The sequence below is a fragment of the Drosophila pseudoobscura genome, chromosome 4 (assembly GCF_009870125.1).
Source record: "Drosophila pseudoobscura strain MV-25-SWS-2005 chromosome 4, UCI_Dpse_MV25, whole genome shotgun sequence".
In the NCBI taxonomy this organism is placed as follows: Eukaryota; Metazoa; Arthropoda; class Insecta; order Diptera; family Drosophilidae; genus Drosophila; species Drosophila pseudoobscura.
Window position 1 is genome coordinate 2,667,506 of NC_046681.1, and position 63,716 is coordinate 2,731,221.

The 63,716-nt window shown below is 37.3% G+C and overlaps 1 protein-coding gene across 8 annotated transcripts; it reads left to right on the forward strand.

Annotated features, from left to right (window-relative positions):
- Window positions 1-27,876: 27,876 nt before the first annotated feature.
- Window positions 27,877-51,520, forward strand: DIP-lambda (Dpr-interacting protein lambda). Of its 8 annotated transcripts, none has more exons than XM_033380058.1 (10): window positions 27,877-28,057; window positions 36,557-36,868; window positions 38,341-38,459; window positions 39,302-39,487; window positions 39,690-39,885; window positions 43,196-43,327; window positions 46,571-46,690; window positions 46,751-46,924; window positions 48,064-48,327; window positions 49,019-51,520. In XM_033380058.1, the coding sequence occupies exons 2-10, from the start codon at window positions 36,763-36,765 to the stop codon at window positions 49,219-49,221; spliced, it is 1,500 nt and encodes a 499-aa protein (XP_033235949.1). In that variant the 5' UTR covers window positions 27,877-28,057; window positions 36,557-36,762; the 3' UTR covers window positions 49,222-51,520. The 8 variants fall into 8 exon arrangements, with proteins under 8 accessions (XP_033235949.1, XP_002136002.2, XP_033235954.1 ...); XM_002135966.3 differs by having other exon boundaries at window positions 27,877-28,037; XM_033380063.1 differs by lacking the exon at window positions 49,019-51,520 and adding an exon at window positions 48,548-48,910.
- The last annotated feature ends 12,196 nt before the right edge of the window (window positions 51,521-63,716 follow it).

A 63,716-nucleotide genomic window follows, 5' to 3' on the forward strand; every position in this document is an offset into this window, starting at 1 on the left:
TACAACATTATTGTGACTTTGTTTTGATATATTATCGCATCTCTTTAATTTGATTCTACTTTGTGTTAACCACCAGTGTTTTGTTTGTAAACAAGTGTTTAATATAAATTCAATATTGCAATCGTAACGCATCGGACTCGTGCAGGCAATTTGTTATTGTTTTTTTGCTCAGTCTGCTTTTCGTTATCGCTTCTTCGGTGTGCACTGTTCTCGCGCATCTCGTTTGCATCGCCCACACTCTCTCGTGAGCATAAGCGGGCTGCTCGCATTGTTGCTATCACTCTCTCTGGATTGCCTATACTCTCCCTCACTGTGGACTTTTCTTTTGTGTCTCTAATTTGGTGAGTTTACTGCTCGTTTTCTGGACTTCGTTGGATCATCTGCTTTGAATTATTGCTGCTGTAGCTGATTGTCTGGCTCGCTCTGCTGTCTGCTCTCCTACTTTACCTGCGATCTCACGCCGTTCTTTTATTATTCGTGCACAGTGATTCTATTGCTGTCAATGATGGCAATCGTTTGTAGTGCAAAGAAATGTGAATTCGGTGGTGTTATCATTGGTGATTCATTTCTTAGCTGCTGGCTGTGCGACAATTTTGCCCACATAAAATGTGCTGGTGGTGGAAATTTTGGCCGGCTGAATGATCTGATCACGAAACGCATGGGCCTGTCTTGGTCATGTCTGGCTTGTCGGGAGATTGAGGCCGAAATGCGCACATTTATGAGACAGACTCGAACTGGGTTTCTGGATGTCCGGAAACAATTTGTGGCTCTCAACGAGAATTTTCTTGCCCTTGAATCACAGTTTCTTGGGCTCAAACTCTTGAGCGAATCGCCTAGACGGAAAATTCCGCATAATGATACCAATCTCTTGCAACCTAATCCGATTGGTACGCCTGCCTCCCACCTTCATCCATCGGCAGCATTTCCGTGTAGTCATGTCACGCCGTTGTCTGTAAATCCGCCAACGGTGGCTCCGAAGTTCTTTACACCGAGCAATGCGACCGTCACTTCTGACGCGGTGAGTGCTCCTAGTGCGGGTGTGCTGGTTGCTGACGACGTCTTGCCAATTCCTGCTCCAATTCCTGCCCCATTTCCTACTCCGATTCCTGCTACAACCATTGCTGCCAATTCCTCTGCCCTTGGACCGAGATCTTTTTTAGGAGTGGCTCCACCATCTCGATCTCGCTCGGGACTTCAACTTAGAGCAGTGGTCCCTCGGAAAGCAATATTTGTTTCTCGTCTTATTCCTGAGGCTACAACAGAGGATGTTAAACAACATCTTTCCTCTAAACTTAACACTTCGCCTGTTGATATAGTTGTGACTAAATTTACATACATTTAAACATAAGCGCAACATATCATCATTTAAAATTCTTCTCCCTGATTCTTTACTATCCCGTTCTCTAGAACCGTCAATATGGCCTGAGCATACAATTGTGCATGAGTTCCTTCTCAAAGATTCAAACTCGAATCCAAGAATTACCGAACATGCTCCAAAAAACTGATGTACTATTTTTCCATGCACTATCAGAACGTTCGTAGTTTGCTGGGAAAATTACGTCAAATTCATACTATGTTATGTTTTCTCATCTGAGTTATTCCCATTTAATAACATACACGGAATTGAATTTGTTGTAGTCAAAGTTCGTGTTGGCTCCGCATTTTTCTATTTAACCTGCTCCTACATTCCTCCCAGGTCTGATGCTGAGCTTTACTTACACCACCTCTCAGCAATTAATATTGTTGTTTCTGCATTAGGGTGCAATGATCGAATTATTGTCATGGGGGACTTTAACCTCCCATTTCTTTCTTGGCTGCTTTGTGATGACGCTAACCTGTTGTTTCCCAATTGTCATAACGACTTTATCAATGGGCTAACGGATATTCCTTGTCCAAATTAATGCCGTTAAAAACATCAGGGACAGACTTCTTGACCTCGTTTTTGTTAACGATGGTTCTCTTGCTACGGTATCTAGAGCAAGCCCAATATCTCTCCCTGAAGATCCTTACCATCCAACTTTGTTGATATCACTGGAGTGTACACAATCTGGAGGTGCTGACAGTTCCATGGCTCCTTGTCACATAAAGTGTTTTCGCAAAACAAACTTTATCGATTTAGATCTACATCTATCGCGTGTTGATTGGTCGTTTCTTTATTCATTACCGAACATAGATGCAACTGTTAACTCGTTTTATAGTTCTATTTACTCCGCCCTAAATACGTTTGTTCCAGATATCACTGTACCTGTATCGTCCAATCCTCCCTGGTTCTCCAAGTATTTGTCATACTTAAAAAATAATAAATCCCGGCTCTATAAAAAGTACCAGAAGTCGGGCTCCACGTTGGCCTTAGCTCTATACTCCTCCGCTCGCTCTCTATTCCTTGCCGTCAATAGTCAGTGTTATAATCATTACCTTTCACAATGTGGTAGAAACTTTCGTAGTGATCCTGAAAAATTCTATTCGTTCGTTAACTCTAAGCGCAAGTCAAATGGTTTTCCTCCGTCCCTTCATTACCAGAACAAAACAGAAGCTTCTGCTGTTGGTATTGCAAATTTATTCGCTAACTTTTTTCAAACAACGTACTCGTCTCATATTTACAACGCATCCACTCCGTATCCGTACCAGCTACCTCAAGCTAACAGCATTTTTCTGCCCTTTTTCGAGGAAAGCGTTATTCTGGAAGGTTTGTCATCTATGGACATGTCGTTTTCTGCGGGTCCAGATAAGGTACCAAGTTGCATCTTAAAACACTGTGCCCAGTCCCTTTGCAAACCCTTGACCTTTCTCTTCAACCTCTCCTTGGAACAGTCTTGTCTCCCAATAATTTGGAATGAGTCCTATATCATTCCGCTTCACAAAAAAGGTTCAAGATCAAACATTGAAAACTATCGTGGTATCGCAAAGCTTTCCGCCATCCCGAAGCTTCTTGAGTTCCTAATCACCCGGCAACTGCAACATCTTTATTGCAGCTTGATATCTCCGTCGCAACACGGTTTTTTCAGACATCGTTCAACATCGACTAACCTTCTTGAGTTTTCTAACCTAATCCACCGTGGTTTTCAAATTGGTTTGCAGATACTCTACTAAACTAATGTATGCTGATGATGTCAAAATCTGTCTTTCTTACTCTGATTGGTATTTGCACACACGCCTTCAACTTGATCTAAGTGAACTACTATTGTGGTGTTCAACTAATCTTCTTTTTCTGAACCTTTCCAAATGCAAACTTATGACATTTTACCGTCGCGCTCCTCATTTTGTCCCATATGTTCTAGGAAATCATGTCCTTGAGCGAATTTCGAGTTCAAATGACCTTGGAGTCCTTTTTGATCATAAGATGTGTTTTAACACCCATATAGCTGCAACTGTAAATAAAGCTAAGGGTGTTTTAGAGTTCATCAAGCGTTGGTCCAAGGAGTTTGACGACCCGTACGTTACGAAACAACTGTACATCTCGTTAGTACGTCCTATATTGGAGTATTGTTCTTGTGTGTGGAGCCCGCAGTATAAAGAACAGCAGGCTGTTATTGAATCCGTGCAAAAGCAATTTTTAATTTTTGCCCTTCGGAACTTAAACTGGGACTCAGGTAGAATCTTGCCACCCTACCGGTCTAGGCTAAATCTTATTGACCTGCCGTCGTTGCACCATCGCAGAATATGCAATGGCGTAATGTTCGTGCACAAGCTCCTTCTTGGGACTGTTGACTCCCAAACTCTCTTGGGTCAGATTGACTTGGCCGTTCCATCTAGACCTACCCGTACTTTTAGGCCTATCCGTCTACCCATATGTAGGTCTAATTATGCTGATCATGAACCTTTTAGGGTTTTATGCCATAATTATAACTCCCTCTGTCAAACCCTATCCCCTGAACTGTCTCTTAAACTAATTGCATGCAATATTTATAATCATTTAAATTTAGCTAACTTTTAACTTATCTTTTTCGGCCTTTAGTAACTAAGTACCATTATTAACAGATAATTGTTAATTTAATAAATAAATAAATAAAATCTGGTTCAGATTTTGCACTCTAGAAGATATGGTCATCCTCTACGATTCTGCGTTTTTGGTTTTATCGTATCTTTAAAAATGTGGATACCACAGATTTACGTCCTTTGTGGGGGCGGAAGTGGGCGGGGCGAAGTTTTGAAATATTTTTGTAGCAGTGACATATCACAGAAGTCTGGATCCAAAACATCGTTGCTCTAGCTCTTATAATCTTTGAGCACTATGCGCTGAAGGGGACGGACAGACGGACAGACAGACATGGCTCAATCGACTCGGCTATTGATGCTGATCAAGAATATATATACTTTATGGGGTCGGAAACGATTCCTTCTGGACGTTACACACATCCACTTTTACCACAAATCGCTGCGTAGCCACTGCAAATTGATTGTGTGTTTTTAGTTTTCTTGTATCTTTAATATTGTGAATGCCACAGATTGTCGTACTTTGTGTGGGCGGAAGGGGGTGGGGTATAATTTTTAAATACACGTGTTATAGTGAGATCTAACATGAGTGTGGATACCAAATTTGGCTGCTCTAGCTTTAATAGTCACTGAGATCTAGGATCTCACTTTCTGCAATTGGCAAAGCCGACCAAAAAACCTGTGTGTTAGAGAGATACCAAAGACTATACAATACCAAGATGTTGCATGAGCGACCAAAAAGCTGCTCTATGGCGGGTCCTAACATTAGAACCTAAAAGGCACGAGTGAGCGCGCGGGGTTTCAATTCCCTTTTCGCCTGTACTTCGCCTCTACCGCGACCCCGCTGCCCATCGGTTTCGTCTGTTCGGCAATTCTGGACTCTCGAGCCTCAGCACCGTCGAAGCGGTGGTCGCGGATCTCCGATGTCTTTGGAGCGGCACAGTGGGACCTGTGCTAAATTAGTTAGTGAATATGAGTTCAATAAATATTTGCACACTGAAAAAAATTTAAACTTTGAGTGCTTATATCTCCTAAACTAAAACTATCTTGAAAATTCGATTGGAAAATTCTCTATTAGATGCGTACATTAAATTTATCTAAAGCACTCATACAATTTTTTGACTATTTCGGCTTAGTCCCCACTGTGCCGCGCCAAAGACATCAGCGACCACGCTGCCCTACGGTTTCGGCACGCAGACGATTCATATTTTGTTTTTGTATTCTTTCTCTCGAGACACACAGACTCGACGCTGACCGAGGCATTGACGAAGCCGAGTAGCATTTCGGAGGCGAAGGTAGCGTAAAAGAGAATTGAAGTAATAGCCCCGCGCGCCCGTACCATGAAGCGTCAAACGAAAATTGAAAAATAATTTGTTCCTCATGCAACATCTTGGTATTGTATAGTCTTTGGAGATACAGAGCGAGAGAAAATTAAAATGTTTTCTTGATTCTGGCTATAATAATAACACGATCTGGGTCTGCAGATGCAGTCTGCAGTCTTAAAGGTCTCGTCATTTTCGACGATTCTGCATTTTTGGTTTTCTCTTATCTGTGAAATTGTGGATGCACAATTTTTGTTCTTTGTGGTGCCGGAAAGGGGCTGGGCGATGTTTTAAAATATACTTGTAAGAGTGACGTATCACAGAAGTCTGGATACAAAATGTTGTTGCTCTAGCTCTTATAGTCCTTGAGAACTAGGCGCTCATATGGACAGACAGACGAAGAGACAGACATGACTCAATCGACTCGGCTATTGATCAAGAATATATATATTTTTTGGGGTCGGGGTTGCTGTACCGCGAACTCTACAAGCTCAAAGTGTTCTCAACTAATCAACAGACTGAGAGTCTGTACCCCGGCCACCCCAAAACTTACGATATGCCTGTGCTTCAATTTCAAAATACTGATGTGAATGCTTCTCAAAAATAGTGCGCTACCAAGTACATCAGTAGCAAGTACCAAGCATTTGTAGGCCAGTACATCATCTTAAATAAAGCTCTCTGGCGAATCATTGGTTTCCAAATTGATCAAACGATGTCCGTTTGCGTATCACATATGGAAACACCATGTTTTTCCCACGGATACTTATTCTTGATATCTTCTTGCGTGGGCAAACCATCGCTTACAGGCAGACAGAGAAGGCGAGAGAGAGTGAGAGAGGGAGGATAGCATGCAGCAGTCAGCATGCCGCAGTCCTCGGGTTTGATACCAATTCCAGCGCTTAAATTAGTATCAGGTATAAAGATAGAGCCGCAGCTCACAACGTTCTAGCTCGTTTTTTCACAATTTTATAAGAATAGGCTCGTATAACTCTTATTTGGTATACTTATGGGTATATTAGAATTGAGTAGATGTAAATAAGTAACAGTCAGAAGAAAAGATTCTGAGCCCATAAATTTTTCATACTATTGATCAGCATTAATAGCCGAGTCGATATAGCCCCGTAACATATGTATGTCCGTCTTGTTTAACGTCCAGATCTCAGAGACTATACAATTACAGTAACCGTAAACATAATATATATACTCCTGCGATAACACACTGTTAGAAGTGTATTTAAAAATTCGAACGAGAACACAACCACAATATCTCTTCCACAGTTATATTATGACGAAAGGTCAACAGTTTGATTATGTATACATATTTATCAATCAATATATATAATGTGTCAAGAGTGGCGACCAAATACAAATTTTTCAATTTGTTATGCTCAAGACAAACCTCTGAGAGTCCGCCATATACAAAAAAAATCTTTCTTTTTTAATTAATCAGAAAAAGTCGGTTTGGTTGGGAGCGTAAATAAAAAGTTATATTTTGTTGCCTAGTGTAATCAACTCAATAGTTCCTATTTTTGTAACTACACGTTTGTTCATAACCTACAAAAATTTGGTAGAAATCAGACCACTATATCATATAGCTGTCATAGTTAAGAAATATTGATGGTAGATATCAGCAATAATTTTTTTTCGCTCAGAAGTTATGATTTTGGTAAGCTGAAATGATTGAAGGCCGCACTGTCGTTACATTCGAACGCTTGCTCGTTATCTGAAAATATCATAGATCAGCTGCATATATCAACTCGCCAAAAATATTTACAGATAGTCGCTTCACCTCTTTTATCGTAAAATAAACGTACATAAAATAAACATTAACCCTTCGTGTGCTTAATTGAAAATCCTCTCGCTTATATAACAGTTCCGAAAAAGTTTAATAGCTTCACAATGGGACCTATGTACTTCTCCTTCTTCTTGTTAAATACATTTGGATGAACATGCGCTTATAAAAGTTCTAAAGTCACGATTTCAAAAAACTTTCGAGTACTCAAAGCGGTCGCTGTCTACCTTAGGCTTATAACTTTACATTATGCCAAGAAAAGCCACTTAAAATTCAAAAAACGTTGAAAAACAGGTATTCTCTTTATGGGAACGCCTTTGCTTTGCACTTAAAGCAATCGGCTCGTAGTAGCTAAACTACATTCCGAGTGACTTCAATCATACAATCGACTACGAAGCTTTCCCTAATATTATTTCGGACTTTTCAGTGTCACTGTCACACATGCTGGCAGGAGACATAAATATTAATATTTTGAGAGAAAACAATTGGATTTTTTGTTAATGGATTGTATCTTATTATTAGGTTTCTTTACCAGCTTTTTCTAATCATGACGTTTAGAAACTATAAAATACTTACTTTAGAGAACTAAGTCTAAGTTGAGCTAGGATAATTTGTATAACAAAAGCCTGAATATAAAAAGAATTTCTGATCTATATTATTAACACAAGAAACGAGGGGGAACGTTGTGAGTTACTGCTGCGACAGCAACTCTACATTTATACCTGATACATAGTCGCAGATTACCCGCCCCCACAGATTTTCGTCCTTTGCGGGGGCGGAAGGGGATAGGGATTTTAATTGTAACGAGAGGGAACGTTGTGAGTTGCTATGGATACCGCAACTCTACATTTATACCCGATACTTAGTCAGTATGGGTCTCCTCCTGATTTGTTCCTTTTGGCTATAAAAATGATCTGATGTGATCCAGATTCAGAATACTAACAGATATGGTCATTATCTATGATTCTGCGTTTCTAGTTTTCTCGTATCCTCAATTTTGTGGATGCAACAGATTTTCGTACTTTGTGGGGGCGGAAGTGGGCGAGGTGGGAAGTTTTGAAATATTCTTGTAGCAGTGACATATCACAGAAGTCTGGATCCAAAACATCGTTGCTCTAGCTCTTATAGTCTTTGAGCACTAGGAGCTAATAGGGAAGGACAGGCGGACAGACAGACATGGCTCAATCGGTTCGGCTATTGATGCTGATCAAGAATATATATACTTCATGGGGTCGGAAACGATTCCTTCTGGACTTTACACACATCAATTTTCACCACAAATCTAATATACCCCAATACTCATTTTGAGTATCGGGTATAAAGACCCGATATAAGTTTTCCACCGCTCTGCCATGTTTTGACAGCCACTAAGACAAAAAATGAAATTAGAATGAGTTTGAATTTTACTATGGAACACTTTCATTGCCGAATGCAAATCTACTTCAATTCCGGGAAGAATGATAAAAACATGAAAGGGCTCCAGCTTTTATCTAAAAAAATATTAAATATTGCAGCCAGCTCGGCTACAAGCGAGAGGGTGTTTTCTAGTTCTGGACAAATATTATCTATATATAACGAGGGGGATAGTTGTGAGTTGCTGCGGAGACCGCAACTCTACATTTATACAAGATAAGATTTCTCCGTTGTTTTAATTTAGAGGCAATTTTTAGAGACCGTGGCTCTGAACCTCCAATTTCCAAATTCGAAGTATGCGATGCTCCGCTTTTGATGACTAGATAAGAACAAGTCGAAGCAATGGAATATAAGCAGTAAGAAAGTTACGTACATATGTGTGTACGCGTGTATGCACTGAGAGCGTAATTAGAAGAACGAGTTACAACACAATTTAAGAGAAGTCGGATGCAAGATATAAGAAAGATTATTGAAATTTCTTATAAGCTCTTGACGGCTGCTGCAAACGGCTGCGACCCAGAAACCTTATTTGCCACTTCAGGTACTGTAGATTGCACAAAATTCCGGCTTAGATCATCAAGACCGACGTCCACCTGCGGAGGTAAGTAATATTATATCGTTTCCATCTGTCGTAAGCGATATTTTGAGAATTCATTACCAATTGTATATTGTTGCAAAACCAGTCTTGTCATAGTCAATATTTTAAAAGTCCCTGTAGTATATATATTAGTATAAATATTAAGTCATGTCTAGAGAATATTGGCAAAGTTGGCCGAAAGTTGGTCATAAAATAAAATATTTTGACGATCACTAACAAAAACCAAAAGAAACTTCAAGCAGGGTAGTACTAGTACTTCATGAAACATTATTTGGGTAATCAGAGTTGATAACGTGCGGCCTGCACTTCTTTTTTCTAGTTACATATAATTACTCTATTAGCCTCTCATTGGTCAGGTTGGAACTAACATAAATTGCCAAAACATTCAAATTTGTAAAAATTTACCTAAAATCTTCCTAAAAGAATATTCCAGGGAATGTCCTTTGAACATTAAAAATTTAATATGAAGCGGAAATCTGCGGCTTGAAGATACGAGAATATGAAAAACGCAGAATCATTGGAAATTACTTAGATATGGTAGATTGCCCAATCTGTATCAGATCATATAAGTGCTTATGGCCAGAATAAACCAAGAAAATGTGTGTGACTACGATGCCTCATTCACACGCCTATTCTCTCTCTCTCTCTCTCTCTTTCTCTCTCTCTCACTTTTCCTCGTAAAGTGTGCGACTCAAGACAGATGATATCCAGTCTGGTGATGGTATTAATAAACCTTTATAAACAAAGTAGAAACATGAAATATTTTATAATTCTGATCAAAAAGGTCATTAGATGGAAAGAATCTAATCGAATCTAGATGGCAGAATTTCTAGACATAAAAAAAAAATTTGAAAGAGCCTGGCACGCTGGGCTCACCTCAAAAATCCAAAAACATTTGTAGTTATTTAAGAGCCTCAACTAAAAATATCCATGACAACGTCCCACAGAGCATTGTTCTTAGCCCTACACTCTAAAGCGTATTTCTTCTTATTCACATTCATTATGTTCATAAAACTAGTAATATCTGATGTAATGATATGCACAGGGCAGCCATCTAGGCCCCTTACTTTTAACACTCTTCATTAATGACCTGCCTTAGGTATTAACAACACCACGAGTATTAATGTATTCGGATGATATCAAATATAAGGAAATTTAATTTCATTATCGGTTGCAATTCTATATCAATAACTTTCAGTCATGGTTTTGTGCAAATTTCCCACACCTCAATGCCTCGAAATGTAAATAATGACACATAATTACCCCCTATGCGGTTAATATTAGACGCCAAGCTAAAGTTTTCTGAGTTTTCTTCCTATATAAGCAAGACTTTCCTATAAAAAGGCTTTATCATGGATGACGTAGATAGCTCTGGCTATATCCACCACTAATTATCTTCCTCTTATTAAATTATTAGTTTTACTTTTAGTAAAGTTTTAGTTTTAGTTTTCGTCGAATATTAGTCTAACGTCTATCTTTCCTACATGTTCGCGACCGATTCGGTTGTACGCGTCGCGCGTCATGCGGCAGTGCCCCTCTGTCGGTTGGGCGGGCGAAGGGTTGCGTTTCACATTGGCCACTTGATGGTGCAGTATTTACATATCAACATCCAATTTATAAAATGATCCCAAAGGACATACTTATTGCAGCATTTTTAGACGACACGGCATACGACCCAGAAACCAATGTGTATACAACGCAACAGATATACTCAACTCAACAACTCAATAAATCCTGACAAATGTGCCAAAAAACTAATAACAAACTTTCTCTCAAAAACAAAGTCCTCATGTACGAGACCATACGTGCTCTATCATAGTGTTATGTACTACAAATGTGTGTCATTGTAGCAAAATACGCATATTTTAAGCTTAGTAACTGAGACAAATTTCTGGTGCATAATGGTACGTTCGCAGGAACCTTGCAAAAAAACCTGAAGGTACCCCTCGTCGAAAATGTAAACTTGATTCAGTCTGCTATTACAGTCAAACAGGATGGAAATACGGACAAACAGGCAGACAGCTATGTTACAAACATCCACTTCTATCACAACATTAATGTGGTGCTCTTTATTTATTTTAGGTTTAATAGTTAATTAAGTTAAGGAAAGGTTTAATAAATTTGCGATAATTGTCTTCTTTTTTTTCGTCGTTAAGTTCTTTGTGAACACACTCTTGCGTTCCCGTCGTTACAAATTTTAGAACGAGGAGGAACGTTGTGAGTTGCTGCTGCGACCGCAACTCTACATTTTTACCCGATACATAGTCAGTATGGCTACATTAAACGACAAAGATTGCGTGCGAGAGAGACAGAAAATCAGTCAGAACGTGTCGATGGGCGCTGCGTAGCCACTGCAAATTGATTTGTTACTTTTGGCTATAATAATAATCCGCTATCTTCAAAATTGTGGTTGCCACAGATTTTCGTATTTTGTGTGGGCGGAAGGGGGTAGGGCGAAGTTTGTAGAGAAATCACTTGTAGCAGTGAGCTCACTGCAGTGAGCAAAAATACATACACTTGTAACAGTGAGTTCTGCAGTGAAATATTACAAATAGTTTTGTAACAGTGATAGCTCTACAGTCAGGTCTAACAGTCTCTGAGATCTGTGGATGCCACAGATTTTCGTCCTTTGCGGGGGCGGAAGAGGTGGGGCGAAGTTTTCAAATATACTTGTGCAGGTTCGATATCATGGGATTGTGGATACAAAATTTGGTTGCTCCAGCTCTTATGGTCTCTGAGATCTAGGCGCTAGTGTTTTGCGCTAAGCAAAGCCGGCTATGATACGTGTGTGTAAGAGAGAGACAGGGCGAGAAAAAATGAAAGTCTTTTCTTCGGTCTGGCTATAATAATGATACGACCGAATTCAGATTCTGCAGTCTGGAAGATATGTTCATTCTCTACGATTCTGCGTTTTTTGTTTTCTCGTATCTCGTTAAAATTGTGGATGCCACAAATTTTCGTCCTTTTGAGGGCGGAAATGGGCGGGGCGAAGTATTGAAATATTCTTGTAACAGTGACATATCAAAGTAGTCTGGATACAAAATTCCGTTGCTCTAGCTCTTATAGTCTTTGACTGATAGGGACGGACAGACGGAGAGACAGACATGGTTCAGAAACGCTTCCTTCTGGACGTTGCACACATCCACTCTTACCACAAATCTATACTCATTTTGAGTATCGGGTATAAAAAGGCTAAAAAATAGGCTCCAAATAAAACAGCACATAGATACATACATATATAGATTTCTAATTGTGTCTTTATTTCATCGTATTCGCTTTTACTCGAATCGGTATATTTATCCCTGGAATGTATTAAATTAAAGTATATCCCGATAATTGGTAGTTTGCCATAACGGCGCAATCCATATCCGTTAAATTAAAAAAAAAAAAAGTAGTCTCTTACAACAATTAAATATTCAATATTTCTAAAACAAAACTTGTATTTACTATTAAGTTAAAGGATTTAGCAGTCATTTTAATTCTTATGCATTCTTAAGTTTGGTCTTAACGATATTCATTTGACTGAATACCCGTTCAGACAGAATTTGACCACGATAGACTTTAAATTCTATTGGCAAATAAAGTGATTTCTTCAAAAGCTTTGTTTTTTCCAGCTTTATAAGTCAGTATGTACTTCTGACCAAAGCTTTAGTGTCATCTATACTTTTCCAAGGGACTACGTGACATTTGTAGTGAAATTAAAAAAGGCTAGATTTAAGGCTAATTAAGGCTTTTCATAATTTTTCAAGCATATCCGTTTTGGCTTGGTTAAATTGACGTAACAAATAAGGCGTGTAGTTTTACAGCATAGTTATGTATAGCTAAAGTTTTCAGTTTCAATTGCAGCCCACGCAGTGCCAAAGATTAAAGTGATCAAACGAATATTTTGCCAGAAAATCGTATATATAAATATATGTGTGTATATAATTTGTGGCAAATGCCTTTTTACAGGAATATACATATTGTAGTGTATTCTTATCGGTAAAGAAATTGTTAAGAAATTTATTAGGAACTTCAAAAAGAACGCCTTGAATTCGAGTATTAAACTGCTTAAAATAATGATGCACACTAGTCTCTGAGTTGCTAAGATACAAAACCTTAACTAAATGGAAAAAAGTCGAAAAATCATAAAGAATGAGGGAAAAGTATTTGTGTCTGAAGATGTGTACCAAAGCTATAAAATGCAATTATATGTACATACATACATATGTAGATACATATGTAACTAGCCCACAAATAATCACAAGTGATAAATTGTGGGCATGTTTTTAAAGAAAATATAATATTAAAAAGAACCATGTAATAGATACAAGCCGAAATGTTCGATCTTTAGGGGTATTAAAAGCTTCGTCCCCGAAGTTGGAGTTCCTTTCCAGCTCACTTTAATGTTGCTTACTGAAAAATGCCTTGTAATGTAAAACAGTAAAATAAAATATGTAGCCCCTTACACGAATTCTTTCGGTGGCATTTTCTGCTTTCAAATATTTGTCATGCACTCATCGTAGAAGGCTCACATTTCCCGAGTTTCCTCGTAGCTTGCCCTCTGCTTCGTGCTTCAGTTCAGGTAGCAACATTCATGCACACCTAGTATGCAGGATTAAATGTACATATGTATGGATGTGTAGCGGGGCTATGTAAGAGTGTGTATGTCATCATATTGAAAATATTCATAGGAAGTTGTCGCTACCTACTGAGGATAAGGCGTTGTGCTTTTGGTGTTGGTCACGCTGACAGCATATTGTTCTTGCCTTTGAGCGAGCTTAGAAACGTTCGTAAAATTTACTACCCGCAAGAATTCCTTTGTTCTCACAACATACTTAAAATTAGTTCCAACATAATAGCTAATATAACCAACTACTAAAGATACCCATTCTTCGGAGACCAATACTGATGTGTTCTGTTACTCAATGACTACATGGGTATTTGTTTAAGTGCAAAAAGTTTAAACGAGCGTTTAGGGCACAATAAAATCTTTTTTTTATATTTCTGTCAATATCAAAAACCATCTGATGATGTTCGCCCGTGCTCCTGTACGTTTATAAACCAGTCCGAAAAACTGTAAATTTTGATCAAGCTAAGATTGCACGGTATTAGAGAATATAGTTATTCTGTGGTAACATTTATGAACTGATAAATAAACTTTCGATTTTATATATAATTTTATAATCTTATAACATATATAACAGTATATTTTACGTAATTTTGATACGTAAACGCCGATGATCCTCCGCAAGCTACACACCCACGTATACTTCATTACTTATCAGCTATTTATATGAAATAGAAGTAAGGAAAAAAGGAATGATATTGATTGATTCACCATAGATTTGTCAATAAATTGTTTCGTTTATCATAATTGTGTATAAAACTATAGTTGTTGTTAGCTATTTTCCACATTCCAATTTTTTCATTGGCTTATACATACATATGTATGAACGTTAATTTGTATTGCACGTCGCAAGAAGGCAAAGAAGGCAAGGAGGAGCTTTAAATACTATTAAGGCGCTTTGAAGTATTGGGAAATCCGAGCATAGGCCAATTCTAATTATAATTCTTAACAAGAGCACCAAATTTGTATTTATGCCAATAAAGGTAATTTTTCGCCAAATGATTTGTCTATCTAAAAATGAAGACTATATCTACATAAATGTTGTTGATATACAATATATATTTATGTATGTAGTATGTAGTCTGAGAATTGACAGTCTTGCATACAAAAAGAAAACGGATAGACAGACGAACATCGCCACATCGAACAATGTGCCAGAAATATTCAGAATCGAATTGACTTTTTGTATATATTATTATTACATATACATATGTATATGTGTGTACATATGTATGTATATATGCACAAGATTCATAGGATTTAAAAATAAGTAAGTCGGTTTACAGATTTGCCCAAAGGGTAAAATAAATTCCTTTTTTTCCTGGGCACACACACAAAAAGGACCTCCAGGACATTCAGTATCAATAGTGTCCATTAACACGCTGCTGGTCAACCAACTTTGCTATTGATGCCATAAATTAAAATTGCAATCGCAGACCATTGATGATAAATCACACGCTCGGATGAGTTTTCATCTAGCACATGAATTGTTGCCGGCGGCGACTACCCCTGCCACACCCACTCGGTTCTTATTGGGAGCTGATGTGACTGCTGCACGAGTGCCAGTACGGGTGAAACTTTAGTCGACGGTGGCCGTTGTATTGCGACGTGATGGGATTTTCAAAAACCGCGCTAAATCGTTTTTGGGTGGTGCCAAAGCTAACTTTGCCTGCTAACTTTGTTAGTGAAGAAATTTATGTTTTATTTGGTGTCAATTGGTGGCAGAAATCATTCTCTTTATTCATAACCCGCACACAATTTGATTATGCTCTATGATTTGATTGCTAAAAATTCAATTTGTAGGATATTGAAAGCAATTCAATTTATGAAAGAACGTGATGATCAAACATTAAACATGTATCGTATAGCTTTAATTGTATTGAAAGAAAGTAAATACATATATTCATCTCTCTTAACTTCTTTTTCAACTGCATTCTCTTACATATTAAAAGGATGAAACTTAATTTTTACTATTTATGAATACAAGATTTCTTTATTTGTTTGCTATATTATTGTTGAACATATATCGATAGCTCGATCTTTCTACTTGCAAAGTTGGCATTTCAAACAGAGTTATCCAATCAATAATTATCAATTATTCATATATATGTATGCACTCGTATTTGTTCGCATTTCAAAATAAATGCTTCCATTAATCTAAATAGTGCGTTTATAGTAGATTTTTATTGTTCTTACCTAACTTTATCTACGTTTCATTTAGTGTGGCTATAATCATGTCTATTACCGAAATATGTATGTACAATGTACACACGTTCAATCTTAGGAATAGTCAGAAAATATCGCCATGAATTAGCACACAAAACATACATTTATGCCCAACTTCCGACATTTGCCACTTAATAATATTGCGTTAAAATGTTAGAGCAAACATTGACAGCATTTTGACAGCAAAGCAGTGTGTAGCCTTGTCACATCCCCACCATTTTTCCTGCATGTCACCATCTCCTAGTCATCGTCAAGGCTCAATGTGAACACTACGTGTCAGACCCAGCTCTTTTCGGTATGTCATTTCGGGTTAGCATGGTTGCTGCTCTTACTTAATACGTACATACTCGGCAGTCGGCCCAGTTCCTTGCTGTGCCTTCACTTATCTGTAGCTTACCTCTCTCCCCTGTCAACATTAAATGATAAGACGCCTGTCACTATGAAAAAATGTTTGAACAGCGGAAAAAATCCTTGAGCTCCATTCAAATGCATTTGCGGTAGTTGTATCTTTTAGTTTCGTTTAGTTCTTAATATTTGTGTACCCATTAAGTACATTTTTCATAGGTCCATTTTAGTTTGACCAAATAGGAGAAAAAACCATCGTTTTTATTTTTGTTGGGTTACGCAGCTCGAAAGCCTTAATACATATAATCATTGCTGCACAAGTGGAGTGAAATCCTATTATTTTTAGTTACTTGCACGGAGCACTGTACCAAACTGTAACCTAAATACATTATTTTGCCTTCTCTATCGCTCTCTCGATCTGTCGCGCTTTCGCTTCAGTAGCGCTAAAATTACACTCGGAAACAACATCGAACTTTTTTTTACTCAACGAGCTAAACAGAATTTTTCTGATAGATTTGGGGCTGGTTCTTGAAATTTTTGTTTGACGATTGTCAATTGGTGAAACGAAATGTTGATCAAAGCGTACTCAGATCAGGTTTGTTAGTTTAATTAGTCAACTTATTGCTTTTTTTTAAAGAAAACAGAATATCAATTTCGATGAACTATCTAGTCTAAAATAAAATAACTAAAAATAATCCAGATGCGTCTATGGTTTCAAGCAACAGAACTATCTGCCTTCCAGGCGTTCTTTTTAAAAGCTTGGATTGATGATGAAGTTTCGTTGGAATCATTTTAATTAACTTTACTTTCTGATTGATCATACGCCTTTAGATTAAATCACTCCACTACAGACTGGACCAACGATGTAATTTAAGGATGTAGCGGCTGTTTTATATATAACAAGGAGTTTGACACAGTCATTATATTGCTATGTCAAAAGCTGATTACTTTGGAGTTTGACACGGATTAAATTCGATTTATTGTTGGTTTTTTGCCGAATAGTGGCGAACAGAAAAAAACGCTTCATAAAATTTTGTGTCAAGGTAGCTGATTTATCCCAATGCTTTTACATCTGAATTTCACTCTATAAATTATGTTGCAAATATGTCTTGACCAAGTCTTCGGCAAGGCTGGAAAAATTTTATAAGAGAAGATATTTTAACTGCGCACTTGCAACTCAATTTTATTAGAATTTCCTGTAATATAAAACGACGTCTATTAATTGTAGTATTTAAGAATGAAACAGTAAGAGAGGCTAAAAATATGAATTCTCTTGGTATTATAGTTGCTGCCAATAATTCCTCGATTCAACGCATAGAAGAAATTGTATCTAATCAGAAAAGACTAACATAATACGATTGCTTCCGAATAAATCCCCAAACCTTAATACAATTTTTGAACGCTCTATACTATAATACTCTTGTTCCTATTTGCTAACATATCAAATTTGGTATCAAACAAAATCAGAGTCCACATTAACTTCTAACTTAGACGATCTCTTGGCTTAGTAAAATGCATCCCGGTAAATAAAATATACAGAATAGCATCGGTACTCCCAGCTGAACACGGAGTGAAGCTTTTTTCGGCAAAAGTATTTACATACATACATACGCTCTGCAATTGTAACGATCACAGATGTTATTTGCTCGGACCGTAAAGTTACTACAGACACAGATTTTCTTCAAGGGCTCCTGCCCCAAAAAAGGATCTACGAATGATGATTTAATAAATTCATAAGCTCAAGAAGGTACGTACGTAGGTTGTGCTTTTATCCATAAGGAATCAAGACTTGTAAAAATATTCTTTACAAACAAACGACGGGAACCGTTGTGAGTTGCTGCTGCGACCGCAACTCTACATTTTTACCCGATACATAGTCAGTATGGCTACATTAAGTGACAAAGAGTGCGTGCGAGAGAGACAGAAAATCAGTCAGAACGTGTCGATGGGCGCTGCGTAGCCACTGCAAATTGATTTGTTACTTTTGGCTATAATAATAATCCGATCTGATTCGGATTCGGCAAGATTCGGCAATCTGGTAGATATGGCTATTCTCTATGATTGTGCGTTTTAAATTTTCTCCTATCTTTAAAAGTGTGGTTGCCACAGATTTTCGTGTTTTGTGTGGGCGGAAGGGGGTGGGGCGAGGTTTCGAAATACACTTGTGCAGGTTCGATATCATAGGATTGTGGATATAAAATTTGGTTGCTCTAGCTCTTAAGGTCTCTGAGAGGCGCTAATGTTTTGCAATGGTCATTCTCTACGATTCTGCTTTTTTGGTTTTCTCGTATCTCGTTAAAATTGTTAACTCTACAGTTATGCCCGATACTTAGTCAGTATGGGTCTCCTCCTGATTTGTTCCTTTTGGATATAAAAATGATCTGATCTGATCCAGATTCAGCAATCTGACAGATATGGTCATTATCTATGATTCTGCGTTTCTAGTTTTCTCGTAGCCTCAATATTGTGTATGCAACAGATTTTCGTCCTTTGTGGGGGCGGAAGTGGGCAGGGCGAAGTTTTGAAATATTCTTGTAACAGTGACATATCACAGAAGTCTGGATCCAAAACATCGTTGCTCTAGCCCTTATAGACAGACGGACGGACGGACAGACGGACAGACAGACAGGGCTCAATCGACTAGGCTATTGATGCTAATCAAGAATATATATACTTTATGAGGTCGGAAACGATTCCTTCTGGACGTTAAACCAATGCATTTTTATCACAAATCTAATATACCCCAATACTCATTTTGAGTATCGGGTATAATGAAGGGACACACCATGGTTTAAAGACAAAAACTGCAACCTCAATTGCTTAGAAATCAAACAAATCAATGCACTGATAGTAACAAACAACTTATGCGATACCTCTAACATATGTCCCGATTACTTTGAAGAGCGAAATCGTTGTCCATCTCGTTTAATCATATACGATATCTATCGTTTCTTTAAGAAGGAACATATCGCTATACATACATACATACATACATACATATACATACATATTAATAGCCAAGCTATTAAACAACACAAATAGGAGGTCAACACCTTCTAGACATACACGACGAGAGGCCAAATAATTCTTTCAACTGTGTAAACACGGTTGGAAGTAAATTAATCATCAAAAAAAGAAACAGTTCTTAATACGTATTTTTCATCACTACGATAATCTGAGCTCACACATCCCACCACTAAACTAATTCTTTGAGCATCATTGAATCTATGGGTCATCTGGCTTGCAGCCATGATTTGACACTTGATGATTATTGTTCCTCCAGCTATCATCAAAACATTGAGTGGTCAACGTTTTTCGATTCAAAAAGAGGCGGATTATCTTAAAATAGATGAAAACGGTTGTATATAATAAACATAAACAAACAAGTTTGTCTCACAAAGACTTCTTATTCGACCGAGAGTTCCCATGCTGCCAATACATCTTCCCGAGTACCTTAGGAAAGTTTGAGCTGGTGAGCTTCAGAATTTAATTAAAAGGTTGCATAAAAACAGACAGTATGACGTCTGAAAAGACATGTATTGCTTTCGGATTCGAGATACTTCATTCTTATTTCCAATAAAGTTTCCTACGACTTCAATCTTTGATAAAACTACGGAGCGACCGGAGACAAATAAGCAATGAACATCTTATGTTTCCTTCTCGACTTTGCCATTTTCAGCTCAAAACAAATCTTATTTATTCCGACTTACGGTTGTGTAGAAATTCCTTGTCTAAAATTAGTTCCCTAACTTGAACATTCCCTTAAATTTACGATTGTTTCTGAAATTTAAACTTTATTAACTGGAATAAAATCCCATTTTATTTTAAATTTCTAGCCAGAGCGAGTGGAAGTTACGAGTACAGCATGAGAAGTTCTTAACTTATTCAAAGTCACATAAAAAATTATTTTTATTATTGTTTCGGTATGAGCTATAAAGTAGAAAGTCGAATTAAAGATTGAAATATCCAAAACTGCGTTATACACAATTTTCAATTAATTTGTAATTAAAATCCAAATGTTGAGCTAACTCACATTACGTATAATTTACTTCATCTGATAGGGGTCGTAGTGGGAGGAGGTGGGTGGTCTAGCGGTTGTGGGTGATATTGCCATTGCCTCATTATAAGGTACTCTTTTTCTCTTCTTAATTAAGCTATATTAGTTTTGTAGCCACGACTGCGCTATCTTAATTATCTTAGTTATGTACATAAATACTATGTTGACCGTTTTCCTCAATATACGAGTATGTAATCTTACAAACTTGAAAACTCTGTTCTCTGCCTATCACGAATTAATTGAATTATGCCGAAAGTTTTGATTTTACAGCCTTTTTATGTTTCGTTGAGTAAGTAGAAAGACAAACTTTTATCTGTTTTAATAAAGAATGCTGCCTGGAGGATTCCCCAAGGATAAACTTCGTACGGATCTAAACATTTTTTACAAACACATCTGGCCTTGAAAAATGTAATTCTCTAATAACCTTTTGAAATCAGTTTAAGTTTCAATTGGTTCATACGGAAACGGCTTTACCACAAAGGCGCCTGAAAATTGTATTCTATGCACATATAGATATACTATATACAACTGTGTCTACAAAACAGTAGTGCAGTTCAGATTTAGGAGTAAGGGATTAAATTAAATGATTAATACAAAGCTATGCAGACAACAATTTGTGTACGGGCTTTTCCATTTAAAGCTCCACCGAGACCAACAAATAAAAGGTTTCATTCATTCAATAAAAGCACATTTCCATATGATTTTGCACCGATATTATGATTTTTTAACACTATGTTTTTCGGTTTTTCCATGCGTTAAATATAATATATAGTGAAACAAGTTTTGTTTTTGCTCAGCCGTCGCTAAAAACTCTTCTATTTTTGTTCATTGCGAATGCCAGTTTTTTTGCTATTACCTTGAAAACGAAAATTATAGAGCTAATTAAGAGGTTTATATTAATCATAGGCTGTAAAAAAGAAGCACTACCTCTGAAAACAAAATTAAAACAGCGGGTTTCTTAAATAAAAAAAAACCCCACTCCATGAAAGAGAAAAAAAGCCCCAAATCTATCAGAAAAAGTCGGTTTGGTTCGAAGCGTAAATATGGTGGGGCATAGTGTAACTGGTGCAGCGATTGACTACGAAAGAAAACACGAACACAGTGTTTGAACCTCATGTTCCATATTCCAAACGGCACAACATCCATTGGGCGCTATGGAATTATAACCGAAATTATAAATTGTGACACCGTTGGTTACAAAAAAAAAAAAAAAAAATGTTCTCAGGAGAAATAAGTTCGCCGTAAAAAGAAATGAAAAAGAAATTTACTATTGTCTATCAAGATAGTCCAGTATGTTCAGCTGTTGATACTGATCAGGATTAGATTGTTAGCTGTATCCCTTAGAAGCATTTTATTTATACTGATACCTCTTTAAATGTAAACAAATTATAAAGTATAAGTATAAACAATACTTCGTATGGGTTTTTTACTAAAGTAAACCTTACAACTTCAACAGATACTGTGAAAGCCCTTCCAACATCAATCTTTAACTAAAACTTTATTACCCTGGCAAAACCAGCGAAGTGTTCATTGAATGCAAAGCACTGAAGCAAGGACAACGTCAATGGAAGCAGCTAACAATAACTTTTAATCATTTCAAATAATAAAATCCAAGAAACACTTTGGGACTTACATTTTCTGAGTTTCTTGTTGGGATTAGCTCAATGAATTTTGTGCGGCTTAGGAAAATTCCATCAGCACTAGACATCTCGCGAGTCTGGTCGTCGTCAAACCGCTTTGAATTCAAGAATCTGAGTGTATCTGTATATACATATGTATGTGTATAGATATATATAGATGTATGTGTATGGGTGTGTATATGTATGTGTGTACTCACGATATGCGTGTGTTGTACGCTTTGTTAGAAAATCATTGACTGCTCCTTTATTTCCCCCAAGTTATACTACAGCAAAGTGTGGCTCTAGAGTTGTGCTGATGTTTGCTACTTCTGTCGCAATGAAGATAATCTATACTAATGAGGAATTAAAATTGGATTACTGAATTCTCTAATTAAAGGGACTTATGAAATAAAAAAGCCTCTTAATGCACCATTCAGGATCTCACAATTTCATGTGTTTCATTAATCCTAACAAAGCAAGGAGGATTCCATGTGTGGAACGCAGAAGTACTACAAAATTAATGTTAGTTAATGCATATACCCTTCCATCCCGACAACCAGTAACAGTTCAGGTGTACATATGCTTAAAGGCTGAATATGAAGAGTTTTTAGTTTTCAGCATACCTGAAGCAGGCAGTCCTCGCCACTTGCATCACTTGGGTCATAGTTTGACTTGAATAGTCAAACCACTTGAATAGAACACTTCACAGAGCTCTAATTTTTATCAATATAAAAATTAAACTTAATAAATAAAATTTAATAGTTGGTTGAGCCTTTCTACCTTTCTACCCAAATACTTGCCATCCTGCTTGGATGACCAAATAATTAAGCGAAATCGAGCTCCAAGATTATTCCATGCCATGGATTAATTCGGGTAAGTTCAATATTGTTGGTCTGATCAACTATATACTTGACGCGTCAGCCCTCCCAAACATTTTTGATGACAATTTTGGGTCTTTATGTACGTCTTAACAACCCGAGCTGTAATTGCAACTGGAAGGTCCACCTTCCTTAATACGACATGGTCCACGTCACCCATACTTTACAAAAAGTAAAGTAACATTCAATAGACCAATTGAGATAACTTGGTGTTTAAACACTCGTTAGAAACATACAGTAATTCACTTAAAAAAAAAAATTGCTTTAGAATATGTTATTTCGTTCCGTTTCGCAGATATTTGCATTTTACTAGATTATGCCAGAGTCGACCTAGATTCGACATGTTTAATGCTCTTTTTCCTTAACATAGAGCTAACAAAATTCCATCGAATCGCAAAAAAACCGTGGTAAAATTCGGCTTTCTATCTTTTTGACCCCCCGGAAATGCGTATTTAAATATGTATCTATGTATACATGTATGTATGTACATATATTCTCGTTCAGCATGCATATCCGAATCAAAGAGTACAGGGGCTACAGGGTTTGACTTCATAAAGTAAATTAATATGTATGTCGATATAGAGACTAAGAACTACACAGATCAATCGGATGTCGTGTCACACTGAATCACATTAGTTTCAATCAACTTCAGGAGTCGTTATTTATAAAAATAACCCTAGATGGGTTATAAGTATAAGAGTATACATAGGTATACAAATAGTACAGAGCAGTCATAGCCTGATTGAACTTTTAACTTTAAGTCTATTTATCTACAAATTACATTCTGGGTTTTGGTTTATAAAATGGAGACTTACCATCAATCATATTTGTTTGCGAACTAGTATGGAATAATGCTCAAGATTATTATCCACTCCACTGATTTGTTGTTCTATGAAGTCTTTTTCTTCATTGAAGTTCACGTTTCGTATCGTCTGGGTAGTCAGTCAACAAGGCTAATTGTTCTCTATGGGTAAAGAGTAAACACTGAAAATCATTGTAATCGCCACCATTAAAACACTGTCAATCCCTGTCCCTCAGCACACCAACCCTCCTGCAAATAGTATGCTACTCGCAGAGTAAGCCGTGTGTGCGTATGTGTCTTTGTGTGCATGTGTATGTGTATTTATGTACTCGTACATATGCGTACATATATCTAGTATCCATTCAAGAGTGGCAGCAGAAACGGCAACAACAACAACAACAACAACAACAATAATTACATTCGCGATGCCGATGTCGACGAAACAGCAGAGATTATTGTCAGTCATTCAAGTGGGAGGCTGATGCTTTTTCAAAAAGACTTTGAACAATAAATGATGTGAAATCTCCCGAAAGAGTGTGTATTGTGATGTCCGCCAGAGTGAGTAACTTCTACGCTGGGTGTCTTGCCTAGGTTTAGTCTCGTCTCTGTGCTTCTGCTCTCTTCTCTGGCATTCTTTTTGCCAGCAAAACCGCTACCGTTGTCGTGTCTTATGCATGGATGCCTGGCCTGGCTGTTGTTTGCCGGCAACAACTTCCGTTGTTTTTCGGCACTGGTAAGCCCTACTCTTCTTTTACTTTCGTTGCAATCCCAAACGCAAACAATTTTTTCTCAGATACTCGACTTGTACAAAGTAAATCGGCTTTCGATTGTATTTGAAGTGGGAAGCACACACACAGAGTATGCTACTTGAACTCGTATAACTCATACGTAACTAATGCGCGCGTATTTTAGTGGAGGTACATATGTATGTACATACATACATACATACGTTTGTATGTACATATGTAGTACTTTGCGAACGATACTACACATGTACATATTTAGACACATACATATGTACATACATATGTACATACTCATGAGTATAGGTATGCTACATATTATCCATATTTTTAGATTGGACGATTAAGGACTCGTCATTACAACTCATCATAACAGCACCCAAAAGGATAAGCATTCAAATGTTTGTACTGCAAGGAAATATTGGTAAACTTTTAAGGTAACTTGTCCATTAGTCCAGTCTAATCATTCTGTCAATTTTTAAACTCTCCGATCAAAAATACACATATGTATGTATGTATCTAGGAATGATTGAATGTACATATGTATATAGTCGCGTTTTATCAATAGGAATATCATTCGCGAAAATCGATATCGTCAGACAATGCAAGGATCAGATCAGATCGACCAATGACTGCAATACTTCTTTAAGCCGACGCACAGTGGAGCCTCAGCCGAAAGGATGTAGCGAAATTCACCTTTTGAGTGGGCGCTTTGTATACTTCAAATACATACCCCATCTAGTAGCGAATTTTCCACTTTCACTTTCAAAAATGGAAACTTAGTTTAGGAGACACATATTAGCTTTTTTTTGCCTTTATTAGTCTTCTACATTTTGTTCCAGAAATCTTAAAATATGACAAAGTGCGGAACTTAGATATACTTACTGCGCTGATGAGATCTTGGCGCGGAAGGTATGAGAAGTTTATCTCTAATATGTAGTGTGTTAAGGAGTCGTCCAGAATTGGGTAAAGCCATACCAAAGCAGTCTGCTTTAATTTTATCAACGATTTTCCATTATATTAAGAAATAATTTTGGCACACTCAGAAGGTGTTTCTGAAGGATTGCAAGTGTGCAGCCACGCTCATATGGTCATTGCATAGTCCAACCCTTTATAGAAATACAGTTTCAGACAAGTTTTAGTGTGGAAGTAATTTGGGCCCTGACTCCATGCAACCACAGAATATACAATAACAGGATATTGAATGAGGGTCCAAAAAGCTCTTCTATGGGGTTTTTTACATGACGCCCTGGAGAAAGAGGGTGTGCCCGGGGTTTCAAGTATCTTTTTACCTATGCTCCGTCCCTGACCGCGGACGACTGCCTACTCGACTACCTACCTATGTCCAGCTCGTCTGTGCAGCTGAGTTGGTCCAAGAATCTTTTAACGTAGGATATTCTGGTTTGAAAATTGGCACCAATAAATACACAGAGAGGTAGTGTTTTTTAAAAGCGTACTTTCGATTGTACTTCTTATTACATATACACTTAAATGGTCGAAACATTAATTAAACTACTTTTGTTCATTTTATAGACAGCACTTACTAAGTACACCCCAGTCTCGCACTTATTCGGTTATTTAAATATTTATTTAAGTTTATAAACTGTAAATACAGAATACCTGTCCAGATAATTTAATACGTCTTTACATGCATATGGGTGCAGCAAACATTTACCACAATAAAAATTTTGCGCAAAATGAGTGCAAAGTAATTTATTTTATTTAATAAGCCGTTGTCCGATTTTGACCAACAAGCTATTAACATTCGTTACGGTTTATCTTACAAAGTAAATGGCTGAGGTAGGGGTTAGTTATTTTCTAACAATAAACGCCCACAAAAGTTTAGTATTCTTCCGGTTTTTTGTTTGCAACTTTCCCTGCTCTAATTAGGTATGTAATGTGTAATTGTTTAAGCGAGCTGGCCTGAGACGCTGGTGTTGTCTACCAATTACCTGTGGTTTTACAAGCCATCTCTTGGCTTTCGACTTTAAATATATAAAATAAACGTTTACTGCTCGTCGGTATGTACATATGTATGTATGTCTATGTATTCTCTATGCATTAAAACTGCCCAACAGCCCCCCTCAGTTTACGGCGCCTCATTATTGACGTGTGTGGACCAATGGCCAATGGAGTTCAGTATTCAGCCCTACAGCCCAGCTCCTGAGGATTAGTCAGTGGTTTTAGATTACAAGATTTCGTAGGTATATTGCCTACAATTTGTCTACAAATTTTTTAATCAGGATAACGCGTGGTGACGACGCTTCCGAATTGACGAACTATATTTGTTTCACTTTTCGTGCTGATCAGGAATATTTATTATGTCTTTTTTATATCGGAGATACATTTATATGAGACACCCGGTACTAAGTTTCAAGTTTTATAAATATGCTTTTCTCTATAAAAACGAGCTGGAACGTCGTGAGCTGAATTTGTAGCCGATAATCAGCCAGTATGTGTGTTGCTATCTCGCTTCCCTCCGCCAGAGCACGCACACTGCACAAGGAAGAGTGTCTGGGGGAGAGCACAGAATCGCGCACCAAGATATTAGGGGAGCCGAAAGCACGTTAATTCTTAAAATGTATAGTACAACTTTTATTCTTTTTAGTCCTGACACTACTTTACAATAAATTAATTTTTTTTTAATTAGAAACTACAAAAACTTTATTTTTTTAGTGAATATGGAAAATGTCTGTCTACTGATCTTCAAGCAATAAACATAGACGATCATAGCTAAGGTATTTTTTTTTCATTTTAAAATTGATTTTATTGAATGTTCCAGAAATACGCTGTCACATTGAGTCAAACATAACTAAAAATTACTGGATAGGGTAAAAAACGTAATTGTCCAAGAGATTTTTCATTTCATTAGATTGCACGTCAGATACAGCTCATCAAGAACAGATGACACAGACACTCTTGAATGTTTTGACCGTTTCATTAAAAATATTGAGATACACGCTTGTCGCTTAAACTAAAGCTGTAAATTCAGACCCACTTAGGACCTTCTCAGTTTATTGATGTCGTTTAATTATTGCACAACGGAATCTCCATATATAGAAAAAATAAAAGATGATTTTGCTTCTTTAAAAGATAGGAAAGTACAAAATTCCTTTATATAAAATATAATGAAATTTAGCTGTTCATTTTGAAACTGGAATTGTCATTTTTGTTATGTTTTAATTTTTGGGCTTGGGCTAATTTATGGGTTTGTGCGCCGCCTGAGTCTTTGGAAACATGTCTCGACACTGCGCTCCTCTTAGCAGGTCTGTATAAGGTCTACATAAGCAAAGCAATTTAACATAGGTTCCACAAACACGTGGTGGTATCTATTATTTCCTTGAAAAGTCCAGTCCACAGCTTACAAAGCGATATGCTCATGGTGCACTCTCTCCAACCCCTTTCCTTATATGCCACCAATGGGTGCGCAGCACTAACACTCCCCGGTCGTCGGAATGGTGCTACTGAGCGTCGTGCTTACGAAGGGACGAGCACGAGGGCCTTTATTCAAGCTTCCTTCAGCGACGCAACGCTATCACCGAGAGTTCTTTGCGATTTCGTTTCAGTCCCAAGCAGAGCTTGTAGCGCGACGGTCGAGCAAAATTCAGTAAATAGCTGCACGGGACCATATCAATAATTGTGAATATACCGCAAATTGCCGTCATTCTTCTTTCTTTCATAATTAGTTGACGGCAAACACGTATGCAGAACTTTTGTAAAGTTTAGTGCAAACTAATTCAATTCTGCATGGATTTACTGTTCAAGAAAGATTTTATTAAATCAGTAAACAAATGCTTTGAATATTTTCATAAATGTCAAATAAAAAACAAAATAGACGATCAGCTAGATTATTTTTGTTAAAAAAAAAATTTCCTATTTATTATGGACCTAGACAAGCTGGACGTATATAAAGATATCAAATATCAAAAAAGGGGTAACGATTTCGCTTCTGGCAGACAAGCGAATATGAAAAAATTAAAGCCAACCAGCAGTAAAATTGCATTAACAACGCGTCAGTGTTTGAAATCGAACCATTAAATTAACTCCTCTGAGGTATTTAGGCTTATCTGTAAGCTGCCCAGCTCATTACCTTTTGAAAACATTGTTGCGGTTTAGTGAATCAAGTAATTATTGTCACTAAATATTTCAGTTTGCTATATTTTCCAACAAACATCTTTTGTACATATGTATGTATTTAGAAAATAAAATCGACCTTAGAAACATTGTAATAAGTGAGAAAGATAATAATTTGTGTATCTTAGATCAATATAATATTCTTCTTCGAGAACTAAATTTTAGTAAGCCCATGAAATTGTCAAGGTTTCGTACGACCTTATCATACTAAATAACAGAAATACAACAACTAAATGAAATATTCCAAATGCAAGTTGTGGTGAATGAGAACCCATTGAATCTTCGGTGTTCGTTGAGTGAAGAATCATTCTAATTTTAATATAGTTTACCTCAGGAAAATCGACCTTAGGGAATTCGTTTATGTGTATAAAAATAAAGACTATCATATAAAAAAATGAAACCATCAGTCAAAAAAATGATTAAACTTTGAAAAAGAATAAGTTGACCCGAAGTTAATTCATAATTACATACACATGTATGTACAGTCGTGTCAGCAGTAGTGTTGTGTTGCTCATGAGTGAGTGAACAAAAAATAGTTGTTCACTTAAGTGAGCAGCTGAACATGATCCTTCCAAGCTGTTCTTTCTTGTTCACTTGTTCTTTTTTGCTAACTTGTTCTTTGTTGTTCACTTGATAATTTTTGCTCACTTCTTCTTTACTCACTTTTTGCGCAATTTTACTCCTCAAAGGAAATTTTGCGTTCTGGCAGTTGTTGCTCATATTTGCTTTTACTTTACACTTTTTGTATTACCGACAAAACTGTTTAGTCTTTTGAAAATTCAGTATGTCGTTAATTCGTAGTATATTCGATACTTCAAAAGTATAGTGAAATTTGGAATCATTGCAATTTTTTTTTTTACTTTTAAATGTTTGATTAAAATTAAAATGTAACGTATTTTATTTGTGTCAAAATCTCTGGTGTTTAGTGATCTTTGCGTGAACAGTGAGCAAGTGAGCAACTAAGCAATCTAGGTGAGCAAGTGAGCAATATGAGTGAGTTGACTCACTAACTCACTTACTAAAAAAGAACAAGTGAACATGTTCCACAAAATGAGCAATGTTTACCCAACACTAGTCAGCTGTGTCAGCATCTTTGTTCCGCTTTGCAAACAGTTTCCTAAATTTATTGATTTAATTCGATCACGTTTTTTTTCTACAAAAACCATTTACGATAAAAACCGTTGTAAGAAAGTCGTATAATTGAGAACAAGTCTTATTTCCAAAGTCACTTCTTCAAAATCTCAATATTGAATGACAATACCGACAAAGGACAGGGAATTACCCTATACATATCAAGTAAATTACAGTTCCTAAAGATATTCTAAACATTCCTTGTACGTTATACTGTTAAGTATCCGCCAACTACATTTATTTATCGTATAGTACTAACGATCCTACCGCATTGCCAGAGCTTGTTGCAGATGATGTTATTCTACAAAAGTAAAACGTAAAACTACATACATATTCTCTTTTTGAACCACACAAGTCGGTATTTCTTAAAAGAACGGCAGTATATGGTCAGCAAAACAAGTAAAATATATAGCCACAGACAAACTGACTTGTTTAACAGCCTAGAGCAATGGCATTCAACGCCTAGCTGAAATGTAATTTAAAAAAGTTAATAAATATCTATCAATCTTTGAATGTCTTGGCCAGTCCGACCATTCATTTAAATAGTTAGAGTGATCGACAAAAGTCTACGTATCCAATTTCAGAGAGCGGCCGAGCCCAGTAGGCCGAGTATTCCACCAGTCGAAACGTTGTGAGTCGCGGTACATGTGCTCAGTTAGGGTGTATGTAATCTAAATATGATATTTTTATTGGATCTGGTATCGGACCCGATGAGTGCCGATTGCTCTATATCTCTAAATCTGGATTTGTGGATGGATAATCTGGATGGATTTGTGGGCAATGCGGTTAAGATTGCAAAGCGGACTGCGCATCTCTCTCAATTTTTCTTTAGCTTGTCTGAGAGATGGAGAACCTTCTTATATCGGTCATGTTACGACCTGATCCACATTCTACAATCCGGTAGATATGAAAATACTATATGATACTGAATTTACGGTTTTCTCGAGAAAAAAAAACACACACAATTTGGTTGCTTTACTTCTTATAGTCTCTGAGAAATAGGCGTTATGTTAGACGAACGGAATTCAATAATTTTAAGGTGAAGAAAGTAAAGAGCATGAATAGTTACGTTGTACCAAAGTACAAATCGACTCCACTACCCGTTTTTCTTATTACTGTACACATGTACGGCTGTGAATAATAATTCATAAGCACATAATATATACATAGGTATGTGTTTCTGAAAATTCATAAGTATTGATTGGTAGAAGGTACCGAAAAAATTACAGAAAATTTCGTAGCACAACGCTGTCATACTTCGAATTATTTGCCCTTAAGAGTTTTACAGCATTTAAGAAGAGCATTTTCCAATTGACCTTGGGCGATATTTTTAAATGGTTTGAACCTTTTACGTATTTCTCCGACTTAACAGTATGTAAACCCTTTTTAACAAGCGGCCTGGCCTCACTGCGAAAGCACATCTGAATATTCAAAATGAATTCAAAGGCGGAAATATGCAAATGGAACTGCTGCCAGCTATCAATTTCTTTATTGTAGTGGCGTGGCAAACACAAGGTGGTGCTCAGCTGTCGTCTAGCCGCAGACTCGTTCATTCCCACCCCAGCCAAGTATGCCTTTCTTCTCTGTACTGATGGCAGAACTCGACTCATCCTCAAATTTGTTCGTGATTGCTAATGTAATTGAATTAAGTGGCGACTTGTTGATAAGGAGTAAAGTCAACAGGCACGCTCCACAACTCAATTGGCCCGGACGTGACGAAGAATTGCTTGGTGCGGGCTCTATTTATAGGAGGGCATTGCGAATACGTTTGCCTGGCCTGGCCTATATTTCGCAGTCCAGCCGCATGGTGCTTTCAGATGACAAAAGAAATGCAGTCTGTCAGGTATACACAATATAAATTCACATGTTTTTCACATTTCACGGGGCAATAAACAAAAATGTTGAATGTTTGAATTATATACATATGCATAAGAATGCTGAATATTACCATATGAATGAAGGCCATATAGTACTTATTACTCAACTACGATATCCAACTGCAGGTAATTCCGTGTAATACTCCTGCATAAGGAACTGACAATGTCTGTCTCAGACATGCAAGGGGCTGGAAAAGTTGTAGACACAATTGTGAAGAATGCCCGTCTGTCCCTGTGCAACCAAGCACCACCAGATAGGTAATCTCAATGCCCATCTAAGTAAAACTCTTTATCTTTTAGTTTTGTGCGGTAACTTGCACGGCACAACTTTCTGCACCCATTACCCGTGGAGTAAGAGGGAATATTGTGTTCGAGCAGATACGAGTACGCACGGATATAAATAACAGGAAAAAGGAAGTAAAGTGTGCATTCACATGTGTACATACATATGTACATATGTATGTACAAATGTGCATACAAACATATATTCTTGATCAACAGCAGTCGAACATAAGTGCAGTCGAACGCGTCTTTATGAACTGAAGACAATTACAGAAATCGTTATTCCCCATCTTTTTCCACCCTTCTACTTATACTTATGTATATATTGCAAGTTACGGACACCCTTGAGTTATATTATATTATAAAGGGGGCAATGAAAGTAACTTCTTCCTCGAACTTTCCAATCACGTCCTGTAAATGTCCTCATCCTAGGGTGATATCTGTCAAAATTTCGCTTCTTTTTCTCGTAAATATATACATTTAAGGGTTTTCGAAATGGTTAACGCATAAATATCATGTTGTCTAAACATTGTTTCTGGTTGGCTGCAGTTTTCTACGATTTTACAAGATTCTGTTACAATAAGTTACAATAGTTTTCGAAAAGCCTGAAAATATACTATATACGAAAAGTGCCGTTATGTTTTCATCTTAAAATCTCCTCGGCTATTAAAATTGAGTCCAAAATACTAGTCTGCCAATTCTAAGCAAGTGACTGTACTATTTGTGGAGACTGGTACATATGTCCATGGAGTCTATGCCTAGACCCTTCCATTGGCTGGCGTAGTATATAAGCTTAGACTTTATAGCATATCTGTTAAAGACTTATTAAGAAAAAACATTTGTTTTTTCTACATACATATTAATTAAACAAAACGAATTAACGAATTAAACAAACCTCTAGCAAGGTTTGCTAATGATACTCGTATATGTTGTACTTATGCATACTCGTAGGCGCTGTTCTTGATCAGTCGAGTTGAGATGGACTGTTTCGTACAGCTCGTCACATAGCTGACAGATCGATCTGAGCGATCGATCTGTTAGGGTATCAATAGCTTCGGCTTCGCAAGCCGCAAGCCGAGACTAGCCCCGCTTTCTTTTGAACTTGGCTGCAGCATAAAAAAGCCTTGTCGAAAGCAATTTCGATTCAATGCAAATTTGCGGAATGCTGACTTTCCCACAGACCCGCTATCTAACAGTATGGAATGCTTGAAAGTGTTTTTTGGTGTAACTAGTGATGCGTCGACAAGCTGGGTAACATGGAAAGTTTTTGCTCAGCAGGCCAAACTTTTATTTTATTTTCTATAAATCTCATTAGTACATCAGGCAATACTAAAAAGGTGACGAGGTTGCAGGTTGTACATACATAGGTAGATACATACATTGATTGGCAGAAGACTTAATTTTCCACTGAAATAAGATTCAAACTGCGTATTAACGATTGTACTATCTGCATATATTTCTAAAATCTTATACGGACAACGCCAACTATCCACTAAGTTTTCAGATAACATTTATACTTAGATATATGTACATACCTATGTATGTGCATATATTGTACGCTGAAGTACATACACATGCACATGTACATACATACATATGTATGTAGTGCGAGCAATAATGGTGCCTGCTCGGTTCCAAATGATACATTTTGTGCGCTGGTGCGTTATGTGTTTCATTCTTCCATCAGAATTAATTCGCCAATACAAAGAGATATAGTGTGGCGTCTGCATTTTACTGCCACACAACTGCAATCAAAGAATTTGACTACTGTTCAACTCAACTGGGTGCAGACTGCAGACTGCTGACTGCAACGGATGTGATTGTTTAAAATGTTCAAATATCGTTAAATTTCCCAGAAATAAAGCCCATACAATCACATTTGTACATAAGTACGATAAGTATATATATATAACATATACATATATAGTATGTGAATATGTACTCGCAGTTGCTTAAAGGATTTACTCCATACTTGTAACGTACATAGTATATATGGGCATATGTGCATGTATGTATGTAAATTCTACGATATTTAGACATTATGCAAGTGAATCAACAGAACAGAATGGTTGGTAAGCCCACAAGGACATACAGCTAACCGCTGGTTGATACGCATGTGGAATTTCGAAATCGCTCGCCGTCGAAATTCGTTCACCACAATTTTTAATCAGAAGTAACTGGTGTAGTACAGCATATCCGACAACCTAAAATAAAATTCAAATAAAAAGATTTCAGTCCGAAATCTCATTAAAAACAATTTCGTTTGTAAAAACAAACAAACAAACGAGCGACCAAGTAAAGGCACTGGAACATGAACATACACACGCATGGGCCGTGAGCACAATTGTTTGCTTCTGCTTGTGTTGAAGCGTAATCCCTATAGTAGCTGCGCCGACACCAGGGCCAGTTCTGCCAGTTCTGCCACATCGAACGCCCCGACCAGCACCAGCACCAGCACCAGCACCAGCACCATCTATCCCATCCACCCAGCCCCGCATGCACCACTGCCTTGAACTTGTCAGTTCGTTCGTCCGACTGAAGCCCTGGCGGCAGCCAGCCGGCCTGTTTGTCCTCCTCCTCCTGCTCCTCCCCCCCTCCTCATGTGCGCCTGCTTGTCCATTTGATGGCGAAGAGCTACCATCAATTTGCAACACTGCCTCCACTACCGACTCTCACACCAGTCGTGGGGTTCTTTATCCAGGCCTTTTGGCCCCACCCATTTTGAGTGTAAACACATAATCCATTTAAATTGTTTGTGGTTTTTCTTATTGTTTGTTTCTCGTCTTATTTTCATTGTTCTTGGTATTTTTGCTTTTTCCGCTGTCATTTCTGTAGAATCGATGTAAAAAGCTAAAGGCAATTGGGTTCATTTCGGAAAGCTCGAATACTCGACTGCTCGACTGCTCGACGTGCAATATACATATCTTCAAAAGATATTTCTTTGGAAAATGGCATGTATTCTTAGAATTGGTAATGTTCACTAATCTGGCTATCTTCACCCAGATGAATATTAATGAGTGAATATTAATTACTTTACTCAATAGTTAAGTAATTTTTGAAAGAAAGTAGCTACCAATAAAATGAGTTCATTCGATAGTTCAGTTCAATTGCAATAATATACATATCAACGTGTGTACATATGTACATATGTACGTACATACATATATACCAAGAATTATTAAACCTGAACGACAACAATTAGTTCAAAGCACTCGATGAAATGGAAGACCATTTGCTGCATGCCTATATACATACATACGATAAATGTTATGTTAATGTGTTAATAGTATGGGTCCCGAAACAATGTTTTTTTCGAAAATATTTCATGAATTTCTGAATTTTATTTTCACTGTTTTATTTTGTCCAGCTACTAACCTTTTGATATACGAGCATGTACACATTGAAATGTAAAGAACATTTTAACAGAAAGAACATTCCGCGAAGCATACCACAGAAGGTATTTTGGGCTTTTGTATGCTTGCTTTTGCTTTAAATTTGTAAAAATATTCCGTTTTTGTTGCTCTGACTTCGTCAGCGTGAACGTTGACCCTTCTAAAAGAATCTTATCGTAGTGCATCGGAGAAGGTCAGGTCCAATTGAATTTCACGAAAATTCGACTTTTCATAAAAAAATAGCAATGTTATATATAAATAGTTGTAAAATATGTATGTAAGGTTTTACCTATTTGAATGTTGAAAATTAATATAAAATTTCCCAAGCTTCCCAGATGTCAAGTTTAAGTTAATGCATCAATAAGTCATCTATATTTTTCCTTTTGCAATTAAGGCTTGTTTTGTTGTATAAAAAGCCGTTTACTTTTCATTTCCCCAATGAAAATGTTTTCGTTTTGAAAACGAAGAAATCTTGCGGAATGTGAAAACGTGAGCCCCAATTTATGTGATTTCAAAAGTAAATCAGAAAACTTTTGTGATAGTGAAAAACGGAGACTAGCCGAATGTTGGTTATTATCGATGATTTTTTTATTTATAAATAATTGTCGTTTGTTTCTTAATTGGTACCCTTAACGGACTCCAACGAATTCTTGGTATTTGACTTCATTATGTTATAAATGATGGTAGACATTTTCATATATATAATTATTTAATGATATTATTATATAAATTTGCATACATAACAAAAATGGCAAAGTTTAAGAAGCATTAAAAATATCTTCAGGTGTAGGCATTGTATCGACACGAATAAGTAAATACCATGATTAAATGTTTTTGATATCGGCGACTCCATAAAGCATATATTCTTGATCATCATCAATAGCTGAGCCATATTTAAATTTTGTATCCAGACCCCTGTGATAGCCCCGTCCCCAAAAACGACGAAAATCTGTGGCATCCACAACTTTGAAGAAAAACTAAAAACGCAGAATTGGTCGGTACCCAGTTGCGTATGCGTAATCTTAAAATTTTTGTAGCCTATAAAACTTTATTCGTAAATCTTTTGCTCACCTGCTCCAGAGGGCGCACACTGAACATACATACATCTAGATACATATGCATATATTTGTATACATATACCAGAAGGCAAGCCCCCCCGCACACCTGCTTCGCTCGTGCAACGAAAAAATACACTCGTGGGACCGCAATCTATCGAGAATTTGCGTTCAGAAAGTATTTGGCGGCCGGACTGATCAGACATTTCATTTTTGCCCACATTTGTTTGAATAAATGAAATGCTTTGTTTTATTCCTCATTTCTCATCCATTCCATCACAATGGATGCTGAACGTGGCAGGGTTCAGCCATGTTTATTTTTATGTATTATACCATTTATCATTACAGAAAATATTTTTAGATCAATATTATCGAAAAATTATACAAGGAATGCAAGCGCACGACAATAAACGTGGATGGCGATGCCGTATGAAGATATAGAGAGCAAGGGATCAACTCGAGTAGCGAGTATTTTATACATACTGCATTGAAAAGTATATACTGTACCTGAAGATCCATCGAACATCAAACGTTCAAATATTAAGACTGTTGCAATGATTCAATTAAAGTTGAGCACAAAAGCCATAGCTTTTGGCATAGTTTTGTTACTTATCAAAGGGCAAGGCGAAATCGGAGGTCATTCGTTGCCACACACACAAGGTAAATATGCATATACATACATACATACATATCTTTGTATTAAATATTCATTTAAGCCGTACAATATTTGCATAACATAGTATTATTCTAGTATTATTACCAGCGACCCTAAATATTGATTATTAATTTTTCTTAATAATAAAATCACCGACTTATAATGGACCTAGTAATATGGTTTTCAGTAAAATATTCTGTAACCCACTGAAAGATGCATATGCGAGCCAATAAATTATACACTGCTTCCGGATTTGTATGCATTTCACGTCACTCGAATCAGTCGAAGAGTTTAGGGATATATGTCTTCGTTTTTTGTATACCCGATACTCTAAGAGGATAGGGGTATATAATATTTGTGGTGTAAATGGATGTGTGTAAGCGTTTCTCATAATATAATATATATTCTTGATTTGCATCAATGGACGAGTCGATATAGCAATAGCCATAGTGTGTCTGTCCGGCTGTTCGTCCGTCCTGCTCGAGGCCTAGTTCTCAGAGACTATACAAGCTAGAGCACACAATTTTTGTGTGTGACTCCTGTGATATTACACTGAATCACATTTATTTTATTTTTTATTTAATTAACAATTATCTGCTAATAATGGGCTTAGATACTAAAAGAACTAATGATAAATAAAGAAGAGGACGAAAGAAAAGAATTTACAAGTTTTCTAAGTTCAGATGATTAAAAATATTAAGTCGTAAAATGTAAAGAGGTAGTCCCAGCGATAAAAGGCCGGCGGCCCCGCAAAGTGCGAAAATCCACTATTTCAAGACACGAGAAACCCGAAAACCCAAGTCGTGTAAAATGACCTGGTTGGAAATGGATCATTATCATAGCCAGAAGGCGCTAATTAAATTGCTTGGCTACACAACCCATCCACGCGCTTACTCATTCCGTCTCTCCCGGCTCTTCCTCGAGCAGTGTGTGCCCTCTGGCGAAGGCGAGCGTTCCCGCTCTTTTTGCCTTCAATCCACTGTGGTATCTAACGTACATTACTGATTTTACGATACCAAATTGCAGGATAATATAGGTTGAAAAATATGCCCCTTTCCTTAAAGTTAGAATATATATGATATTCGAACAAATGTACAAACATACATAATCTGTTATTATCGACATATAAGTCTTTGGCATGGTGGATATTCTATCCGATATGCCCATATTTAGATAGATGTATTTAATATGCATATACATATGTGTGCATATGTGCTTATACCTTAAAGTTACCGTGAATAAATCGACTCGCCTATTGCCGCTGATCAAGATAGAAATAATTTGAGAGGTCGAAGACGGCTCCTGTGGATTCAACTTCTACTTACCCACTTAAGACCTTTTAAAGTATAATTGATATGGAAGGGTAAAAATTATATTTAAAAAACTTAACATTTATTTCCGCACAATTTCCCAGAGTAGAGAAATTAATATATAAAAAAACCTGCCCTTAACATTTATTTCTGTTCTAAAATTAAAGGACATAGCGAACCAGATGAAATCGTCCCTGAGTTTTTGGCGCAATTGACAAATATTACGGTACCCCAAGGACGAGACATTTCCTTCACATGTGTTGTTGACAATTTGGGCCAATATCGGGTATGTATAATGTTTTTCATTAAGTCGATAAGTATATGTATGTATACATACATATATCCATTAATAAATAGCTGAAAGATTCGTCAATTCAAATAAATATATCAATTATTGTAAAATAATATTAAGAGGAGCATTAAAGATATCATATTTTATGGCGTCAGATGGCGTGAAGACTAGAAAAGAAGTGGAAGTACTAATAGTGAATTAAGCTGAGGGGGCGGTGATCGAGAGGCATGTCAAAGGATTCTTCATACAGAAACAAGGGGCTTTAGCATTTTTCTGTTCAATGCTACATGAGCATGGGTCATAGTAGAAGTGTTACCCTAAAGCGAATTATGATCATTTTTATGTTTGGATCGAAATTCGAATAGAACTGCTAATGGACGCAGAAAATGCAAAACCTGTTTTTTAATTGAGGTTTAAATATTTGAATACATGATTTTGCTTTGTTTTTGCAACAATCTAAACTAAATTTGAGAGCTTACAAAGAAGTTCGTATTGACGAAAAAAACCTTATGCATTCCCGTACGTACAATAAAGTACAATGTACAGACTCATCGATTGCTTAGAGTTGTGAGCTAGTAAATACCTGTTGTATGTTTGCCTGCTTATTTGGTGTGTGACCTTTGCTAATGCAATAATAACACGAAAATCGCCGCGCCATACACATGCATTTAAGCCTTATGTACTCTGGTTATATTATATTCAGATCCACAGGCTCTGCGCTCAGCTTAAGACTGTTTGAGCAAGGGGGTGCTGTGCTGGAAATATGCTGCCCCATATCGAAAACGACGTCGTGGCAGTGGCCGTGTGTGTATCTGTCTATGTTCTTACAATTTCAGGTGGCATGGATTAAATCTGATTCAAAAGCAATACTTGGTATACACACACACATGGTCTCACTAAATCCCAGATTATCTGTGACACACAACGGCCACAACACCTGGAAACTTCACATATCTCGCGTACAGATAAATGACTCCGGCAGCTACATGTGCCAAGTGAATACGGATCCCATGAAGAGCCTTGTAAGTGCATGTCTGTCCCACTATGTTCCCATAGGGCTTATCCTTAGTCCTTAGTCCAAAGGTGTCCTTACCCTCAGTGCCTGTGTGCTATGTGCCAGGGAGAGAGTCCACCTGGGCAGTCATACTCTGCAGCATTAAACAGCTCAGACGGTGTACAGCTTTTCCATTCGCTTATTACGAATCATACTTTGTTTTTTCGCAGTCAGGCTATTTAGATGTTGTTGTGCCACCGGATATTCTAAATCACCCAGACCATAATCTCGAGGAAGGCGTCAGCACTGAGGGTGGCAGTATTGTACTCGTGTGTAGTGCGACTGGCGTACCCGAGCCGAAGGTGCAGTGGCGGCGTGAAACAGGAAAGGATATTATACTTCGAGCGGAGAGCAGAGATAAACAAGGTGTGTACACATGCATACGTATCTCAGGGATATTTAGCTTCTTGGCTTCACTATTTCTTAACTTCACAGAGCAGTAGTATAGAAAACTATTTGAATACCCGTTAGTTCGATTAGACAATTACTTGTGACTAAGTAAGTATGACACATATAATTTGGTTGAGGTCACCCTTTTGAGTTTGGGAGTGGTCCAACAATAACAAAATCAGCGCGTCGAGTGGTCTAGTCGAGCAGTGATCATACATGAATGTGATCAGTGAACATGAATGAAACTTCGTAAAGAGAAATTAAAGTGGGCGGGACGGTAAAATGGACGTAATAAGCGGGAAATCTTAAATGTTCGAAAATTTCACCCCGTTGTAAGCTGCGGCAAAAGCCGCGACTCTACTTGTATGCCCGCTACTCAGCCAGTATATATTTGAGCTTATGATTTGTGTAATTTATACAATATATTTTATGTATCGTTTGGTATCGCTGTACGCAAACACACAAATTAATTTTTTGCAAAAATGTAATTTTTTAGAAATAGCTCTATTTTGTTTGTTTTTATTATTTTTTTTTTTGCATTTTGCATTTTGCCTTTGTTGGGGCCTTAGAAAAAAAAAACATAATTCATTAAAAAATGGTCAAGCCGCAAATCTATCAGAAAACATCGGTCCGGTTCGAGGCGTAAAAATTGGTTGTCATAAAGTTTGGAGGTTTTACAACAATCAATTGTATCGAACCATGTAAAAAAGCCAAGCGGTGCTAGTCTCGTAAAGCAGGATGCTGTAGCGGAATATACATCCATATTTTATATTGGACGTTGACATGCAATGACTGCATCTAACAAGAGGCGATGCAATTACTGCACCGTCAAGTGGCCCGTGTGACACCAGCAGAAGGCTGTTACGCGCGGATCCCAGGCAAAACGCAGCCCTCCTCCCGCCCAACCGACCGAGGGGCGCTGCCGCATGACGCGCGGTGCGTAGCCGAACCAAACGCGAGCATGCAAGAAAGATAGATATTAGACTAACCTTCGAGGAAAATTAGCACTAAACTTATTAAGAAATTAAGCATGCAATAAAATACAAAATACAAATACCACTACAATTACTAATTACTAGAGAGGTGTGTAAGGATTAGTAATTTAATAAGAGGAAGAGAATTAGTGGAGGATATAATATGGTAGAGGGAATTATAGTCCGAGCATAAGACCCTAAACGGTTCATGCAAGGAATAATTCGATCTACAAAGTGGAAGGAACAACGGTATAAAGTTTCTAGTCAGTCTAATAGGAATCGTGAAGTTTATGCGGCTCAACAGATCAGGGCTGTCTATGTCACCCCTGATCAAGTTGTGCATAAATATCACACCAAGCATTTTTCTACAGTTAACTAAGGATGGGAGGTTTACTAATAATAGTCTACTAGAGTAAGATGGGAGTCTTACACCCGCATCCCAGTTAAGGCCCCGCAGAGCAAAGAGTAAAAAGTTTTTCTGTACTGATTCTATACGGTCCTGGTGTACTTTGTACTGAGGGCACCATACACAGGAGCCGTATTCTAAGATCGGACGAACAAGCGAGGTATAGAGAGTCTTTGATATATAGGGGTCGTCAAATTCCTTTGACCACCTCTTTATAAACCCAAGCACGCCCATGGCCTTATTTACCATGGTAGAAATGTGTTCGGAAAACTTTAACTTGGGATCTAACATAACACCCAGATCATCCACCAGGGTAATTCTCTCAAGAGAACCCCCAAATAGGGTGTAGGGAGCCAACAAAGGGTTAGAACGATGAAATGTCATAACTTTGCATTTCGAGGCATTAAGGTGTAACAAGTTTGCACAACACCATGACTGAAAGCTATTTAGATCGGATTGCAAGCGAGAATGAAATGAAATGTCCTTGTACTGGACACAGAGTTTAACATCATCCGCATACATAAGTACTCGAGAGTATGTTAATACTGAAGGCAAGTCACTATAAAGAGTGTGAAGAGTAAGTATGTAGAAGAAAACTCCACACAAATAAGAGCATATTTCAAATGTATCACGCATGCGGGTTTCACTGGCACAAAAATTGTTGCTCCCGTTTTCAAATAACGCCGCTATATCGCCAGATTTCCCTTTTAAAAATGGGAACATTTTCATCGCGGAAAAAAAGAAAGGGGAAAAAAATAGATGACTAATTTATGCTTTAACAAAGATTTGACACCTTCACAAGGCAATTCAGCTTATGGCATCTTTGTATATTGTATAATTTTATTTGAACCCAACCTGAAATTTGCGTTTGAATAATTGGTCAGGGAAACGCGACTTTCCGTTTCCGTTCTTTCCATTGTATACAGCAACCCATTAGATCGAGTCCCTCTGCCGATCGCATAAACTTCTCAATCTAATCACCCATGTCTTAGCCTAAGCGACAATTACAATTCTGATAAAATTCGGGTCTAAGAAAGCAACGAAACTTCGCGGTCTTTCTTATTGTGATCCGTTATATATATATGAAACAAGTTTTTTTCGTTGGCTAAAATTGCAGCAAGGTATTTTTGAAGAAGTAGATTTGTGCAAGCCCAGAAATGCCATACTGAGAGGCAGAGACAGGCCTGAAGTGCCAATTTATGAGTCCTCGCAATATTCATAATAGAGAATGCTTTCAGAGCGGAAGGACAAAAAGAGCTATTGTATTGACGCCGATCATTGTTAAATTTAAGGACTCACAATGTATGCAGTTTTAAAGAGGATCTGCAACTTTTGTAGACTTTTGGTTAAAGGGAAGAGTATTCAAGCAACGGTACAGCAATTCGTTGATCAGAAGAGGCGCAAGAGTAGCAAAATTAAAAATATACAAATTATAGATATACCTGTAAATACCGAAAATTACTGAGCAATATTACTTAAAAATTGTTTTCGGGGAAAATAATTACTTTTTTTGAGCAACTCGAATTTTAAAATTGTCCATTAAACCAAGGAAAACATGAAGACCTAACTTATTCATACTCTCACGACGACCCAAAACTATTTTATATCACAGAGAGATATTTGTATCAAACTGTCTCAGACATATGCCCACCCTAGTTAGAAGTTATGATTTTGCAACGTGGATTGGGAAAACGCGCCACTGTGTCAAATGGCACACATCCATGACATCCAACATTTTCGAAGATACGAAGATACAAGATTGGAGAACTTGAATCAGATCGAATCAGTGTTATAGCAAGAATAAAACGAATAAAACGAATAAAACGAATAAAACATACATACACTCTTTGAAGTTTTTGGATTACTAAAGCCTATTCGAATACATTTTTATCTTTTATTGTAACAGCACTGAAATCCGTGGACGGAGAAAGACTCACTTTGACAAATGTCCAACGTACAGATATGGGTGGCTACAATTGCATTGCTTCCAACGGTGTGCCGCCTTCAGTGAGCAAGAGATTTGACGTACACGTAAACTGTAAGTTGATATTAAAAATAATTATAGGTAATCTAATATAAAAAGATCTCATGTCCCTGTGTGTCGTTATACACGGATTTTGAAACAGACCTACGAAAAATACTATGTTACAGACCTATTGTTGACCTAGTGTTGTCTAGGACATGGGCATTTCCATCGGAGGGTCCACCGGAACAAGAACATTAAAAGTCAATAAAACCCGATTAAAATATCATTTCATTGACTCTCATGTGAAAAGAAAATACAATCCGAGCATTCATTTTGAGGTGTTTGTTAGTCACGTTTTTGTGCAATGTTATCTCATCGTTTTTGGAAATAATCAAAAGCATTTTAAAGAGACTTTGATGCACAATATTCTAAAAAAGAACCGCGCCACGAATTATAGGGCCGGCAAGAGGTGGAATAGTCCAATGAGAGATCCATTTTATTTTGATTTTTTGTACTTTAAAGCCCCAGTGTAAGAGCGTACATATTTATGCATGTGTGTATGGTTTTTGCATTAAAACATTTGCATAAATTATTACAGACTCTAACTATAGAATATGATACAAATTAAGTACTTTACATTATCATAGATTATTAAATATTTTTTAATTGTTGCACTACGTGTTTTAAAGTCTGCTCCATAAACTCTAATATTCGTGCAAGTGTAAAAGACATGCGTTTGTGTTGCACCCACTTGATTCTGCTCCACAAAAATAGATATAGAGGGCCAACTTCAAATGAAACTGCTGCAATAGCATCCCTGGGGGTGATGACTGAACATGGCGATGGTGTGCCACAAGAACACAAATCAACACAATGACATCGTAAAGTCAAATTCAGAATTCCAATGGTGAAAACTTTTGATAGTTGGATTTCAGCCGAGAGCTGGGTCCAATTCCATCGAAACGAATGATTCAATCATACGATTTATGTACTTACCGCAATATATGTACATACCATACCCCTCATAGTACATAATCGTATCCAACTAAAACGCAAAGATAGTTTTAAAAAAACGTAACTTTATATTTCCAAGAGCTGTTGATTCCGCATGATATTTGGAATAGTTGGTACATAGTAATCGTACATGCATACAGTCGTGCATTTAATGCGTGCCTATATACTCGTATTAACACTAGTGCAACTGTTGGTGTACTATGACTGGCGTGCATACATACTTACATACACACACACACACACACACACAAATGCATGCTTACTAAACTTTGCCTATGTGTGGGTGTGTCAGTGCCTAGTGGCATATGCAATCTGAAGGACCGTGATTGTGCGAAACTAAGCCGAACAGAACAGGCAGAGAGGGTTTGAATAGTTTGTGTGCTGTAAGGCATACAAGGCAAACATAACAACTACGACTACAGATACAACTACAGCTACAACTACAAATACAACTACAACTACAACAGCACAATTTTTTGGCCATGTGTCTACGTCAAAATCAGTAAAATGCAAATTCAATGTTAACAATTGTAGAAATGTCCAAGCCATCCGCCGTCCGAAATAACCAATCTGCTGTCTCCGAACTGTCGTGTCATTTCTAGATCTTAAAAGCTGGCATTCACCACTGCAATTTGCAAACAATGCAGGCAACGCCGGTTTGTGTGTTGGTGGCGAAATTTTCTGGGAACTGTGTACTCGGTGTACTCCGTGTACCCGGTAAACCCGGTATACCCGGTACCAGCAGAATAGAGTACAGTACAAAAAATTGAAAAATCTCCAGCTAATATTTATTAACTAATAGCGGAGAAGCGGCTGGATATTCATTTATATTATTACGTTTTATTGTTGATACAAGAAGACAGTATAAATTCTTAATGTTGATAACTTGGAAAATTGTCACTCGATATTCAAGTTGACGTAATGACAGAATATAAATTCCTGTACTGAATGGTAAGAAACCCCGCTGCGTTCAATATTACAGGCGTATTTCCTTACGAGCAAACATAAGCCATTGCTTCAATAGAGAGGCTTTAAAAATCGTTCATTGCCAAGTTCCAAGAGGACCAAATTTATTTTGATGTACGGATCATTGAGCTTTAATCCATTTTATTTATGACTTTAAATTATTCTTTGGTAAGGCACACACCACTGTAGCGCAACGGCGACCAACAGCAGAAAAAAGCACACTCGTAATCCTTTGTCCGCATCGGAGCAGATTTAACAATCGTCACAGTCATACACGATACACACAGACACTAGCGCAGTACGAAGTTGCGAAAACAGCAGCCCGCCCCAGCAAGCTTTGACTGCGACCACGCCGCCGATGCTCTCGGTCCCGCGCGTCCTTAGCCTGTCGGTGTAATCTGCCGGGAAAATTACATAAAACTCATCAAACGCCTTACCAAACCCACTGATTACCGCCAAGCGGAGCACCACCGCACTACCAATAATATTTTGGAAGGCAAGCTTATCAGGCGCTGTAAAGCAAGTGCCACCATCGCTGAGCGCGACATTGTTGCAGATCTGAAGCATCGAAGGGTGGGGTGAAGTACATACATACATACATATGTATACATACATACGTATGTATGTATTATTAGGGGCATGTCGCATCGTATTCAAATTCATTATTTTTGAAAAGTTTTTTATTGAAATTAATGGAACAGAATAATTTGTTTTCCCGCGTGTTATCAATTTCGTATTATTTTCGGGCTTAATACAAAATTAAGAACAAATTAGAATTATTGAATTGAAATCTGAATGCATTGGAAAATCACGCTGCCATAATTATTGAGTTTTCAACGATTATAATATAAATTTGATATACATGATACACATTTATAAATGTAATAAATAATCAGTCAAGACTAGGATAATTCTGCATGATTCTGCATTTGCGGTTTTCACGTGTCTTCCTTATTTTGGATATCCGGATCCGGATATCATTCTGCGAGGGGGACAAGTGGGAAGTGGACAATTTTCAGGACACACTTACATACATAAGTACATAAGTACATAAGTACACAGATCCGGCCACGGGCGGACGGACAGACATGGCTATCTCGACTCGGCTCCTGATGATGATCAAGATTATATGCATGTACATAGATATGTATTTTTATAGCTTTTCTGCCATAGCCTAGTCGGTCAGTCCCGTCCCCTAATTAAAGGAACTACTTCTCATAGTACACATATACTTATTTCACAAAGAATAATTGATTTTTGGATTAATGATAATGTTATACATAACGTACATGAATAAGAATATACGGGTTTTTAACAAAAACAACATACGTTTAGTTCCACCTACAATCAAAGCCGTCAACCAGCTGGTCGGCGCACCTGTCGAAAGGGAGGTAACATTGGAGTGCATTGTAGAAGTATATCCCAAGCCCCTGAATGGATGGTACCGCAATGAAGGTAACTATAGAATTGTCGGACTCATGTTCTGGTACCCATTAAAATCGAAACACGTTTTAGGTAATGTCAAACTGCATAACGGGAACAAGTACAACATATCTGAAGAAATGATTAACCTATACACATGGCATCTTAACCTAACCATCCGGCACCTGACTAAATCCGATTTCGGCGCCTACAGTTGCTCCAGTGTTAATGCCCTTGGAAAGAGTGAAACTCGCATTAGACTGCAAGGTAATAAGGGAAAGACCTTTAACTTTTCAACAGCATCGAATGCTGAAGCATCATATCATAGCACAAAAGCTTGCAGGGGAATGTATTACATGCTTTCTTATATGCTAGTCTGGACGCGGGCAGGGGTAAGCCCAATAGTTCTTAAAATTCGAAGCTATCAATTCATTTGAGAACTAAATAAGTGGGAGAATACATACGTACGTATAGAGAGCAACGCACATATGTGTCTGCGTCGTGTGTATAATTCGTTCGGTTTCCGTGCAATAAATCAACTAGGATTTCCGTCGCTCCATTATTTTTATCGAACTCATTTAAAGACGACTGTAGCCTTTTCTTTATCTTCCATCTACGTAGTTCGTCCTCGTCTTCCATTCCAACGTCAGCCAGCAAGAGATGGAGAAGAGAATATAAGCATGAATTATAGCACAATCAGCGCACCCTATCTCCCTCACACCAGAGCTGCATCAGCATTGCCGGCGCAATTTCAATTTCCAGTTTTAGTTTAAGATAGACGATAGACAGCAGCCAAGGATAAGCTTAAAGGTTTTCAGTTAGATCTTTCTAAGAATATTTCACTTTTGCAGCGGAAACGCAGACACTCAATGATAGCCACCCCCCAGAATTCTTATTCGCGTCACTAAATCACTCATGAATTTAAAACAAGGATAATTGTCATTGACAGTAACCAAGCATCCAATCTTGTTCATTACCATTCACGTTTGAACTGACTAGAACAAAAAAGCTTCGTATAGTAAGTAGACTTTTTAGATAACATCAAATTGTTATGGTACCTAAATTATGGATATTAGCCTGATCTGGCACATTTCGGTGAATGATCTGGCCCATTTGATGAATTATTATTATGCTATGTGCAAAGTGTCGCCCTAAAATGGGTAGGATGGCTTGTTCTTCTAGTAAATGAAACTTTCGCAAAGATTCAACGCATACATTTGTAAGAAGCAGTTCTTAGCCTCCAGCGAAATTTAAATTTCGGGTCTGCTTTAAACAATGATATAGAAAACTACCAACCCCGTGCGCCTTGGCATGGCCCTCTGATACTCCGCGGGCTTATTTTTCCCTTTAGTTCCATGAAGAAGAAGAAGCAGTCGGTATTTCATAATTGGTGCAATTTCTTCCAGAATTACGATTACCGCCCAAGTCGACAACGACGCCAACACCTCACGTGCACACAACGGCTAAACCGCGTCGGAAGCAGCAACCCGGCCACAACAAGGGACTGAACGAAGTGGTGCGTGCCAAGGAAACCCATTTCTCAAATCAAATGCAGCAGGAGAACGACGTATTCGGCGGTGGGATTGGTGTGCCCCAGAGCGCCAACAGTGGTAATGCTGGTAGCGTAGTTGAGAGTGGAAACGTCAACGGCATGATAAACGGAGCGGAAGGTAAGTTACGATTTAGAAAATTCCACAAGTACATACTGCAGCAGCAGGACCAGAAGCAGTCGAGAATGTAGTCAGGCATAATCGGCAGTTACAAACACACACATTCAATCCCCCCCACCGGACCAGCCGACAGAAGTCTTCATACATGCATACATACATATATACATACACACATACATCGTACTCACGTACATACTTACATATACCCGTACTATCCCAGCAGCGCCCACATGTCTTTGCTCAGCTGTGGGACTATGACTTGGGGCAAATATACGAGTAATGTGGCTACGCTCCTGTTACCGATTTCTTCGTAAGGAGCTCTTGGTGGTTTTCACTAACTTTTCGATCTTCTCTTGCGTCAGGAGCAAGTGCAACGAACAGGAAACCACAACATGCCCAATCTTATAAGAAACTGAGTATGGGAAGTGAACGAAAGGGGCTTTCTAAATCTCTTTCTATGTAGTAGCTCCCTTTCAATACTACGAATACTACTCGGGGTTTCATACATTTGTACAGAATACCTTAAGATCAACTGTTAAAGTTTCAGTTTCAGAGCAATAACCATTAAAACTAGACCACTTAATGCTTCTGTGTTACTTGATTAAATACAACACTTTCAGAGCTGCACTATTAGTCAACTCGCTCATTTAAAATGTAGTCGTCTGACTGTGTTTTATATATTCATTTTCAGTACATACACAACTACCTGCACGTAACGGATATGAAAAGACGCATAAGTCGCCTGGCGTTGTACCATCACCCCGTTCACCCTGGAACTTTGCGAGTGCGGGGTCGCAGCTGCTTGCCAGCACTACGATAGCGACAAACTCTCTGGTGTTTTTTCTTCCCTGCGTGTTGTCTGTGTGTACGAGTATGTACTATATAGTAATTTAAAAGCACGCTACCCAAGAAATCTCCGATACGATGCTACCAATGGAAGGGGACAGGACAGCTCTGCAGCTCTGCAGCTCTGCAGCTATGCAGCTGCTCAAAAACCGCCGATGCAACTTCTGCTTTTAAGTTACGAATAGTTCTGGGTCTGTCGTTGTTGGTCAGTGTAGATCCGGTGGTTGTGCAGTACGTAGTTATCAATTGACTCGTCTGCCACAAACTTAGTTTGTCTTATTAGCTAGACAAAGAAAATCGAATATACAAACCTACATACATACAATATATTGTACGTAATGTAAGTTGGAAGCATTGCTACAGGTTTTCTAACATTAACGTAGTACACGCACACTAAGAGAGTCTACTAAAGAATCCACATACTACATACATATTTACATTTTATTTCGAGTTACTGAGGTACTTCCACGCAGCAATTCCAACTTTTCCATTTCAAAATAGTACAAACAATTTGAAAAATTTTAAGAATTGGGTGAGCTTTGTTTGAGTTTTCTTATCAAGTACAAGAAAATTTCCAAATAGATGCAAACATATTTCTGGTAAGCCAGTATCCATTTTACTGCATTTCCGTTTGGCTTAAATGTAATAAATACGGGTCTAAAGCCCACAAAGCGTGGAAAAATCCTTTAATGGACCGCGGTTTATCAAGAATTTATGTGCAGAAATTATTTGTCGGTCAGACCTTTTTCGACTTACCCACTGGAATGTTATTAATAGGCGCGATCACCAGCAAAATGTATTATGCATCATGTCTAAGGTGTCATCTATCATGTTTTGGGTGCTGGTGAACGCCTATGATTCATTCCTTACTATCTCGCAGTCGTAAATAAAATCGGATCTGAACCTATCGACATTAGCTTCGCGACTCGACCCAAAAAACAATCACGCCAAATTGCAGTCATTTTTCGTAAGTTCTAAGTGTTGACATTGATTCATGATTTTGTATTATTCTGGCGATTCTGATTCTTCACGATGTAGTGCGCATTTTATTTGATATGTCAATTCTCGATAAAGACCAACAGCAATGCATCATGCATCAAAATGGAACGTAATCTTTTCAAGCTCCACTTCTGAAAATCTGGTACATGGTACATGGTTTATGCATAGTAATCGCTAATCATGCGCGTTCAAAACTTCCGAAACTGAATCTTTTACACTAGAGTTAATAGTCTCACCAATTGCCACATATTTTGTCGTTGCCGTGTATTAAATTAACTTGTTTAAATGAAAATTAGCCATTATTTTATATATTACACTTTTTTAACCCTACTCCTTATGGAAATGGTATGTTCAAGATTAGCGGACCCGCTAAAAGATGTACAATAAAACTATCTTCTCTATCGTCTCTATACTTCACTGATATTGCTACTAATAATACTACTACTAAAAGCGATTTGTTTCACCAAATTCGGCACGGTATGAATTCAAAAGCCTTAAGCGAAAATTCCTGAAAAACACAACTTGTTCAATATGTGAGATCCCTAGGCAGGGATGAAAAAGTTACTGTTTTTATACAACTATAAAAACTAATAGGCGTCTGATATTCATTATAGTTATTATTATTACAACAATAGTTCTATTCGTTCTATTTTGTGCATAGTACATAGTACATTACATTATATTATTTTTTGTGACCACAATTTTTTTATGATTAATGTCAACCTATTTAACCAACTGCACAATTAATGTTCTCTTATTGTTATTTGGTGTTATTGTTTTCTATATGTCGGCGAATAGTGAATTCATTAACTTCTTCGGAATATCCAATGTTTATCCTGCGGAAAAATTGACAAGTAATTCAGTTTTCAGCAATTTTTCTCGTTTGACTTGGGATTGTTTGCAAGTGCAGAAAATGGAAAACAATTTTTGATATTTCAGTCAATAATAAATATAATAAAATGTTATTGGATAAAACAAGACTTTATAATAGGCTACCTAAGCTAATAACGGAACAATAATAACTTACAAATTTATGTAACAATGGTGAGCTTATTTGCTCACATTAGATAATGTACAGTAATCCAATAATACATACCACACAATGCAATGCAGAAATGTCTTCCGATACAAATGAACAATATGCATATAATAGAACATAAGCCCTATGAATAATACTAGGTACTAAAAAAACAAATATCAAAATTACATGATTAATGTTGGAAAATGTATATTTAAGCAAATCGTTATTTTCCCTTAGTCATTGTAAATATGGTTATAAACAATAAGCATTGCATGTAACATACAAACATATGTGCCGGCTCATTTTCATCTCACACAAAAATATGTATATCTGAACAATGTCTTTGGAATGCTCATTCAAACATATTGAGACAAACTTAGTAAGTACATAAACACGATTATATTAAACCCTGCTTAAGAGCAATGACAACAAAGCGATTCCGGATACGGGTCCGGAAAAACTTGTCGAAGATATTTCAACGGTGACCGCGCCCATGGGTCGATGGGCTGGTTTTGTACCAGGATCCGCTCGTTACGTGTTGTCGCTCCAGTAAGATCTTCTTAACAGGAGTGTCAGAAAGATTTCAATCATTTTTTTCATGCAAAATTAATTGATTATGTTACAGCAACTGGCCGTTACAAAAAATGACTGCAAATACCTCGATTAAATTTATGGACACTTGTGAACGATCAAACTGCTATTTGAGTATACTTAAACGCTCCATTTAGGCCGTGCAGGACCGTCAAGCTTCACGGTTAGGTTTGGTTTCGAGTACGTACTCGATTCGCAGCTCGGCGTCAATATTTCAGCACAGTACAGTGCCATAGCCATAGCGAGCCTATACACATGAATGTAAATACGAATATGTGTTTATGTGCACATGTGTCTGTACGCTATAAACTGCGGTGGCCATGTTTCTGTGATGAAGTTGGCTTTGAATTTACATAAATGTATGCAATCGAGAACGCCACGCCAAAGTGGCTGCAGGAGCATCGGCATCGGCAGTGCCATTGCCACTGCCACTGCCACTGCCATTGCAAAGCTAGCTCTAGTCGCCAGTGGCCCATGAACACAATGAAACGGTGATGTGATGGTTCGCCTGGACTGGACTGCAGGACAGGGAACTGCCAGTCGTACGATTATTGGGAAGGTGGGGCTCGTGAGTTTGTTGCATATCAGCAGCCATGCCTAATAGGAAAGACTAGAATCGTAGGTGGGTGATACGCATTTGTGCAAATGACGTGGAGTGCAGGATTCTCTCCGTTACTTGCCCGTCTACTGTTATTTACCGAGTCCGTATGGACAATGGGCGATAAGAATTAAACCTTCAAGTATATTTGATACAGGGGTTCTGTGGTGACGCCAAAAACTGGGATGGGAGACAAGGGGAAGCCCTGGAAAGCAATGAGATGTCATGGGATGGAGCCACGGAGGCACATTACCGAATTTTGTGCATGGCCCGATGCTTGGCTACTGTCATTGTCACTAATTTAGCAAGAGGAACAGAAACAGAACGGAGCTTAAGCCAGACAGTTGGTTGCACGGCACTTGCGTCCTCCATTTGCGGTCGACGCTTAGTATTCTGCGTTGGAAACAAAAAATTTGCTGATTCGGCTATTGTCAGATGCCCACGCATCCCACGCTCCCACGCTCCCACGCACCCACCCACATATGAGGATACGCTTACTCGTGTCCACCTATTTGGCTGGGAGTGTGCGTCCGTTTGTTTGTCGAATGCGCACTTTGCAAGCGCAAGTGCACTAGCCCTCCAGGACTGGGGCTGATAATGTTTTCGACATTAAATTGCCATTAAATTCTGTTTTATTGCACTTGGGACTGTATGCATAATTTACTCTGTGTCTGCCACCCTACGCTGGATGCAGGAAAGTGCATCTTCTTCCTCTGATTTAGCTAGTAATCTACTACAGCCACCGCAGCATTTTCTCCACTCTTTGTTAAAGAACCTGAATAATCTTGCAGCTATTCGGTCCGCACAGAATTTTACTCTTAAAAGCATCAAGGCCCATATAGTATGTACATATGTATGTACATACCTACATATGTACATATGTATTTATATGCGTATAAATCCGATTTGTGTCAAATTCTTTCTGTGTATACTCGGACACACATGTTAGTGCTACAGTTCAGAAGGTAGATGTTGTCAGAAGGTAGATGAACTATCTGTATCTGCAAAATTTCCAATCTCACAGAGATGTAACAGATCTTTTTAAATTTAGTGTGCTTTATCTCAACACTGTCGCATCTTTTTCAATGACAATGTCATTCTTAAAATTCTATTGATAAAATAAATTGTCAAAACTATGTTTTGTCGATGCCATCTGGCCTCCAGTGTCTAGAACTAGATTCCAAGCCCGTAAGTCAGCTCTCACTGGTCATGAGCTGCAAGACCTAGCTTCGGCTCGGCTTTCCTGCACTTAAAAAAAAACAATAATCAATATTGCTTTTGAAATAGCTTTGCAATTTTTTGTGCGTTTTAACATCCAAAAAAACGAAATCAAAAATCATATGTATGTTCATACATACGGACATATGTACATACATATGTATGTCTATTGGAAAATACGAGTACACACACACTGACAACTTCTGGCTATCCCAGCCAATACAAACCCACAAAACACGGCACAATTTCAATGCAGTCGTAATAAATTTGGGATCTCATAATATTCTTGACAAAGGGCCTGGCTGAAACAATGTACACGGTACGCATTGTTGCAGCAAGATATACGATAATATACAAATACGGTAACGTGCTGCATACTCATTGATACTCATTGGGACGGATGTTTTTAGCTAGTTGCACTTCTTTATGAATACGTATGTGCAATATGTCTCGTGTGCTCACGCATATTTATTTTGTTGCAGAAACCATCAGGAGTTTACATTGCCAGCCGTTTAGCTTAACTTACGGTAAAAATAAGTACTCTAGGGCTTACAATAATATCCGCAGAGTAGATATCAGATAATGGACAATAAAATAATTAAATCTGTATTGACGATTTACAACGGTTTAACTGTTTATATCGATTTTACCAATTACTAACAAGCCAAACCATGAAAAAGTTTAAGTTCCAACAAATAAGCTTCAGTTTCGAAATATATATAAAAAAAAAATTAAGAATAAATACTCAACCAAGAAACACGTTTAACGAATTTAAAGTATAATCAATATACCATTTTTAATGACTGCATGACCTTATAAACAAACCAAAATTGAACACGGCATAAACATACATATAAATATATATATTTAAATATTTTTCAACTGAAATACATACATACATATGTATGTATATGTACGTACATATATGTAACAACACACATTCAAAAATAATGAAACAATAAGCAGATACGATACTCGTATTTATGTTATGATAAATTTTATTAATGTAAATTTTATTTACATAAATAACACATACATTAATATTATTTGCATATGCGCGTACTATAGTAAAAGCATTGCAAATATAAAATCTAACATTTTAAATGTAATGATGGCCGTAATGATATTACGCACGAATTTACGTAAATTCCACCATTCACCAAAACATTATTTAATTCGTTTGTATTTCATATTTTTCCTTGACAATAAATTATGTGTTGAATTTGAAAAGTTGCAAAATAGAAACATACATTATCTACCTAAATATATGAGACATTATTGGTTTAACATTGAAATAAAATTGTAATCTATAAAGCTTCTATGCTGTATTGATAAGAACGCTAAACGAATATGTACATGTATCTGTATCTTATGATAAATTTTATTGGAATAGGAGGAGTATCAAGTATAAAGTTCAACATATGCATTGGCGTTAAGTTAAATAATTGTATTTAATATACCAACAACACATACATATAACACAGGTATACAAATATACAGTCAAATACTAAAAATTGAAATACAGGACAATAAAACTACGTACTTACTTACATACATATACACAATAATAAAAAAAAAATCAAAAAAATAAACTCAGAATTGTACTTATATAATAAAAATCGAAATAAAATGGTACATGGGAAGCTCTTTTTCATCATTTCAATTTTTTTTTAATATAAAAATGTAAGTAATTATGTATGTACAAACATATTTATGTACATATGTATGTATATATAATGTTGTTGGTATTTATTTCGAATAAAAGATGGGAAATTTTGTTTTAAACCATTCATTCCCGATCTCAAGGTATCTGAGTTACATAGTTGCACTTTAATTAAACTTTAGTATGAATGCATCGATTTTTTTGGCCGTATATACAAAAGTTTTGAGTTTTGAGTAAACACTTATCGTAAAGATTTCTTGAATAACTTTTTTATAAGTTTATTTTTAAGTTTTCATCAAAGCGAGGTCCGATTTTGTAAATTGCGTGTACCATATACATATATGTATATAATAGTACTATACTATAGTACTATTTTTCCATCTTTCCTACTTATGTTCCTTTAGTTTCCCTTGAGAAATCTTTCTAGCCCGATTTTGTTCAATACGCAATATTAAACCTCGTTAAAATATCCGGTTTGCTCGATTGTGCCCCTTCATTGATTATATTAGCCTAAGTATTGGCTAATTTGTAACGTATCAGATATATGGTTTCTAGTGTAGATCTCAAACTTGTGCTGATTATATTTGCTTGACCTTCTTAAAACTGTTTAACTGTGATTTTCCCACCGTCTGGAAAAAATCATATTTAATTTCCATACACAGAAAGGGGTCTACATAGGATGTTTCGAATTACCATAGTATTTCCAACCTACATTCCATTTCTAATTTCTTTGAAAAAATTATTACGTCTCAGATCCAACACTTCCGTAGTTTCTTTCGCAATCTCAGCACGGACTAGTGAAACGTAGCTCTGTCTCTACTAAACTGCTTGAGTTTTCCACCCGTGTAACTGGCGGATTCCTAAAACAGTGTCAAACTGATGTAACATAGTTTATAGTGATTTAAGTGAAGCTTTTGATTCAGCAAATCATAATTGATTTATCCATTACCTATCTCTTCGCGGGATTAATGCATATCTTTGAAATCTTTCTCAGCGTTTCTTCACTAATTCCTCTCTCTTGATCCGGTGTTTGTCTCCTCGGCTGTGCCTCAATGTAGCCATCTCGGTCCCTTGTTGCTTATTTTGTTTATTTATATTCTTCCCCAAATCTCAACTTATTTCCGAGTCCTAATGTGTTCTGATAATGTCAAGCTATTTTTTCCTATAGTGGACCCGAGTCACCGTTATATATTCAATTGCATATTGACGCTTTAATAATTGGTGTTTAATAATCCTTCTAACTCTTAACATTTCCAAATGTACATAATGTCATAACATTCGCTACAAGCTATACCTTTCCGAGTACTCAACCGATACTATTTCCTAACAACGTCTGCATAAAGTTAATGACTTGGGCATTGCCTTTGTACCCAATTTATGATTTAATTCCCATAAATGCACTATTTCCAATAAAGCCAAAGGGGTCCTTCGTTTTATCGAAAGATGGTCTAAGGCATTCACTGACCCTTATACCACAAAACCACTTTGTGTTTCTCATGTCCGGCCTATCTTGGGGTGTGGTCCTGTGTCTGGTCTCCTACTACCATCTTTGCGCTCCGTGAAAATAATTGAAAATAATTTGTTTCCAGTACATAACTATGATATATGTAAAAAAAAAATTATTTAGCGACATAAAATTCCAGGTATTTCAGGCTATAGGAAACATGTTTAAAGGTAGAAAATAAACTGTAAGTTCTGAGGAATTACGCCGCAGGCAAGCATAATTTGTTGTTGTAAGGCGAAGGAGGAGGATGGTAAAAAGGAGCTGAAGGGAGATAGGGTGGGGGAAGTGTGATTAAGCTTTCCTTTTTTTATGGGCAAAAAATTAAACTTCAACGAGGTGGAACGTTGTGAGTTGCTGCGGACACCGCAACTCTACGGTTATACCCGATACTAAGTCAGTATGGCTCTCCTCCGGCAGACGCCGCTAATATTGAACGACACGACAAAGAGTGCGTGCGAGAGAGACAGAAAATCAGTCTGAGCGTGACGTCGGGCGCTGCGTAGCCACTGCAAATTGATTTGTTCCTTTTGGCTATAAAAATGATCTGATCTGATCCAGATTCAGCAATCTAATCGATATGGTCATTATCTATGATTCTGCGTTTTTAGTTTTCTCAAATCTGCAATATTGTGGATGCAACAGATTTTCGTCCTTTGTGGGGGCGGATGGGGGTGGGGCGAAATTCTGAGATATACGTTTTATAGTGACATCTTAAAGGAGTGTGTGTACCAAATTTGGTTACTCTAGCCTTAATAGTCTCTGAGATTTGTGGTTGCCTCAGATTTTCGTCCTTTGCGGGGGCGGAAGGGGGTGTGGCGAAATTTGGACAGGAAACGGTCAAGGTCCGATATCACAGGAGTGTGGATACCAAATTTGGTTGTTCTGGCTTTTATAGGTTCTGAGATCCTTGAACTCATATTTTGCAATTGGCAAAACCGACCATGAAACCTGTGTGTTAGAGTGAGACAGAGCGAGAAAGAGTGAAATTGTTTTCGTGATTCTGGCTGTAATAATTATACGATCTGGTTCAGATTTTGCACTCTAGAAGATATAGTCAACTTCTACGATTCTGCGTTTTTAGTTTTCTCGTATCGTCAAAATTGTGGATGCCACAGATTTTCGCTCTTTGTGGGGGCGGAAGTGGGCGGGGCAAAGTTTTGAAATATTTTTGGAGCAGTGACATATCACAGAAGTCTGGATCCAAAACATCGTTGCTCTAGCTCTTATAGTCTTTGAGCATTAGGCGCTGAAGGGGACGGACAGACGGACAGACGGACGGACGGACAGACGGACAGACAGACATGGCTCAATCGACTCGGCTATTGATGCTGATCAAGAATATATATACTTTATAGGGTCGGAAACGATTCCTTCTGGACGTTACACACATCCACTTTTACCACAAATCTAATATACCCCAATACTCATTTTGAGTATCGGGTATAAAAATGCATTAAAAAAAAAGCATCTCCGACCGAAAAATATTTTCATTACTTAAAGTCTTAATAAACTGCGGTTTTTGGTTTTTTTTTTAGCATAGGCCAAAATATATTGAACAGTGCCCTTCCCTTCAAGTGAACGTTTGCATATTTTAGACTTGCATTGTTTTTTTAGTCCTAAGACAATATACAAATTTGATTTATTTATCAATTTGTTAACTCAATTAAGCTATAGTCCATCAATAAATAAATTCAGAATTATATACATATTAGTATTTACATATGGGAAATATTTATTTGTACATCTATACATATGTATGTACATACTATGTGTCTTTTTTTTTGAGAAAACCTAGCGCTGAAACTAAGGAAATTGAGGACCCGTAAAATAAAAATGACACAGAATTGGGTATTTTCATTGAAGCGAAAACTTCCATATCAATTTTCAATTTCAATTGTCACCATATGCTATCATCAAACCAATTGGAAAAAGATAAGTCCATAACTACTGGACAAAGAGGAAAATGAAAAACCAATTTCGGCAGCAATAGAAAGAGAAGTAAACAATTCAGAACCCCACATCGTCTGCATTCTGTCTGCACACCAAGGCGATTAGGATGGTTACGGGCCACGGCCACCTTGCCAAAGGAAAAAATACTGAGCTCGCATGGATAAGCTTTCGGATGGTAGCCTCAAAAACAAAAAAAACACTTGTCTACGACACGCACCGTGTTTATTCATTATACAAAATACATTTGTAAACAAAACTTCGTATAGAAATTAAAAACGTACAAAGCAAAAATTAAAGCAGCTTTATTTAACAAAATATTGTTATTACTATCCATCTTTACCCTTTATCTTTTGTCATTACATCTACATATCGCACCTACATATACATTTTCTCCCACAATTTACAGCCGTTAACCTCAGCAGTTCCTTTGTACACTTACACATACACAAGCTAGTCTATATCAGTTTAAATGTTATCATAATTGTAATAAGGATTTTAATAATAAACCAGGGCTGTGTGCTTTAATGCAAAATGTAAGTATAGAAAAATGTATGTGAAACTGTTTGCATCTGTATACGTTTGCATACGTTTGATATCGTATAAATGTAATGGTATCTTTCATTTCATGGAGTCTGGATCCAGTGAAACAAACGAAGCATTTACGATTTTGTGTCCCAGCTGCTGCCGCGAGGCTTCGTAAAAAGGGCCACGACCGCTAAACCAACAGAACACTCGTTCCGCCCCATATTTAAGACTTTTTGCGCGATTTTCCTGACGCTGCAATATTTTGGTCACAACTGGTCAGCAAGGACAGTGGACAGCGTAGCGACCGTCTGGCAAACAATTTACGAAATCGAACGGTGACGCATGCCAAAAAGTGTCGAAGAAAAAAATACATACATATGTATGTACATACATATGTGGGAATGGCATTGAAAAGTAGGAAGAACGCAAAGATCGGGAGTGTCGAATGCAGGATACCCGCAAATTAAAATTTATACATTTCGAGATACATAGTATATGTACATATGTATGTGTGTATTTATAGGCAAAACGGCGTAAAAAAGACTATCGTTAAAGGCATCATCTCAATACGTCTGTTGTACGTACACATACATATGTACGTCAAATACTGAGTATAACAAAAGGCATATCATATCCATGGAAAATTCGCACTTTCGTATATGAATATGTATGCATATTAAATTCATGTGTACTTTTATATTTTTTGACATATGTACATATGTATGTATGTACTGTGTACTCAAGTGGACATTCATTTTATATATTGCGCTGTATTATGTGAAAATTTAGTATGTACGAACATATGTATGTATATATGTATGTATAAAATGTATGTACGTATAAAATATACAATTTTATTTTACATGTTGGTTTATATGAAGAGTGGATAGTAAAGAATAATTTTCCTAATTTTAACTGTATTATGTAAAATTTTTCAAGAAGGTAGAAAAAATAAATTATTTTTAATTGCTGCAGTACTATGGTATTGCATCCTAAGATACATACATACATACATATGTAATTTATCTGAATTGGGGTATATTGGACTTGTGGTAAAAGTGGATGTGTGTAACGTCTAGAAGGAACCGTTTCCGACCCCATAAAGTATATATATTCTTGATCAGCATCAATAGCCGAGTCGATTGACCAATGCCTGTCTGTCCATCCGTCCCTATGAACGACTAGTGCTCAAAGACTATAAAAGCTAGAGCAACAAAATGTTGTATCCAGACTTCTTTGGTATGTCACTGCTTCAAAACTTCGCCTCGCCCACTTCCGCCCCCCAAAGGACGAAAAGGAGAATAACCACATCTTCTAGACTGCAGAATCTGAATTTGATCGTATTATTATAGCCAGAACGAAGAAAACAATTTAATTTTTTCTCGCCCTGTCTCTCTCTAACACACACGTATCATGGCCGGCTTTGCTTCGCGCAAAACATTAGCGCCTAGATCTCAGAGACCATAAGAATCTTGCCGAATCCGAATCAGATCGGATCATTATTATAGCCAAAAGTAACAAATCAATTTGCAGTGGCTACGCAGCGCCCGTCGACACGTTCTGAATGATTTTCTGTCTCTCTCGCACGCAATCTTTGTCGTTTAATGTAGCCATACTGACTATGTATCGGGTAAAAATGTAGAGTTGCGGTCGCAGCAGCAACTCACAGCGTTCTCCCTCGTTTTTACTTTCACCAATGAAGAAGCTTTAGATCTTGGGGATGAGCTCCCTAGAGTTTAGCACTATGTACGAGCCCACAGAGCTCTGGCATCAAAAGCACTTTTACTGATAGACTTGAACTTAGGGCTCAAACATTGTACAAATAATAAATTCGATTTTTATTCGTTAAGTTTTTTCACTAGCCATACTGGCCTTTTCGCTAAGCTGCAAAATGTGTTCAGGAAGTTAACAATTCTGCAAAGCTAATGAACGCCAGTAAAACAGTAATGTGGATGGGAAATGTAACTGCTTCACTAAGCAGTAGGCCAAATTAGTGGTCAGAGTGGATTGGCAGCAGACCTACAGCACGACATGTGCTGCCAACGTATGGTCCAGGAACAGAGTAAACTTCGGTAATAAAGTTTCAGGTGAAATGTCTCGACAACTGTTCGTTATGTCTTCTCCCAGGGTTATCTTCTCGAGAAACATAGGCTATTTTAACATATGCTCGTATGTATACGTCTTTATACTTGTACTTATACACGAGTAATGTATTATATTATTTACAGATCGACCATATATCATTACGATCATATAGTTACTTTAGCAATCCTCCAACCATTTTTCCAAAAATACTAACATTAAATTATTATTAAATAAAAATAAATTAAATTACTTAACAATGCTGGAAAATAGGATGGATTTAAGTGCTCCGATATTTGTCGCCGGTTTTTTTTAGTCAGTGTTGCTTATCGCTACTAGATAAGTATGTACATATATTGAGATATGGTAAAAATGGCTTTATAAAAACCGTAAATAACTGGCATCAGCTTGAAAGTTTGCACCGTCTGCTATAATTTTTATAATGGCGTATATATGTATGAATGAAAAGAATAGGTTTTTGCAGCAATTAACGTTTGTTAGATTTACTTAGCCTACGGTGTTCTTTTTGTGCTCAATCTTGCCAACACTCGAAATCAAGCCAAGCGTTGGGGGTCGGTTGCTTTTGACTGCTTCCTGTCAGTTGAATACTGTGCACCATTATGCTGCGCCCAATTATAATTATAATTGCACCATTTTAATTGCATTTTGTTAACTATTTTGCCAGCCATTTGCAGCATTCAAATGGCAAAGTTCATTTAACGTAAAAACGAAGAAAACTGTGCATATTCATATTAATGGGCTTATTAAATATATTTTAAAGAGCTGAAAATTACTAGAAAACTCGAGGAGAATCGAAAGCTTTGAATTTCAGAATATGCGGAAGCATAAAACAGTTTGTCCATCTTGATACATATAAACATTTTTAAATACATATTTTTTTTTTACATTTGTATCTATTATTAGCAAAGGGATTCTTCTTTTTGGATTTACGTTTTATAGTGATATCTAACAGGAGTGTGGATACCAAATTTGGTTACTCTAGCCTTAATAGTCTCTGAGATTTGTGGATGCCTCAGATTTTCGTCCTTTGCGGGGGCGGAAGGGGGTGTGGCGAAATTTTGACACAAAATAGTCAAGGTCCGATACCACAGGAGTGTGGATACCAAATTTGGCTGCTCTGGCTCTTATTGGTTCTGAGATCCTTGAACTCATATTTTGCAATTGGCAAAACCGACCATGAAACCTGTGTGTTAGAGAGAGACAGAGCGAGAAAGAATGAAATTGTCTTATTGATTCTGGCTATGATAATTATACGGCTCAGATTTTACACTCTAGAACATATAGTCATCCTCTACGGTTCTGCGTTTTCAGTTTTCTCGTATCTTTGAATTTGTAGATGCCACAGATTTTCGCCCTTTGTGGGGGCGGAAGTGGGCGGGGCAAAGTTTTGAAATATTCTTGTAGCAGTGACATATCACAGAAGTCTGGATCCAAAACATCGTTGCTCTTATAGTCTTTGAGCACTAGGCGCTGATGGGGACGGACAGACGGACGGACGGACAGACAGACAGGGCTCAATCGACTCGGCTATTGATGCTGATCAAGAATATATACTTTATGGGGTCGGAAACGATTCCTTTTGGACGTTACACACATCCACTTTTACCACAAATCTAATATACCCCAATACTCATTTTGAGTATCGGGTATAAAAGTTATGCGCAGAGTCACCAAATAGGGGATTTAAATTTTTTTTAAATTTTGGTGGTATGTTTCAGACTCTCAGCAGAAGGAAACGACCTACGCAAGCAGGCCTTCGACCTAATTCTTGTCTCGTTAGAAGTAAATTCAAAAGTATTATATTTTTCGCAAAGGGTAATCATTAGACCTCGGAATTTGCATATTTGCATATTTTTAAAGGATTAAGATAGAAAAATTCCGATGACACTAAAGTTCGTTTCATGAAAAGTAGATTTGAAAACGATCTGAATATTTTCATTTTTTGTTGCATATTTCCATGAAATGCATATGCATAATATATGCCAAAATATGCAAAGTATATGCAAATTATGCAAAACATATGCAAAAAAAAAAAATGCAACAATTTCCTATGTTAATCAAATCAAAAAAAATTTAAAATCGATTTAGAAGGTAGTATATGTACTTCAATACTTATTGAAATTTTATTAACTATTTTCTGCTATTAAATAAGATACTTAAAACATACGATATCATAAAGGCTTAAAATTTATTAGAAATAATTTGTATTGTAGTAAACAACTAAAATGTTCTCTAAATTATTTATTAAGAGGCTCTTTCAACGTGACAGGAAGTAATTGGAGCAAATTTATGTTTTATTATATTTTCATTTGTGACTGGTTCGATTCCAGACAGATCTTCAGCATTTAGATTTAATATAATATTTATTTTT

Bases quoted from the DNA above. Each gene is read 5' to 3' on its own strand.
- DIP-lambda (XM_033380058.1), top strand. From the start codon at position 36,763: ATGATTCAATTAAAGTTGAGCACAAAAGCCATAGCTTTTGGCATAGTT. The intron at 43,328-46,570 runs GTAAGTTGATAT...ACATACGTTTAG, and splicing joins ATTTGACGTACACGTAAACT to TTCCACCTACAATCAAAGCC. The intron at 48,328-49,018 runs GTAAGTTACGAT...ATTCATTTTCAG, and splicing joins CATGATAAACGGAGCGGAAG to TACATACACAACTACCTGCA.